This window comes from Rhinopithecus roxellana, chromosome 3 (genome assembly GCF_007565055.1).
Source record: "Rhinopithecus roxellana isolate Shanxi Qingling chromosome 3, ASM756505v1, whole genome shotgun sequence".
In the NCBI taxonomy this organism is placed as follows: domain Eukaryota; kingdom Metazoa; phylum Chordata; class Mammalia; order Primates; family Cercopithecidae; genus Rhinopithecus; species Rhinopithecus roxellana.
In genome coordinates, this window is record NC_044551.1 from 171,367,012 (window position 1) to 171,431,452 (window position 64,441).

The 64,441-nt window shown below is 53.6% G+C and overlaps 3 protein-coding genes across 8 annotated transcripts in view; 2 read left to right on the plus strand and 1 right to left on the minus strand.

The window, feature by feature from the left end:
* Nucleotides 1–4,259, plus strand: part of SNCB (synuclein beta) — a 10,558-nt gene extending 6,299 nt beyond the window's left edge. For 4 of the 6 annotated variants that reach the window (XM_010386392.2, XM_010386393.1, XM_010386390.2 and 1 more), the window contains 2 exons: nucleotides 3,166–3,255; nucleotides 3,626–4,259. In XM_010386392.2, the coding sequence (XP_010384694.1) occupies nucleotides 3,166–3,255; nucleotides 3,626–3,658 (123 nt within the window). In that variant the 3' untranslated portion in view covers nucleotides 3,659–4,259. The remainder of the gene's footprint in view (nucleotides 1–3,165; nucleotides 3,256–3,625) is intronic. The other 2 variants (XM_030927365.1, XM_030927366.1) reach the window with 1 other exon arrangement.
* Nucleotides 4,260–24,732: 20,473 nt separating this feature from the next.
* GPRIN1 (G protein regulated inducer of neurite outgrowth 1) lies at nucleotides 24,733–27,723 on the plus strand. The gene has a single exon (XM_010386388.2). It carries the CDS (start codon nucleotides 24,733–24,735, stop codon nucleotides 27,721–27,723), a length of 2,991 nt encoding a protein of 996 aa, XP_010384690.2.
* Nucleotides 27,724–28,562: 839 nt separating this feature from the next.
* Nucleotides 28,563–60,717, minus strand: CDHR2 (cadherin related family member 2). The gene is made up of 31 exons (XM_030927001.1): nucleotides 60,659–60,717; nucleotides 60,328–60,399; nucleotides 57,225–57,364; nucleotides 57,032–57,082; nucleotides 55,053–55,142; nucleotides 52,460–52,549; nucleotides 51,135–51,260; nucleotides 50,918–51,064; nucleotides 50,762–50,837; nucleotides 50,535–50,650; nucleotides 50,193–50,426; nucleotides 48,641–48,796; nucleotides 48,386–48,547; nucleotides 46,708–46,769; nucleotides 46,195–46,438; nucleotides 43,280–43,519; nucleotides 40,622–40,691; nucleotides 39,866–40,471; nucleotides 38,902–38,973; nucleotides 38,091–38,140; nucleotides 35,186–35,337; nucleotides 34,930–35,038; nucleotides 34,750–34,838; nucleotides 34,224–34,292; nucleotides 34,040–34,117; nucleotides 33,885–33,945; nucleotides 33,684–33,808; nucleotides 33,049–33,162; nucleotides 32,888–32,968; nucleotides 31,729–31,786; nucleotides 28,563–29,007 (listed from the first exon to the last, which is right to left on the minus strand). The coding sequence occupies exons 1-31, from the start codon at nucleotides 60,708–60,710 to the stop codon at nucleotides 28,867–28,869; spliced, it is 3,933 nt and encodes a 1,310-aa protein (XP_030782861.1). The 5' UTR covers nucleotides 60,711–60,717; the 3' UTR covers nucleotides 28,563–28,866.
* Nucleotides 60,718–64,441: the final 3,724 nt, after the last annotated feature.

A 64,441-nucleotide genomic window follows, 5' to 3' on the forward strand; every position in this document is an offset into this window, starting at 1 on the left:
CACTCCCATTCATTGATCTCTTTCATGAACAGGCACTGTCCTAGATGTTTTACATGAACTAACTCATTGACTCTTCACAATGTACCTATATGGCACCATAACCAGCCCATTTTACAGATGAAGAGACTGAGGTTTAGAGAAGTGAAGTCACTTGCCCAAGACCCCAGTTCCTGCCTGCCTCCCTCATAAGGTGGTCAGGAGGATAAGCTCAGGCCATGTCACTGGAGTTGCTTGGTGATGGCACAGGGCCAGTCCTAGTGCTGTGAGCTGGGGTGCAAGAGAGAGGCAGGTTCAGCCTATCTGTCAGCCCCAAGGCTGTTTGTGATGTGGGTGGTTGAACAGAATCATTTCTGTCTGGTCACCTTTCTCCTACTGGTGCTTGTTGACGCCTCAAGGCTACCCTCCCAAGGGAGCCCAAGATCGTAGAGTTATAACCCAGACAACAGCCCCTTGGGCCACCAGCAGCATGGGGGGACTCATGCACACCCTGGGTCTGCATTTCTGAGACTCTCTGCTTCAAGCTTGCTTTCCATCCATCATCATGGAATCCTCACCAGCCTCGTTTCCCATGCAAGGCTGCTGAGATTAGAAGCAAAATCACTTGCCTGATGCCAGGTAGCTACCAGGTGGCCAGGCTGGGGTTGTTTGTTTGTTTTCTGAGATGGGGTCCTGCTATGTTACCCAGGCTAATCTTGAACTCCTGGGCTCAAGCAATCCTCCTGCCTCAGCCCTCCAAGTATCTGGGATTACAGACTATGGGATTTTTTTTAAGTGAACTTTTTATTGAAGTACAATGTACATGCGGAAAACTGGCAGCTCCATGAAATGTTCACAAAGGGAACTCTCCTTGTAACCAGCAGCCAGCTCGAGACAGAACATTATCCCCCAGGACCCCACCTTGTGACCCCTTCCAGTTCCTATCCCCAGGGCCAGGACTAGGGGGAGACAAAAGAGGTGTCTGGGGCACTCGCTCATGGAGTCTCACTTGCACGGCCAGGAGAGGGAGGCCAGGCCTCCCTGACGTCTGCACTCCAGGAGCCTCACCTACCTCCCATTAGTCCTGGCCCTGCCTATCCCCCTCCAAGGGGAACTGCTTTCTGACTTTTATTTTTAGATGGAGTCTCACTCTGTTGCCCAGGCTGGAGTGCAGTGGCACAATCTCAGCTCACTGAAACCTCTACCTCCTGGGTTCAAGCGATGCTCCTGCCTCAGCCTCCTGAGTAACTGACACTACAGGCGTGCACCACCATGCCTGGCTAATTTTTGTATTTTCAGTAGAGACGGGGTTTCACCATGTTGGCCAGGCTAGTCTCAAACTCCTGACCTCAAGTGATCTGCCCACCTCGGCCTCCCAAAATGCTGGGAGTGGTAACAGGCATGAGCCACTGTTCCTGGCCTTGCTTCCTGGCTTCTATCAGCACAAAATTAGTTGGGTGTTTTTTGACTTATTGTAAATGTTATCATGAGGCTGGGCGCAGTGGCTTATGCCTGTAATCCTAGCACTTTGGGAGGCTGAGGTGGAAAGATCACCTGAGGTCACGAGTTTGAGAACAGCCTGGCCAACATGGCGAAACCCCATCTCTACTAACAATACCAAAATTAGCCGGACACAGTGGCACATGCCTGTACTCCCAGCTACTTGGGAGGCTGAGGCAGGAGAATTGCTTGAACCCAGGAGGCGGAGGTTGCGGTGAGCAGAGATCGCACCACTGCACACCAGCCTGGGCCGCAGAGCAAGACTCTGTCTCAAAAAAAAAAAAAAAAAAAAAAAAAGGTTATCATGAAGTCCATGCTCTTCTATTCTGTATCTGGCTTCCTCCATTCATCAGGAAGCTTGTGAGACTCAGCCCTGCTCTTGTATGCATTGTTGCTCTTCATTCTTGTTGTGTAGTATTCCATTGTGTCATTAGCTCACAAGGCACACATCCATTCTTCTCATGTTGGACATTTGGGTTGTTTCCAAACAATGTGCTCAAGCTGGCTTTTTTGAGATGGATTCTCACTCTGTTACCTAGGCTGGAGTGTGCGATCTTGGCTCACTACAACCTCTGCCTCCCGGGTTCAAGCTGTTCTCCTGCCTCAGCTTCCCAAGTAGCTGGGACTACAGGCATGCGCCACAGTCCCCAGCTATCAAGCTGGCATTTTAAACACTACATTCCATCCCTGGGTTCTGGTCATAGCTGGGTGACTTGGGGGCAAAATAACGTTTCCCCACCTCCTAGGCCTTGGCATACCCATCTGTGCAGTGGGGAAATGAGCCAGGTCAGGAGCTGGAAACTCACGTGCCCACAGGGCCCACCTAGACAGGTAATGTGAAGGAGCTGACGCTGCCTGGATGGGACTGGGACACCCAGGGTGCAGATGTGGTCAGGGCAGGCTTTCCTCGGCACCATTGCTCCTGGATCCCAGGTGTGTGCCAGCCCACATGAGGCCCTGCACAGGTTGTACATGGATCCCAGGCTGTCGCGTGTGCTTGTGTGTGCAGCCAGCTCAGTCCCGTGTTTGTTCACATACATGTGGTCGCCTGCAGGTGTCTGGCCATGTGTCTGGCAGCCCACCCACATGCATGCCCGCTGGTCTGCGCCTGTCTGGGCAGCAGACGCAGTGGGGAGGGGAGAGTCTTAGCTCACACATCCAAGCAACACCATGAGCTGTGGCTTCCAGCTTATCTTAAAATAGCAACAGCTGAAGAAATGAGGCCACACAGGGCCTGGGGGAGGGATGAGTGGAAGGTAGCGGGGAATGGCTCAGAGCCCCTGCCCAGCCCTGTCCCTGAGCCTCCAGCTCCCTTCAGCCCAGGGGAACCCCCAGGGTTATCTCTGGGGTCCCGATGCCCAGCACAGAGCCTGACACAAAGGATGAGGCATAAGCTGGTGACTGAGTATCCAAATGATGGAAGTGCAGAGGCCGCCATGCATGGGGGGAGCACTGTGGAGAGCCAGCTCCCACTCCACACTGTCACTTTAACTGTGATTCAGGGGAATTTCCCCCTTCACCTCCCTCCCACTTCCAAGGCATTCCAAATAAACAACTGAATTAGAAATTATCCTTGCTCTGCCAACCCACCCTAGCTTTCCCCACTCCAACCAGCCCAAAGCTTACCAGTGTGGGAATTTGGGGGGCATCCTGGTTGTCCTCACCAGCCCTACCCTTCTCTGCCCACAGCCAGAGGAAATGGCCCAGGAAGCTGCTGAGGAACCGCTGATTGAGCCCCTGATGGAGCCAGAAGGGGAGAGTTATGAGGATCCACCCCAGGTGAGGGGGCAGCAGGGCTGGGCGGGACTTTGGGAATCCAGGATGATTACTGCTGTCCCTAGCTGGGGTGGGACATCCCTGGCATGAGATGGTTGGGCCAGGGAGCTTGACACCCTTCTTCTAGAACCCAGGCCCCAGGAGGTGGGAGCAGGGAGGAGAGGGCAGATAGGGTCTAGCGCTGGGCCCCAGGAACCCCTGCCCAGGAATTCTCTGCTGTCCCCAACTTCCAGGCTCCTCCCCTGCCCGGGAAAAGGGGAAGGTACTATTCCTCCTTGAGGGAGAGGGTTATTGGGCCAGGGCTTGGCCATTTGGTCTCCAACTCCTCCTCCCTTTTGCTCTTCTCTACTTCACCCCCATCCCTGTGATGCAGGAGGAATATCAGGAGTATGAGCCAGAGGCGTAGGGGCCCAGGACAGCCCCCACCAGCAGCACAATTCTGTCCCTGTCCCTGCCCCGCCCCCTAGAGCCAGGGCTGTCCTTTGACTCCTTCTCCCCAATCACGAGATCTTCCTTCCGCTCTGAGGCAACCTCCTCCGAGCCTGTGTTAGTGTCTGTCCATCTGTCTGTCCTACCCGCCCACGTCCAACCCTGGGGCGTGGACAGGGCCGGGGTTGCGGCCGCGGCTGGGAGCCTCGCCCCTCCAGTGTTGCCTCCTCCTGTCCAGCGTCTGCGCGGATGTAGCATGTTCTATATGTTTTTAAACGAAGATCCGAAGCGACGGCTCCTCCCCATCCCCGACAGTGGCTCTCCAAGGGGCCCCCGGGCAGCCTCAGAGCACCCCGCCCCACTCCCATTAACCCCGAGAACATTTTTTTTAACCAAAACCAGGAGCCAGGCTGTGCCATGTCCCCCCTCCCACCGCCCCCAGCCGGCCCTGTCCGAACGCGGGCGTCGTGTGTTGTGATTGTGGCATGGAGAGTCCCCATCCCCCCGTGTGAGCGTGTCCCGGGCGGGTGGGCCCGGCCGCCCCCCGCGAGTCCATGAATAAAGCTAATCTGTCTGTAGCCGGCGCCGCACGGGCAGGGCTGGGCTGGGCGCCGGGTGGGGGCGGCACGTGGCGGCGGGTGTTCCAGGTCCCAGTCTGCCCCTCTGCGCTCTTCGGGGTCTGGCACACACAGCCGAGGTACAAGACTGGCCACCTCTGGCTTCGTGTCTCCATCTCCTACTCTGTCCCCCGGATGGCAGGTCGGGGAGGGTGCCCCGGGCTGGGACACGCAGTTGGCTGGGAGGTGGGAAGGTGGCCTCGGGCGCCGCCTGCTGGTCCCTAAAGTGCCAGCTGGGAGTGCAGGATCTAGGGAAGCCCCATGCCGCCGCAGTGTTGGGGCGGAAGGGCTCACATCTGGCCGCACAGGTAGCGCAGGCGCGCCGATGCCCACTCACGTGCGGACCCCGCGTGCCTGTCCGTGGGTCCAAGTGCGCGAACCCAAGTGTGCGCACTCTGGCCACGCAAGCGTGCAAACACGCGTGCACGCACGCTGGCCAACACGTGCAGACCAGCGCGCTCCCATTCGAGCGCTGAAAGACCTCTCCCACTCCAGAACGTGGACACGCACAAAGCCCCGCGCATACCTGCCCAACGCAGAAAAACCTGTCTAAGGGGAGGGGAAATGAGCAACTGCCCCTGGAGCCAGCAGAGCCCTGGCCTCCAGTGCTCCACCCTCCCACCCCCACGAAGGCGCCGGAATGTTTGAGGCCGAAAGTTTGAGGTGGGCGAGGGCCCGCAAAGGTCTGGGATGCCGCCTGGGAGCCTTGAGCAGATCAGGATCAGCACTAGGGGGCCCCCAACACCGCCTCAGAGTGAGTGAGACAGATGGAGGCGGAGATAGTGCTGGCTCCGCGCAGAGGCACCGCCCCCCCACCCCCAATCGCTGCCTTTATTGGCACAGGCATTCCCTGCGCGTGGCCCCGCCCCTGCCCTCTCGCCGCAGAGGCTTGTCTCTGCGCTTGCACCGAGGCCCCGCCCCGTCCCGCAGAGGCCCCGCCCCACTCGGACGGGATCTTGGCGTGGCTGTGCTGCAGAGGCCCCCAAACTCGCCTGCGCAAGACCCTACCCTATTCTAAACCTCGGTGCGACCTCAATTCCGTGCCGCAAGCCTGCCTCGCCCTCCAGCCCCTAGCTGGAAGAAGTTTGCTCTATTCAGTTAGCCCCCGAGTGTTAGCGCCTCTTTCCCTAAGTTGTTGGAGGCGAGAAGTGGTGCCAAGCTGGAAAGAAGGCCTTGAACGCTGCGGGAGACCGTTCTGCTCAGGTCACCTTGGCCCGTAGGGTAGGGACCTTTATTTCCAGAAGTAGGAGGCAGCTGGCAGACGTGATGCGGGGGTCGGGGGTGCGGGGGGGGGGGGGGAGCGGGGAACAAACCAGTGGTCTTGGATTCTCTGAGTCACTTACGTGAGGATGTCACGAGCTCCAGATCTCTTTTGGTTGAATTAAGATGCTTCTCACAACCACAATCCGTGGGGATTGCAAACTCGTGGCCCTCAGGCTGAATTTGGCCTGTAGATATGTTTGATTTGCGAGCACAAGGTTTTAAAATTGTAAAATTTGAATGCCTTTACGCTGGACACACCTTTTCCGCTTGGCCACAGTCCCGTCCCCTCCTTTTGTATCACACCCATCCACTTCACTCATTTTCATGCACTGCCTGGCCTCTAAAGACTGAGTTTGCCGCCTCCAATCCAGCTGCCAGCACCTGACCCTCATTTTTAAACGCCAAAACCAGGTTTGCCATCTGGCTTGTGGGGAGATTCATTCCTGCTTCCTGGGTGCCAAGCCTCACATCTGGTCCCACTGAGAATGGTTCTGCTCAGAGACCAGTGTTCTTATCTGCCAGGGTCAGTGCATTCCAGGCACAGGCTAGAAGTGTCAGCCAAGATACCAGCCTCGTGTCAGAAGCCTTGACCGTGTGCATGTGAGAGCCCACATATCTCATGGGCTCTCCCTTGTGACAGGGACCAACCCATTTCCGAAGTGCCCAGTACATCCCACCATGAAACGCTTATCTCCAGTAATTTCACTGGAAACTGCCCTCAAGTCTTTCTTGTTTTTTACCCCCAATTTATGGATGAAGGAATGAAGGCTGGAGAGGCAGTTACCCTGCCCACCGTCACCGTTGCTGGGAAGTGGCAAAGGCCACATTCGGCCCCAAGCCTGTCTCCAAAGCTCAACTTCTTTGGAATTTCCAAAAGGGGACTGCTTTGCCTCTGAGGGGAGATAAACAAAAGACATGAGCAACAGGAAAATGTGGAGGTAGCAGGGTGGAGATTACGGACACTTGTGCAATTTCATGGAGCCAGGGAGCGAGGCTCTGTACGTGGGTGGGTTTGAACTGTGTGTGCACACTTACAAAGGTGGTATGGGCAGGAAGTGTGCTCTATCTGCATCAGTGTTCACGCATGTACACGTGTTGCCCACAAGTGTTGTGGGTTCATTTAATCCAACAGTGTGCGTGGTGCAGCTGCTCTGTCCTTAGATGAAGGAGGGGCTGCAGGGAACAGCCCTCAGGTCACTGCTCCAACTAGAGCTCACCTAGTGATCACAAAATGGTCAAGAACTACATAGAACGAGGTAATCTTGAGTTTTACAAAGAACAAAGCAGAGCAGTGTGAGAGAATGTGATGAAGAGGAGGTAGTGAGCAACCTTAAAATAAGGCGACCAGGTCAGTTGTCTGAGGAGGGGAGGTTGGAGCTGAAACCTAGTGGAGAAGAGGGTGGTATGGGAAGACCTGGGGGGTGGCAAGTGTCACGGGTGGAGGAAAAGCCCACCTCGCTGTGTGTCTGTGTGTCCCCAGCAGTGTGTTCATGAGGCTGAGCCCAGCCAGGCCTCCTGAGATCTGTGGATCCAACCCCACCTCACCTTGCCCATGATTTCCCTTTGTCTGCCGGCCTCCTCCTCCATCCAGACAGCAGCCATCACCTCTGCCTGCTGCAGCTCTCCCTCTTCTGAGCTTTCCTTAGTCCTCTGACTGGAAGTGATTTCTCCTCCTCACCCCCATCCTGCTTTGCTGTGCACATAGAGACTGCCTTCCCACCCATGTCAGCACCCTGAGGACCCTTGCTGGACGGCTAACCTGAAAACTGCCCTCTCCCACTGATGGAGGGCTGGGGAGTGTCCCCCGTGTCCACTGTTCATCGGTCTCCCTACCCCCACCCCCAGTAATGCAGCTCCACAGCTTTCTCTGGAACTTTATTTTTGTTTTCTCCCTTCCCTATTTATAGCTCTCTCCCCTTCAAACCATCCCTGCATCCATCCTGTTGCCTAGAAACGGGCTCTGGGCTGAGGGTGGGGGAAGACCAGGCCGAGCCCAGGCAGGGGAAGGAAGAGCTGTCACCCACTCCCCTGTTAGCACCACCCCCAGCCTCCCAGAAGCCCACCGCTCCCTCTGCCCAGCACCCATGGTGTTTTTTAAAAAGAGAAAACAAAATGTGACAAGCAGCAGCCTTTGGGAAGTCCTTCCTGGCTCCTCAAGGGCACCATGATCATGATTTCACTCGCACCTCTCAATAGCCTATCCTGCCTGAAGCCTGGACCCGTTTTTTCAGATGAAGAAATGGAGGTTTCAAGAAGCAAAGGTCTTGCAGCCCAGCTACCCTCTCAGTGGAAGCTCCATGCTGTGGGATTGAGAGCCTTGGGATATCGGCCTGACACACTGAAAAGAAAGCTTGAAAGCATAAATCATTCTGTAATTATTTACTTACAGAAGGATGGAGGGAAAAAGTTTACAACAAACCTACCACACACAGCAAGCCACTGGCCATGCATCCACCATGCCCTCTACCATGTGCCCTACCATGCCCCTGCAGTCCCCCCACCTACCTCCTACTGTGCGCCCACCACACCCAACTGCAGCTTAACTTCTGGCCCTAGTGCTTACTCCTACAGGTCGGACCAGGCCTGCTTCCTGACTCTGTCACGCCACCAGCTGCGGCAGTGGACATTCACATAACCTCTCTGAGCCTTGGTTTCCTGAGTCCCAAAATGAGGACTCCCCATAGGACTGGTAGGAGAATTACATGCAATACTGATGAGAAAGTGCTTTGTAAATTATAGAGTCTGTAAATTGGGAGTGATCAGTTAGAATAGTTAATATTGTTTATTGTTGTTGTTGTCGTTAGGGCCAAGAGGTAGGGCAGGGGAGCCAAAATCAGCCCTGAGATTAGAGAGGGAGCCCCTGGTCAGTGTCCAGGAAGAAGGACTCCTTTCCCTGGCAGAATGAGGGGCACGGGTGGGGGCTGCCTGGGCACACCTGCAGGATATCAGAGTGGAGAGGGCACAGAGGTCCTCTTGTGCCCAGTTTCTCCCTCTCAAGTGCTCCATCCCTTATTGTCCACCCCCAACTCATTGTCCCCTGCCCTAAGGTTCAACTTTGCTTTCCAAATAAGCTCTCTGGGATAACTTGAGCCCAGGAGTTCGAAATCAGCCTGGGCAACATAACAAGACCCTGTCTACAAAAAATACTAAAAATCAGCTGGGTGCAATTGCTCACACCTGTTGTCCCAGCTACTCGGGAAACTGAGGTGGGAGGATTGCTTGGGCTCAGGTATTGGAGGCTGCAGTGAGCTGTGATCATGACACTGCACTCCATCGTAGGCAAAGCAAGACCCTGTCTCAAAAAAGAAAAAGAGAAAGAAAGGCTCTTGGGCAGTATGGGAGAGAGGGCTGCCAAGGAGCAGCTGGGCCATGATTCAGCCTGAGTCACCATCCGAATCCTGGAGCCTCCCTCATCCAGGTCGGGCCGCAGCTGCTGGGGGTGAGGGGTGCAGCGAGTGGGGAGGGGGCCTGTGTGAGCAGCAGGCTGTGTGCATATGTGCCCAGGCCAGGGCTCTCGTGACCACCAGTGCAGCACTGTGAGAGCCTGGGGGCAGTGCCTATGAGGAGATCAGGGTGGGGAAGGTGACCCAATGTGCATCAGTTATCTGGGCTGACTGAGAAGGTCGGCTTTCCTCGTGTGGGTGTGTGTGTGTGTAGCATGTGCACATGTATGAGGTTGTATGTATGTCTGAGCGGGGCTAGAGTTTGACTCCCAACTTTGTTACTTTCTAGTTGTGCAACCCTGGCAAGTCGCTTAACGTCTCTGAACTTTTTAGTTTCCTCACCTATGAAATGGGAATAATTGTATTGTCTCACATGGTTTTCTTTAGGATTGAATAGAATGAGGTGAAGACTGTAAAACACGTATGTACAGTAAGTGGTATACTACCATCGTTGTCATCATCTGGGGAGTCCTGGGTTATACATGGCACATGGGAGAATGGGTGTGGATCCGAGTGTCTGTATTCAGAGGGTGCAGGTGTGTGGGGTCTGGGTATTTGTTATTTTTATTTTTAAATAAATTTTTTTAAAAAATTTTGTTCAATTTTCATAGCCAGCTATGGGTAAGTATTTCTTGAAGGAGCGTGTGCGTGTATGTGGTGTGTGCATCTCTGAAGCAAACACAAGAGCTTTACAGAAAGTTGGGTTTTTATGGCACTGCCTGCCTTCCACCACCTACACACACACACACACACACACACACACAGCACACACCTTCTCTAGTGGCTTCAATTTGCTGAAATATGGCCTAGACCAGGGCTAGTATCCAGGCAAAGAGTTCAGGAACTGTGGATGCTGCTGTGTTGGGAATCTCAGACCTTCTCAAAAGTTTTAGCCTCAAACAAAGCTAGAGTGGGAGTACCCGCCTGGGTGTGGGAAGGGGATTGTGTTTTATGGAGGAGATATGAACGTGAAAGAGAGGGGGAAAGAGGGCAAGATACATATTGTGTGTGTGTGTGTGTGTGTGTGTATGTGTGTGTGTGCAGGGGTGGCTTTGGGGGGTGGCTGCTGTCTCTGCTCTGGTACAGTCTGCTTGTCTCCATGGTGCCTGTTGCCACACACGCTTGCTTTTCAGAAAGTCACTGGGATTGTTTATTCCACCCCCGGCCTGGGCGCCAGCCAAGAAGCTGCAGGCACTTGTTTATCTTGTGGTGCGTACGAGTGTGTATGGCTCCCCAGCGGCAGAGCAACCCGAGATACATACACTCACATGGGTGTGGGTGACCATGTCCATTGTCACAGGGTGAGCCTGAACCCTAGGATGAGTCACAACCTGGGACCAGATGGATTTTCTCCACACAGGGACAAAGATGACCCCCAGCAATTCCAGGTGTATGCAGCACCGATTCAGCAAGGCCCAAAATTCCAGGAGAGTGGGAGAGGCAGGTGGCTTTGGTTCTGTGCTCCATCCCTGACTCCCCCTCCACCCAGAACAAATCAGTGACCTGGGTCACTGCCCACCCTAGAGCTGGCACTGGGATCCATCCCACCCCACCACATGGGCTGGGGTGGGGAGGTGGTCTCCCAAGGAAAATGGAGGTGCCATAGTCAGAAAAGGGTGCGCAGTGCTGGGCTTGCCATAACACTGCTGTCCACAGCAAGGGCATTTGGTGTATTTTTCATCCCTACATCTTCCTTACAGCTCTGAGAGCTAAGCATTGTATATGATGATATCGAGGCTAAGAGAGACCTCATCCAAGGCCATACAGCTAGTAACTGGCAAAGCCAGGACTGAACCCACATCAGCTGCCTCCGTACCTGTTTTGAGCTCCTCCTCTGCATTAGCAAGCGCTTTGTTTTGTTGTCTGGAAATTTTCATTTTAAAAATGTTTTTATCAACAAGTCCCTATGGAACAAGAGTGGTTGCAGAGCATGGCAGAGGACCTAGATTGTAAAGAGGCTCCAATGTCCACATAGCAGGCACTGCCAGAACTCCGACCACATCCCCTTGGGTGCTCTTATCATTTTTGTGCCCACCAGCAGGACTCCCAGCAGCAGTACCTGCATCTTTGTCAGAGAGATGCTCTCAGGCTGCTGGGACCCACTTTGCCCACATTCATTGTGGGCCAGGAGTGCCTGGGATTTAACACACAGCCCATGCAACACATTCCAGGGATGGCCCTTAACCAACATCTGCTGGTGTTGGGATATAAATACCCCACCTCCCTTGCCCTCAGCCAGGAGAATTCCAAAATGTGTATTTACCCCATTTTCCAAGAGTTCCCTGCAGGACTAGGCTTCACTCACTCACTGTGGTAGCCGACTTAATAATAACCTCATACTGGCTGCCTTCCCTTCCTGGGTCACCTTCCCACTCCCCTGCTGGTGTCCTTGCACCTCACAAATAAACCACATGCCTTTGATCTTTATCTCCAGGTCTGGGAGCTGCCCTGGGGTTCTGGAGCCCATCCCCGCCTTCCACCTGAGCATCCAGGCGCAACCCTGGTCCTCTCTTTTGCTGACACCTTGCCCTTTCCCTCTGTACTGGGCACCTTACATCAGAATTTAAATGCCTTCAAATCTCCTTCATCTCAAACTCCCATCCCTCTGGAGACACTGTCATTCCTCTTTTCTCTCTCAAAGCCCAGACTTTCTGAGGAAGTTGTCTACTTGCCCACCCCATTTCCTTACTCCCATTTCCTCATCAGCCTAGCCCCGACCATGGCTGCCTTCCATCCCCCTACTCCACTGACTGCATATCATCAACTTTCAAAGTCCAGAGGACACCTTTCAGGCCATATCTTGTCTTCTTGATGTGGTTGACCCTGCCTGCTTTCTGGAACACTCTCTCCCTTGGCTTCTGAGACATAACACTCTCCTGGGCTACTTCTGGCTTCTCAGATCACTGCTTCTCATTCTTTGCTGCAGCCTCGTTTTCCCAGCCAGTCTCTTCATGTTGGCGTGCCTCAGAGTTGGCCTAGGGCCCTTGTGTCTCCCTGCCTGGTGTGTACTATCCTCCCACGTGCCGACACCCCTCCCATGACCTCCAGCTGGTGCTAGAGGTGGATGGGCTCCCTTGTCTGCCTTCAGCTTTGGCCACTACAGAACTCAGTTCTGGACTCAAATATATCAGCACAGCCATCCTATAAGCCCCTCTTTCCCCCCAGAACTCGTAAGTTATCTGTCCTTCATCCACCTGGCTCCCCAAGGCAGAATCTCAGAGAGACAGCAGAGATCTCTCTCCCCTCCCACCCACATCCACCTCATGGGCAAGGCCTATTGATTTTACCCCTAGACAGTTATCCAATCTGACCCCTCCTCTCCATCCCCTACAAATGCTGCCGTGGTTCAGGCATCGTCATCGCTCACCTGAACACCTGCCACAGCCTCCTCACTCCTACCTAGTCCCTGCTCCTGTCCCAGGGGGACCTTTTTCGATCACAGGTTGGTTCTTGCCACTTTTCACATCTGTGAACTTCTCCAAGTCTTAATTTCATTTGTGTCATGGAGCCAGTAATGTTTACTTTGAAGGGCTGTAGGGAGAAAAAAATGAAATGATGAATGTGGAATAAGGGTTTGTAAGCTCTGAAGCGAAATGGCCTTGTGGGCAGTGAATGAGCAATTTTCAGGACCGGAAATGTGAGGAAGCAGCCCTGGTGTGGTGCTGTCCGTGGTGCTGAAACCGGTCCGACACGCTGAGGTTTTCTCCTTCCCTGGCGTGCTGCCTGGAGACGCCAGTCCCACGGATTTTCTTCATTTACCACTTAGAATTTTTTATATATATATTAAGGATCACGGTGACTTACGGTTCACTAAGAGAGGGGAGTAAAACATAAGAATAAGACGTGAGGTTTCAGGAATTAGACTGCATGGGTTTGTAATCCTAGCTCCACTACTAACTAGATGTGTGGCTGCAAACAAGTTACTTATCTGCTTCTGTTCTCTTACCTGAAAAATGGAGATATAATACATTAATATTAACTTGCTCCTAAGCGATTGGAAATTGAAATTAGATAAAACCTGTAAACAGAATCTTAGCGCTGTGTCTGGCCCTACATAAGCATCATTGCCAATAGTTGTTACCATTAATTAATAGATGGTGGTGGCTTCATAGTACCGGTGCGAGAGGGTTTTGTCACATCTAGGGCAATTACGGAATTATTTTTTCTCCTCTGGCAAGTCAAGGGGAAGGGAACTCCTTCTCTGCAGGAAAATGTGGAGGGGGTGGGCAGCGAGTCTCCGTGTCCTTGGTGATTCAGATACCACTGGAAGTCCCTGAACACCTACTTTGCCCTTCCAAGACCACCACGAGGTGCTTAATGTTAATCCTGTTTTACAGATCGGGAAACTGAGGTGCAAAGAGGTGAAATAATTTGCTCGAGGGTACCCAGGGGGAGGGGGCGGGCCCCCCGACTGGGGAGGCCGCAGCCAGGGACTGGAAGACGCCTCTCCCGCACCACTACCTCCAGGCGTCCCCGCCATTCGCTGGAGCGTGGGCAGCGGCGAGACAAAGGGCCGGGGGCGGGGAAGAGGAGGCCGGAAGTGCGACCAGGGGTGTGGGGGGCGGAGGCGGGAAATTTCCTCGATGGCGGAGCCGGGAGATCGCGCCGACCTGGGTCCCCATCCAGGCGACGCGAGTCCTCGGCAGGCGACTGCCCCTCTCTGAGCCCCAATTCCCTCCTTGGTCAAGCCAGGCGAGGGCATTCGAGGGGCTGGACTGAGATCTGCGAGACGGCGCGCCCCGCCCTCAGCAAGCGCGCAGCAAAGCGGCAGCCTCTCCGGCCCTCAGTCTCCCTGTCTGTGAAGTGGGAACCCGCCCGAGGACGGCGCGGAACCCAGGAGCCCAGGGACCGCAGTTACGGTTGGCCAGCGAGGGGCGCCCCTCCCTCGCTCCCTCGGGCCGCGGTTTCCCCGCGGTCACCGCCCCCTCTCGGTTCCGAGGTTGCCGGGCAGCCAGTGCGCATGCCCGGGGCGGGGCGCGGGGCGGGAGCGCAGAGCCGGCGCGGGGGACGGCGGCGCGGAATCTGCGGGTCCTCCCGCCAGCCCGGCCGGAGGCAGCCGAGGCCGCTCGGGCGGCGGCGGCGGCGGGAGCCGGGGCGCAGCGCGCCCAGGAGCCGGAGCAGCAGCACTGCCTGGTAAGCGCCGCGCCCACACCCGCTGTCTTTCTGGGCGGGCGGCGGCAGCCCCTTCATCCCCTGGCTGCCGCCCCAGAGCCGCTGTCCAGGGTCCTCGAAGCCCCGCGGCGGCGGGGCTCAGACACCGCGCGCGGCATGAACCCGGGTGTGTGCGCGCGGCAGGGGGCGGTGGGTGTCTTGTTTCCAGGCTCCTTGCCGGGGCGGGTGGGGCGGGGCGGGACGGGGGCGGGTCCCGCAGCCCCGGGCCGAACATCCGAGGGGCCCGGCGGGCCAGGCTGCCCTGGCTGCGGGGTCGGCCCCGCGCCCGGCCTCGCCGCCGCCCGCTGGCTTTGTTCGGCACGGCCGCGCGGGAGGGGGGGCGCTTCCCGCCACTGGGGGGAGGGCGTCCTCCCGCGTTGATTCATCTTCCCCGGAGCGAGCTCAACGCTCCACTGGCTCCACTCGCACTACTGAGCACACTCGCCGTCACACCCATTGTGGCACACACTCCGGGGCGCGATCACACACTCACCACCGCGTTCACGCACGGGCACCTCATTTCCTCCAGTGAGGCCACAGGTCTACACGCACACACACAATGGCTGTTGGTCATTCCATTGGACTCATATACACAGCCACCTGTCACCCAGGGTACTGGGTGGGAGCCTTGCGTACACACCCAGGCACAGCTACGCACTCAAACCAGCCATCGCGGATCACAGCATGGTCCACTCAACAATACTCCCCGATCACAACACACTCGGGGCCACCCTGCCCTGGCCTGCTCACCCCTGCTCATGGTGTCCCTTGCGTACCCGGAGACCCTGGAGTAGACTGCCACCCTTGTGCACACACTCCTTGTTACACACACACTCCTTAGCGTGCTGCCCACTCCCACCCACACTGTCCCACGTTTGCATGTCCATGAACGTCCTTTCTTGCCCTCCTATGTATGTATGTATGTATGATCTGAGGATCATTTCTGGAAGAAGGTCTGGCGAACACCTTTAGATTCCTTCTCCCCCCACATCCCAGAGCAGGAGACTTTGCGGCTCTGAAGGCACTAGGAGAGAAGGGGACAAGGGGCAGCAGACTGAGATTCTTAGACATACACGACTACTGAAGCCCCTCAAGCCTATGTTGGTCTTGTCAGCATAGGAAGAGGTATTTGCAGGTGCTTGGCAGCTCTGGCCCTGTTTATGGGTGTAAGGATGGCTCCATGCTGGAAAGAAATCCTAGAGGGAAAGGAATGGCTGGCCAGGTCTCTGTGGCCTGAATGGGCAGTCATAGGGGCTGCTGCTCTCCCTGGGAGCAGGACACAGGCGCCTGTGCAACACCTAGATAAGCTCTCCCAAGAGTGAGATACCCACAGGGTCCAAGTAGCCCCCATGAGGCACAAACACACAGGCCATTCTGCACATGCAGGGTGGACATACGCAAAACAAGCTCTTCTTGAGCAGAACACAGGAGCCAGGTCCTGGCCCCAGAGTGGCCCAAGCTGGTACATATATCCACAAGCAGTCTGCTCACTCCTTTGCACAGCAGGTGAGCCCGCCCACATACCTAGCAGTCATTCCTACCTTCTGCCTCAGTCGGGCCACACTCAGCCTGTTTGTGCCCAAGTGTGCAGGCTCATCTGCTCATAGGGTGTGCACATTCCCACAGGTGGGGGAATGTATGCAGGGGCATGGGGAGCTCCTGCTTCTTCTACTGTGTGCTTCTTGGCACTGTTACTTGGAAGGAACCTTGGCCTGACCTCAAAAACGAGAAAGGGGGTTTTAAGAACCAAGTGTCAGGCCAGGTGCAGTGGCTCATACCTGTAATTCCAATACTTTGAGAAGCCCAGGCAGGAGGATTGCTTGAGGCCAGGAATTTGAGACAAGCTTGGGCAACATACCAAGACCCCCATCTCTACAAAAACATAAACATTAGCTGGGTGTGATAGCGCATGCCTGTAGCTACTTAGGAGGCTGATGAGGGAAGATTGCTTGAGCTGAGGAGTTGGAGGCTACAGTGAGGTATGATTGTGTCACTACACTCCAGCCTGGGCAACAGAGTGAGACCCTGTCTAAAAAAAAAAAAAAAAAAAAAAAAAAAAAAGAGCCAAGTGTCAGTGTCCACAACCTTAGAAAGAACCCAGGCTTTGTGCTTGAGCACAATTGCCTGTGAACCACAGCCTTCCTCCCTCCCACCACAGCTGTGTGCCCTTGGTCAAGTCTTCTCCCTCTGACTTCAGTGGCCTCATCTGTGAAATGGGATGATAATGCCACCCTCATGAGATTGTTGTGGGATCCAGATGATAAAAAGAGACTGAGACTGGGTGCAGTGGCTCACGCCTGTAATCCCAACACTTTAAGAGGAAGGTGGGTCACTTGAGGCCAGGAGTTCAAGACGAGCCTGGCCAACATGGTGAAACCCTGTCTCTACAAAAAATACAAAAATTAGCCAGGTGTGGTGGCACATGCCTATAATCCCAGCTACTCGGGAGGCTGAGGCAGGAGAATCACTTGAACCTGGGAAGGTGGAGATTGCAGTGAGCTGAGATCATGCCACTGCACTCCAGCCTAGGCAACAAAGCAAGACTCGGTCTAAAAAAAAGAAAGTCAGTGAGCATGCTGGGCCCAGGTAATGGAGCTGGGTTCTAATGGGATAGTTGCAGGGAGAGAATGTGGGGCCCCAGGCCTGGGCTGCCTCTCGGAGAAGCAGCTCGAGGATCCTCAGGCCTCCCTAAGATCCAGGAAAGGCCCAGCAGAACTGTGAGCAGTAAAGCCTCTGGGAATGGTCTTGGGGCATTTCTTTCTTTTTTTTTTTTTTTTTTTGAGACGGAGTCTCGCTCTGTCACCCAGGCTGGAGTGCAGTGGCCGGATCTCAGCTCACTGCAAGCTCCGCCTCCCGGGTTCCCGCCATTCTCCTGCCTCAGCCTCCCGAGTAGCTGGGACTACAGGCGCCCGCCACCTCGCCTGGCTAGTATTTTGTATTGTTAGTAGAGACGGGGTTTCACCGTGTTAGCCAGGATGGTCTCGATCTCCTGACCTCGTGATCCGCCCCTCTCGGCCTCCCAAAATGCTGGGATTACAGGCTTGAGCCACCGCGCCCGGCCTGGGGCATTTCTTAAACCCAGGGCTGGCCTATAGCTCTTCCAGATATAACTACCTCCCTTCCCCCATTTCACAGATTGGAAAACTGAGACCCACTGAGTAGAAAAACTCACTCAAGAGTCATAGAGGATGTCAGTGACTAAGCTGGGGCTTGACCCCACATCTTTCTACCTCCCTGACCAGGCTCTCTGTCCCTACCCTGGACTTTATCCCATCTCAGAGGCTGGAAAATACAAGTTGGAGATGGGGAAGCCTGGGGACTTTCAAAAGGGGCATGTTATCAGCTGACCAAGCTTGCCTCTCAGAACCTGTTTCTTCCTGTGGAAAACAGGACTATAACACCTGCCTGGCAGGTGGGTGGGATTTTCACATAGTAAGGGCTTGATTTGTACAAGGTCACCTCCTGCCTTTCTTGGCATTGAGGTCCAGGGTCCAAACTCAGGTGGGTGACATACATGAAGGGCCGGCTGTGAGAAAAACGACAGTGCAAATTCCATGATTGATGGCAGCAGACAGTCAGCCTCAGTGTCTAGGACACCATGGGGAAGGGGGGCGGATTGTGGCTGATTGGGGAGTACACCCCCATCTAAGGAGGCTGTCCCTTCGGGGCTCCAGCTGAATGCTGCCAGGCAGGAAGCATGCTCAGACTGCCAAATTTTAGTTTTCCAAGAGAAGCTGGAAATCTTACTGTCAAATGAAATCTTCTAATGTTTAGAAGTTAATCAGTTAATTCCTTTTTAAAACTGATTTTAAAATGTGTTTAGCGCTGTGGGTCAAACAAGCATGTCTGAGGGTCAGTTTTTGCCGGTTTGTGTCTGCTGCAGGCCCTTTCCTCCCCTGCCCCCTCCTGGGAGCACAGCTGGGCTCTGACAGGCCGAGTAGATAAAAACAGGCCTTCCACAGACACAGACCAGCCCTAAAGTGAGCAGAGTCAGGCACACCCCTCATTTTCTTTAATTCTCATTATAGCCCTGGGGGAGCAGGAGGTGGGTTCTTCAGGGTCCCCAAGGAGGAGAAGGGTGTTGCTTGAAGTCACAGAGCTGATAAGCGGTGGGCTGGCCTGACTTGCTGCCCAGGCTTCACCCAGGAAGAGGAGCTTGTTGGCTGGGCTGGTGTGTGAGGACCCCAGGGTTGGGCTTCCAGGGCTGAAATGAAGGGCACTGAGGGCCCAGAGCACCCTTCCTATATCCTTTGCTGACTTCTTCCAGCTCCAGCTAAGCTTCCTGTACACCAACCATGTAGCTGTTGAATTCCTATTTTCCAGAGAAGGAAACAGGCAGGCATGGGAGGCAGATCCTGGCCCTCACTGGAACCTGGGCCCTTTCTCTCTCTCCCTGTCTCTCTTTGTTTTAAAGACAGTTTCTTGTTCTGTTACCCAGGCTGATCATAGCTCACTGCAGCCTCAAACTCCTGCGCTCAAGAGATCCTCCTGCCTCAGCCTCCGGCAGGACTATAAGTACATGCCACCACACCTGGCTAATTTCTTTTCTTTTTAATTTAAATTTTTTGTAGAGATGGGATCTTGCAATGTTGCCCATGCAGGTCTGGAACTCCTGGCCTCAAGCAGTCATTCCACCTTGGCTTCCCAAAGCACTGGGATTACAGCCGTGGTACTCAGCCCCAGGGCCCTTTCCCTTGACCATCTTCCCAGTCACCCTGGTTTATAACGTCCTTTTCCATAGCCCAAGGGCCAGATGGATCAGAGGTTGCAAGTTGGTGACCTAGGGGTCAAAGTTGGCTCATGAAGGTGTTTTGTCTGGGCGTGGTGGCCCATGCCTGTAATCGCAGCACTTTGGCAGGCCAAGGCAGCCAGGTCACCTGAGGCCAGAAGTTCAAGACCACCCTGGCCAACATGGGGAAACTCCGTCTCTAATAAAAATTTTAAAAATTAGCTGGGTGTGGTGGTGTGTGCCTGTAGCCCCAGCTACTCGGGAGGCTGAGGCATGAGAATTGCTTGAACCTGGGAGGCAGAGGTTGCAGTGAACTGAGATTGTACCACTGCACTCCAGCCTGGACGACAGAGTGAGACTTGGTCTCAAAAAAAAAAAAAAAGTGTTTTGTTTAGCCTGTATATTTTTTAAATGAGCCAATATTTAAAATACAGATATCCAGGCCGGGATTACAGGGTCATGCCTATAATCCCAGCACTTTGGGAGGCCAAGGCAGGCAAATCACCTGAGGTTGGGAGTTTGAGACCAGCCTGACCAACATAGAGAAACCCCGTCTCTACTAAAAATACAAAATTAGCTGGACATGGTAGTGCATGCCTGTAATCCCAGCTACTCAGGAGGCTAAGGCAGGAGAATCACTTGAACCTGGGAGGCGGAGGTTGCATTGAGCCAAGATAGCACCATTGCACTCCAGCCCTCCAGCCTGGACAACAAGAGCAAAACTCTGTCTCAATAAATAAATAAATAAATAAATAATAAATAAATAAATAAATAAAAATACAGATATCCAGATACATGACTTAGCTAAAAAAAAAATTTAGGAAACCTGGAGGCACAGAGGCCACATTCACTTCCCTGCTTAAATACTTCCAAGGGGCAGGACACACTGGCTCACTAGGTGCTAGGCATAATCCTATTCTAGAGATGGGATCTTGCTATGTTGCCCATGCTTGTCTGGAACTCCTGGCCTCAAGTGGTCAAGGTATAATCCTATTACTTTGGGAGGCTGAGGTGGGAGGATCGCTTGAGCCTAGGAGTTTGGCTCTTAGACCAGCCTGGGCAACATGGCAAAACCTCATCTCTACAAAAAATACAAAAATTGACCTGGCATGGTGGCGCACACCTGTAGTCCCAGCTACTTGGGAGGCTGAGGTGGAAGGATCATTTGAGCCAGTAGGTCAAGGCTGCAGTGAGCCAAGATCGAGCCACTGCACTCCAGCCTAGGCAACAGAGTGAGACATTGTCTCAAAGAAAAAGAAAATACTTCCGGGGTTTCCGGTTCCCTTAGGCTAACCCCCCTCCTCCACCACGCCTCCTGATCGGCTGCCTCCTCTTCCGCTGCCCTTTCCAACTCCACTCCAGCTCTTCATGGCTGGCTCAGATGGTAACCGCCTCAGACGGGCTTTTCTTGACCACATGTCTAAACCAGCTGCCCACTCCTTTTTCTTCACAGCATCGATTATTTGAAATAATATGATTTATTTGCTACTTGTTTATTACCTTCCTCCTAATCTTTCTGCGTCTATAAGGCAGGGACCCCACATTTCTTAATCACTGCTGTATCCCCAGTCCCAAGAGTAATGCCTAGAACATTGCCTGTGTGCTCAGTAAATGCTGAGTTAATGGAATAATTCCTAATTGGCCACAATTGGCAGGAATTGAGTGCAGTTGCCCCTTTAGAAGGGGCCAGTGCCCTCTAGTTTGCCACAGTCCCCACCACTCCCTCTTGTCTCCCTCAGTCTGAGGATATCAGGAGTCTTTCATTATCTCCCTTGCTCAATTGTTTTCCTTACAGGAGAAAACAAATATTTATCTGTGTCCATATCACTATCAAAAGGCCAAAGATGAAGATGGACTCAATTCATGCCACTCAAATCTGATGCCTGCCTCACCCCTGCAGGCTGGTGACCATCCAGTGATCCCAAGAATTCCACCAGACCTCTCCCGTGCTTCTGGCCTGCTTCCTACTGCCTCCTGGATGTCACCCTCCATAAGCCCATGGGAACTCCAGTTCCACTTCTGAAACCCAGTGCCCCATCGTCCTCTGCAAAACTGTTCCTCTTCCTGTGTCCTCCTCTTAGTGATGGTCCCCCTCCCCCACCTAAGCCAGAGCCTGGGGGACCCAGTAGTGCACAGCATCGACTGCGTCCCCATCCAGAGACCTGAGGTCTGGCTAGGGACCCAGAGGTGTAAATGGTAGATGCAGAGTGACATGAGCCTGTTACAGGAGGAGCAAGAGGCTGCAGGAATCCCCAGGAAGCTGGTAGCGAAACAAGACCCACTAGAGGAGGAGGTGTTTTAACAGAGACCTGAAGGTGTAATAAGAGACAGCCAGGCCAGAAGGGAGGGAGAGATTCCTCCAGAAGAGGGTGTGTAGAAGCTGAGATCGTGGGGGAGAGAGACAGCGTGTGTGTGTTTGTGTGTGTGTGTGTGTGTGTGTGTGTGTGTGTGTACATGTTTTGGGGGTGGGAGTGGGTAATGAAAGATAAATCCCAGCACTTGAGTAGAAACATAGGGGCTTAGGAGCATATTAAAGAGTTGGACTTTACCCCAAATGTAAGAAGGAGTCATTAAAGATTTCTCTATTGTCCATTAGAAAAAAAAAGGACTAGGCACACACATAACCACAATTTAAACATCACAAAGGGGCACACAAAGAAAAGTTTCTCGCACCCTCAGATCCCTGCTCTTCCTTCTGGGAGACAGTCACTGTAAAAGTTTTATAGGATTCCATCCAGAAATTCTCTCTTTATAAATAAACCCATCCATGTGGGTCCTTTTCCTTGGCTACATGCGTGGGATCCTAGTAGCCATGCTGTCCCCTGCTTTTTTCAATTAATTTATCTTGGGTGCTTTCCCTCATTACCCCACACCTTCTAGTAGCTGCCCGGTGCCCCGTGTGGTTGTCCCACAGTTCACAGAACCTGCTTCCCAGTATTGTTCTTATCACTAGCCATGCCCTTGGGTACCCCAGGACCATCTTCAGGACCCCAGGTCTATCTTTAGGACCATGCCTAGAGGTGGGCTTGGTGGCTCAAATGCTATGTGTGTTGTAAACTTTGATAGAAATTGATAAATGTCCTTCCAAAAAGATTACAACCAATTTACATTTCCGGCAAGAATGAGGAGGGTTTTGAGCCAAGGAGGGCACGGTTGGCTCTGCATCTTAGGTCATTCAGTCATTCATGGAACAAATCTGTATGGGGATCTTCCTTGCTTACTGCACGTGTGCGAGGTCTCAACTCTGGGATATATCAGATAGCACAGCGAAGTCCCCACCTCCTGGAGCTGGCATTTTAATGAGAGCAACACACCACAAGCAATAAACAAATATATGTGATATGTTAGATGGTGACAGGTACTATGGAGGAAAACTGAGCAGAATAAGAGGGTGGAGATTGCCAGCCAGAGCTGGGGAGGAGGCGGTTTTATATTGCATGGGTCAGGGAAAACCTTGGGGAGCCGACCATGCAGGTATTTGGAGAGAAATCTCTCCATGCAGAAGAAGCAGGCAGCGCCAAGGCATGGAGGCAGGTGTGTTCAGGGCTTAGTGAAGCACCCAGCATGGCTGAAGCAGTGTGAGGGAAAGGGAGAGCAGCAGCAGAAAGGGCAGAGGAGGTGATGGGTCCTGAAGGTGCAGGGACTTCTGAGCCATTCTAAGGAGTTTACTTTTAACTTTGCGTGCCATGGGGAGACACTGCCTGGTTCCAAGCAGAGGGGGGACATGATTTGTCTCGGGTTTTACTAAGATCCCTCTGGCTGCTGTGTTGAGAATAAGCTATGGGGCAAAGGAAAACGTAGGGATAATCCAGGTGAGAGATGGTGGGGGGTTCACCGAGGGCAGTGGCCAGGTGCTGGATATATTCTGAAGTTAACTCCATTATGTTTTGCTGATAGATGTGGGGTGTGAAAGTCAAGGGTGATTTGGGATTTGGACCTGAACATTAAAGCGATGGTTTTGGAGCAGGTTTGGAGGGATCAGGAGCTCTACTCCCTTTGGCTACTGAATGTGTAATGGAACGGGGTTGCTTGTAGGTCCAGCTGCCTGCTGGACCCTCTTCTTCGATATCCTCTAGGCACCACAAACTCAGCTTGTCCAAAAACAGATCTCCCCCTTTCCTACATCTCCTGCCCAGCACCATCACCCACCAGCCCTCACCCTAGCCAGTACCCTGCAGACCACGCCTGCTGTTACCAATATAGCCTATTGGTACCTGTCAGTTTTCCTTTGGATTTCTCAATTCTGCCTTTAACTACCATCTCCAGGACCTCTGCTGTGCTGTCTCTCATCGAGATTCCTGCAACTGCTCAGGGCCTGTTGCAGGGAAAGGGCTAGGTGAATGAATGAAGGATTAAATGGATGAAAGAGTAAATGAATGATTTACCAGCTTCCTAATAGGTCTTGGCCAACCCCTGTCCTCCTTCAGCCCAGCCTCCATACCATCCCAGAGGAACCTTTGAAAACACGCATATCTGACTATGTCCCTTCCTTGACTATATACCATTCACAGCTCTCCAGGGCCTACATAGACATAAACTGGTGGCCTACAGGCAAGTCATGTTTGGCCCACCTAGTGTTTGGGTTTTTTTTTAAAAAAAACTTGAATTAATTAGCATATTTTACATTAAAGTCTGGATTTCCCACTTAAGCAACTGGAAGAATCGGTATTACCAGGTTGCCTTTTTCCAGGATAGCACTTGGCTGATGGAGTAGTGGTTCTCCCTTTATTATTTTTGTTTATTTTTGTTTTTATTTGTTTATTTTTGAGATGGAGTTTTGCTCTGTTGCCCACTCTGGAGTGCAGTGGCACGATCTTGGCTCACTGCAACCTCTGCCTCTTGAGTTCAAGCAATTCTCCTGCCTCGGCCTCCCGAGTAGCTGGGATTACAGGCATTCACCACCACACATGGCTAAGTTTTTTGTATTTTTAGTAGAGACAGGGTTACACTACATTGGCCGGGCGGGTCTTGAACTCCTGACCTCTACTTGTCCATCAGCCTCGGCCTCCCACAGTGCTGGGATTACAGGCGTGAGCCACCGCACCCGGCCATTGCTTTAGACAGAGCATGTGCTCTCTAATTTGCCATAGTCCCTACCACTCCCTTTTGTCTTATACCTAACCCACTTCCCTCACTTAAATTACCTACCTGACCCCTGGACATCAGAGTTTGTAGCCCCTGGCCTAGAGGACAAAAGCATAACTTCTGGATAGTGTGTTGCATGGGGTGGGGTTGAACAGGGAGGGGCGATGGTAAGCAAAGTTGAAAAGTTAGGCTGTGGGTGGGGTGCAGTGGCTCACGCCTGCAATCCCAGCCTGTGGGAGGCTGAGGTGGGTGGATCACCTGAGGTTGGGAGTTTGAGATCAGCCTGACCAACAAAATACAAAATTAGCTGGGCGTGGTGGCACATGCCTGTAGTCCCAGCTACTTGGGATGCTGAGGCAGGAGAATCGCTTGAACCCAGGAGGCGGAGGTTGCAGTGAGCTGAGATGGCACCATTGCACTCCAACCTGGGCAACAAGAGCGAAACTCTGTTTTAAAAAAAAGAAAGAAAGAAAGAAAAAGAAAGTTAGGCTGTGACCAAATTGTGAAGGGCCTTGAATGTCATTTTAAGATGTCTTTATACAGAGGGCCACTGGGTGAGTGAAGCAGGGGAGTGACATGCTTGGGTTTGTGTTTTTAATCCAGGTCCTCTGACAGGTGGGGACCCGACGGGACACAGCACTCAGTGAGGAAGGGGAAAAGGAAGAGGCTCCTCCCCCACTGAGCTTTGGGAAGTCTGAGTCAGCTCTCTCTCTGTTTCAGAACCAGACAGCAGCCTTGGGTGCAGGCGTGGTCCTGAGGGCAGATGGGCACTGCTGAAGACCCGGCCTGGCTCCAGCTGCTTCAAAAGGACTCCAGCCCCCCAGGACCCCGACCCACAGCCTTCTTCTGCCCACAGGATGGGAGCCTGGGGGCTGGCAGCCCGGCCATGAGGGATTACTGCCCCTCCCAGCAAAAGGCAAGCCCTGCATCCCCCAGGTACACCCCTAACCAAAGTCCAGGCATGGAGTCTAGACACAGAAGCCCCAGTGGGGCTGGGGAAGGGGCCTCCTGCTCTGATGGCCCCAGAGGGAGCCTAGCCTGCCCCTCCCCAACCTGCTTCTCTCCCCAGGAGGCACCCTCCAAGGAGACACTGGAGGCACATGGAGCCTCCATCTCAGGGACACCAGAAACCACCATGTCTGGGAAGCCAGAGCCTGTGTCCTCTGTGAAAACTGAGCCCAAATCCTCAGATGACAGAATTCCTATGTTCTTGGAGAAGATGGATTCCAAGTCCTCAAAGCAGGCTGATTCCACTTCCATAGGAAAGGAGGATCCTGGGTCCTCGCAGAAGGCAGATCCCATGTTTACAGGAAAAGCAGAGCCTGAAATCTTAGGAAAGGGGGATCCTGTAGCTCCTGGAAGGATGGATCCCATGACTCTAAGAAAGGAAGATCTTGGATCCCTGGGAAAAGTAGATTCTTTGTGCTTCAGCAAGATGGATACAGTGTCACCGAGAAAAGAGGATCCTGTGTCCTCAGACAAAGTGGACCCTGTATTCCCAAGAAAGGAGGAGCCCAGGTATTCAGGAAAAGAGCATCCTGTGTCCTCAGAAAAGGTGGCTCCTACATCTGCAGAAAAGGTAGATCTTGTGTTGTCAGGAAAGAGAGATCCTGGGCCCTTGGGAAAGGCAGATCCTGTGTGCTTGGAAAGCATGGATTCTGTGTCCACAGGAAAGACAGAGCCTGGGCTCCTGGGCAAGCTGACTCCAGGCTCATCAGGCAAAAATGGGCCTGTATCCTCTGGGACAGGGGCTCCTAGGTCCTCGGGAAGGCTGGATCCCACATGCTTGGGGATGGCAGATCCCGCATCTGTGGGAAATGTAGAAACTGTGCCCACCACAAAAGAGGACTCCCGGTTCCTGGGAAAGATGGACGCTGCCTCCTCAGGAGAGGGGCGTCCTGTGTCTGGCCACACAGATACCACGGCTTCAGCAAAGACAGATCTCACGTCTTTGAAAAATGTGGATCCCATGTCTTCAGGCAAGGTGGATCCAGTTTCTCTGGGAAAGATGGACCCCATGTGCTCAGGAAAGCCAGAGCTCTTGTCCCCTGGACAGGCAGAGCATGGGTCTGTGGGAAAGGCAGGAACTGTATCCTCAGGAAAAGAGGACCCCGTATCTGTGGAAAGTAGAAAGACATCATCTGAGAAAGTCAATCCTGAGTCTTTGGGAAAGACAAACCCTGTGTCTTCAGGTCCAGGCGATACTAGGTCCTTGGGGACAGCAGGTCCCCCATCTGCAGTAAAGGCTGAGCCAGTAACTGGGGGAAAAGGAGATCCCCTGTCTTCGGAGAAGGCAGGTCTGGCGGCCTCTGGAAAGGCGGCTCCCACAGCCTCAGGGAAGGCCAAGCCCCTGGAGGCAGGCAAGGAGGACCCTGTGAGCAGGGGAAAGGCAGACGCTGCCCCCTCTGGACAAGGGGACTCTGTGTCTATAGGTAAAGTGGTCTCAACTCCAGGAAAAGCAGTCCCGGTGCCCTCGGGGAAGGTGGATCCCGTGTCCCTGGGAAAAGCAGAAGCTATCTCAGAGGGAAAGGTGGGTTCTCTGCCTCTAGAGAAGGGGAATCCTGTTAACACCACAAAGGCGGATCCCAAGGCCTCCGGGAAAGCAGAGGCGCAGTCTGGCGGCAAAGCAGAAACGAAGCTCCCTGGGCAAGAGGGCGCCACAGCACCAGGAGAAGCAGGGGCTGTGTCTTTGAACAAGGAGACACCGCAGGCCTCAGAGAAGGTGGATCCTGGATCCTGCAGAAAAGCAGAGCCCCTTGCTTCAGGGAAGGGAGAGCCTGTGTCCCTGGGGAAGGCCGACTCTGCACCTTCCAGAAAAATGGAGTCCCCATCCTTGGGGAAGGTGGCCTCCCTGACTCTGGAGAAGACCAAGCCGTCCTCCTCCTCCAGGCAGTTAGACGGCAAAGGCCTCGGCTCAGCCCGGTCTCCCGAGGGTGCCAGGGGCAGTGAAGGCCGCGTGGAGCCGAAGCCCGAGCCTGTGTCCAGCACCGAGGCCGCCAGCCTCGGCCAGAAAGACCTGGAAGCAGCTGGGGCCGAGGGAAGCCCCCGCCTAGAGGCCGCAGCGACCCCACCGGGACCGCGGACTCGCGACAACTTTACCAAGGCGCCATCGTGGGAGGCGAGCGCCCTGCCGCCGCCGCGCGAGGACGCGGGCACTCAGGCGGGCGCGCAGGCCTGCGTCTCAGTGGCCGTGAGCCCCATGTCTCCGCAGGACGGCGCTGGGGGCCCGGCCTTCAGCTTCCAGGCGGCGCCTCCCGCGCCCAGCCCCGCACCCAGACCGCCCTCGCGCCGGGATGCGGGCCTACAGGTGTCGCTGGGCGCCGCCGAGACGCGCTCCGTGGCCACTGGGCCCATGACACCGCAAGCTGCCGCGCCGCCCGCCTTCCCCGAAGTGCGAGTGCGGCCGGGCTCAGCTCTGGCGGCCGCCGTGGCGCCCCCGGAGCCGGCTGAGCCCGTGCGAGACGTGAGCTGGGACGAGAAGGGCATGACGTGGGAGGTATACGGCGCCGCCATGGAGGTGGAGGTGCTGGGCATGGCCATCCAGAAGCATCTGGAGCGACAGATCGAGGAGCACGGCCGCCAAGGGGCGCCCGCGCCGCCGCCCGCTGCCCATGCGGGCCCCGGCCGTTCGGGCTCGGTGCGCGCCGCGCCGCCCGATGGAGCCACCAAGCGTCCGCCCGGCCTCTTCCGCGCGCTGCTGCAGAGTGTGCGCCGGCCGCGGTGCTGTTCGCGAGCGGGACCCACGGCCGAGTGATCTGTCCCCATTTTGTACGCCCGAGTTTCCGACCTTCTCAGGCTCCCTTCTTGATCACAGGCCCCTAGAAGGGGTCCCCTCTGCGTGCCACAGGCCTCCGAGGGGATGTGCAGCCTCTAGGGCTGTTGCGTCCCCGTCTTTATAGCCTCTCCCTTCACAAACACAGAAGAACCCCTTCTACCAAGTTCCCTTATGGCCACGAGCCCACGAACCCGGCCAGCCCTGACGCCCCACTGTTCCCTCACAGCCCTCAGCTCTACTCCCGGTCACACTGGGCGACCACGGGGACCTGCTCAGCACCCCCACCTCCCACTCCCTGAGAGCTGGGGCAGGCTCCTGGGATGTCCAGACTGGTGCGTTGTGGTCTCCGGTGGGGCCAGATCCCCAGAACAGGGAGAGACTGCATGCAAGTCTAAGTGGCAGAAGCTTCAAGTGGGTGAGGATCGGTGTGTGAGACCCCCGAGTGGGCACGGCTCTGAATGTGAGGCCCCGGGCGACACGTTAGGTAGAAAAAGTATGAGCATCTCCACTCAGTGGCTGACCCCGTGGCCGGGGCGTCTCTTGCATGCTGTTGGTGGTCCTTCCCCAGTTCCTATCTCCCACCTGCCTGGTTCCAGCCCCATGCCCTCTCCCACTGAGTCACAGGTTTGAGATTCCCAGAGAGGCCAAAGACAGCTGCAGGAAGTACCCTGGGGGCTCAGCTGAGAGACAGCGAGAGTCACAGAAAGGCCAGAGGGTCTCAGGAAGGTCTGGAGGTCACAGCTGGGCTCACAGAAGCTCTTGGACCCTGGCATCCTGGGTGACAGCTGTTCTTAGGTATTGGTGACAGGACAGAGAGCTCATTCTATAACCACGGTTGTCTTTTAAAGGTCACCCTCTCCAGCCCCTTGTCACCCCGTGCTGTGAGCCCCACAAGTCCCCTGTGACCACTCAGTGCCCCATCCCCACCCCTCCAGCCGCAGTTTTTGGCTACAAACTGTCACAGCATACATTGGTAATAAAATGTTTCCCCAACCCCTGTCTGCCGTGATTGGCCAAAAGCCGGAGGCAGGGCAGTGTCATATATTTTCATCTCCAGTGAGACAGGTGCCGTTAGGGTGTAGTGGGGCCTCTTCGAGGGGGGCCAGAAGAGGGGGGCCTCTGTCACAGGTCCGTGGTGTCCAGGCCAGCGTTGGTGTAGGACGGCCCCTCCAGCTGTCCACTTGCACCTGCCTGCTGTCTTGACAGGACCACGCTCAGGGGCTCTGGATCTGGCTCTGGTGGTGTGTGCGGTGGCCTGTACTCCTGCAGGGAGAGGGAGAGGAGGTGTGAAGGGCAAGGTAAGGTGGGGCAAGCGCCCCAGGCCCTAGGGGAGTGCATGGGCTTCAAGCTCAGGACCAATGGTTCCTTGGCAGGGGTCCCACCCTGCCCCTCCTGGGGCCTCTGGTCCAGGCTGTGTCCCAGAGGTGGCCCTTGCTAATGGTGATGCAGATCAGGTGAGGGGGAGGGTGTGGCCTGGGGGGGTCCACTCTGGCCTTTGCCCTGCCCACCAACACTGTGGCACTCTGCTATTCAGCCCAGTTCTGGATAATGCTAGGCCCTGTGTCCTGTGCCGAGGAGCCGGCCCAGCACAGTTCCTGCCCCCTGCACCCCACGGCAGGCACCGTGTGGGTCAAGGTCCATCCATTACCTCAACCACCCACTGAAAACCTCTGAGGGAGGGAACATGTCCTCTCTTCACAGATGTGGAAACTGAGGCTTAGAGAGCTCTACTAGTGAAGAGGGGGCAGACCACTGGTCTTGCTGGTTTAAAAGTGTGTCCATGGTGTGACACTGCCCTGGTTGAATTTGACGTCTCTTTTTGCTGCCCTCGGAGGGCAGCCCATAGGCTGGTCCCACCTGCAGTTCATCATGGCACACACTCATCTCCCCTGGCCTTCCTCTTCCACCTTCCCATGCAACATGCTGTGTGCGTGCACACACACACCCTCCTGTGGAACAGCCAGGTCCCCAAGCTCAGCTGCTCTGCTACAGAGACACCCACAGGGCCAGAGCCCCAGTCACCACTGCCCTCCCCAGGGCACTCCAAGGGCTTTTTCCAGACTGGGGCTCTTCAGGTCCCTAGTAAACAGTGGAACATCTGAGGGGTCCAGAGGGCTAAGCATTCTGCCTGTGTTCCTCAGAGCCCTCAAGACAGACCCTGAGTGGAGAGCTGCAGGCTCAGTGCCACCCACGATAACATGACCTGGTGCCAGAAACCAAAGACCCAGGTTCTGGTCTGCTCCTGCCCTGCATGCTGTCCCATTTTGAGCAAGTCAGCACCCCTCTCTGGATGTCAATTTCCTTGCTGGTTATTTGGGGAGGTTAGAGTGATAATCTCTGCAGCCACTCACACCTGCCACACAGACATGTGTGGAGCTTAGACAAGTCAGGGGACCAAGAGATTCCTGGGAAAACTGCGCCACCTGCGCCACCCCAGCCATGGGAGATCAGGGGGCCTGCCCAGAGACCCACAAAACTCACTCACTCACTGCTGCAGGAGAGACGGCGGAGCCTTCGGCAGCTTCTCAGAAATATAGCAACCCCCTGCCCTCCTAGGACAAAATCTGAGCAGTCTTCTGGCTTTGAAGACTTTCAGTGACTTGTCCCCCTCCCTCTCCAGACCCTTCTCCTAGTTCCCTGCCCCTCCCCAGTCCACAGATCCAGCCGCACCTCAGGGGGTCCTTAACTCCACTCCCTCGGGCTTGGAGCAGCATCAGCCTCTGCCACAGGCCATGCACTCCAGCAGACAAGACTGTTCCTTTGTCTCAGTTCCCCAGACATGTTCATTGGAGTTTTGGCCACTAACCATCTCCTAGCATCTACCCAGAGGCCTCCAGCGCTGCCTGGCTGCCTGCGTTACCACCCACACAACCATACCTGGGGCCTCTCCAGAGGCTTCTGTGCCAGATTCCCTGCACCGTGTTATACCTGGGCCCCTGTGCAACATTCTACCATTTTAAAGACCAAGAGAGGCTTTAGTTGACCAAATCTTTCCGTGTAAGGAGTCCTCAGGGAAAACAAATTCTGAACCATGAAGTCAGGCTGGGAGCCCCTAGCGGGCAGGGACCTGGCCAAGGCCAGAACCCAGACTGGGGGAAAATGTGGGTGGATCCTGCGCAACACCACACACAGAACCTCAGACTGTCACAGCTCCAATGGGCCTTAGAGTGTCTCCTCCAGAGGTGGCTTTTAAAGTGGGAAGGAGAGAGGGCAGTTCCTTCTGTTTCCAGAGAGCCACCCCTTCATGTGCAGGACCCACCCCGCACTCAGCCCGCTGACCTGCTCTTGCGGTGTCCACCCTGCCTGCACCTTAGCATCCCCTGAGCAGCTTTCACAACAGGTCCACGCCCAGGCCCCACGTGGGCCATCAGAATCAGAACGCTTGGTCTTTAAAATACTAGAATGTTGCACCCATGGACCTGGGTGTGACCTGGGCATCAGTATTCTTCAAGAGCTCCTCAGGTGCTTTTACGTAGCAGGCCAGTCTATGAGCACTTGATCTCATCCAACCAACTCACCTGTTTAACAGATGGCGGTACTGTTGTTTATTTGAACCTGTCTTCTCTCCTTTGCTAGACTATGCTCGTTCACCTCTGGATCTCTTTCCCCATCCCCAGCTGGCTTTCCTGTAACGGCCATAAAGGGCTGGAGGCAGATTGGTGAGCGCTTGTTTGTGCCAAGTGGTTCTTATGCCTGCCCTTATTTAATCCTCACAATGGCCCTGCATGGTTGATGTTCCCATCCCCATTTACAGGTGAAAACACTGAGAAGCAGAGGCAAGAAGTCAACCTCTCAGGGTCACACAGTGAACCAGTGGAGGAGCAGGAATTGGACCCCATTCCAAAGCCGCAGGGCTTCCTGGGGCCTGGTGCAGAGAAGCAGAACTGCCCATGTCAGTAGCAGGTCCCTTGAACTCTGTCCTGAACCCCTCCACAGGAGAACCCAAGTTGGAATCTCCAGGCACCAATTCATCCCCCATCTTGCCTTGATTTCCTGACTATTCTTGTCCACATCCACAGAGTTGTCGTCCAGGGAGTTGATGCTGTAAGAGAGGTGATGGAGCACAGGTGTTGGCAGGCCCAGTCCTCCCTTGCTGTGCCCAGGAACCACCACCTCCATCATCACCACCACCATCACCACCACAACTACCACCATCATCACCATCACCACCACCAGTGTCATCACAACTACCATCATCACTACCACCACCACCATCACCTCAGCACCAACACCATCATCACCACCACCATCATCATTGTCATCATCACCATCATCACCACCATCACTACCATCACCATCACCACCACCATCACAGTAACTACCACTACTACCATGACCACCACCATCACCATTGTCATCACCATCACCCACCACCACTACCATCACCACCATCACCACCACCTCAACACCAACACCATGACCACCACCATCACCATTGTCATCACCATCACCCACCACCACTACCATCACCACCATCACCACCACCTCAGCACCAACACCATCACCACCATCATCATTGTCATCACCACCATCATCACCACCATCACCATCACCACCATCACCATCACCACCACCACCACCACAGTAACTACCACCACTACCATGACCACCACCATCACCATTGTCATCACCATCACCCACCACCACTACCATCACCACCATCACCACCACCATCACCATTGTCATCACCATCACCCACCACCACTACCATCACCACCATCACCACCACCTCAGCCCCAACACCATCACCACCATCATCATTGTCATCACCACCATCATCACCACCATCACTATCACCATCACCACCACCACCACCGCAGTAACTACCACCACTACCATGACCACCACCATCACCATTGCCATCACCATCACCCACCACCACTACCATCACCACCATCACCACTACCTCAACACCAACACCATCATCACCACCATCACCATCACCTCACCGCCATCACCACCACCACAACTACTACCACTACCATGACCACCACCATCACCATTGTCATCACCATCATGACCACCAACACCATCCTCATCACCATCATCACCACCACCATCATCATCACCATCATTACCTGTACCACCACCACCACCTGTACCACCACCACCACCTAGCCTGGCTGTGAGGGGCACTGCTCACCTGACATAGTCCAAGTCATTGGAGGAAGAGAGGTACTCCAAGCCCAGGTCTTTGTTGGAGAGGTTCAGCATGGGGTTGGCTCTGGAGAGAAAGCCTAGTCAAGTGGCCTGGCCCTCAGCCACACCACCAGGCCTCTTACCTACCCTTTTACCCCTGCTCACCGCTCGTTGTTGTACATGTTAGTCCCTGGGATGGCGGGGGCTGAGGGCATCACCCCTGCTGCTGTCTTCCTGGCCTCCTTGGCAGCCTTCATAGCTCGAAGCTTCCGGTTGTAGCTGTGGGGAACCGGAAGAGGGGTCACACTGTTGCTGCACACCTATTGTGTCCCCAGTGGAGGCCCTGAGCGTGTTGCTTCACAAGATCCTGGGAGGTGAGTGTTAGCTCTATTTTACAGAGAGTAGAAGTAAGAGCCAGAGAAGGCAAATGATGTGCTGAAGGTCACATAGCCAGTGACAAGGCTTGAAGTCACACCTAGATAAGGTTGCTGACTCTATACATATTGGAAAAAGCAGCAGCATCTATTAAATGCATAGTGTGTGCCAGACGTCTTGCTGGGTGTGAGATGCACGTTACTTCCTTGAGTGCACTGAGGAATCTAGTGTCGTGCCCATTCGCAGATGAGGAAACTGAGGCTCAGGGAGGGGAGGTGACTCGCCCAAGATCTCACACTGGGTCACTGGGGAGTGAATGCATGTATACCTGTGCCTAAACCCCAGCTCTTTCTACCCCCGCCCCCAATGTCTTGGGTAGTGGGAGAGGGTGAAGGTTGTAGACACAGAGGCACTGGGAGTCGCACCTCTTCCGCACACACATGAAGGCCGTGGTCATGATCACAAGGACCAGCAGCAAAGCCACTCCCAATCCTATGATGACGCTGATGAGCTGATTTGACAGGTCTGACTCCTGGCTCTCCTGGGAGCCCTGGAGAAGGACAAGTGTGAGGGAGACTGTGGGGTCCCAGCAGCCCCACCTGCTGCCCCGCCCTGCCCGCACTCACCAGCACCACCAGCCCCAGCTGCAGCAGCTGCATCAGCGAGTCCTGATCATTCCGGATCATCCTGGCCACAGAACTTCACTTAGGCCCGAGGGACTCTGGTACACCCCAGGCTTCCTGCTCACCCTCACACCTGCCCCAAGGGCAGCCCCACTCACACACTCAGCTCATCAAGGGTCAAGGCCGACCCATTGGGGAAGACAAAGTAGGCATCGAGGTAGGAGTGAGCTCGGGCCCTGGAGGGGGACAGAGTTGAAGAGTCAGCAGCTTGGATCACCCAGCAGGCCCCTCCTGCTACCGCTTCTCCCCGTCACCCCCACCCCCAGGCCTCTGGGCACTCACCGAGCTGCAGAATCTATGTCCTGAATGTCCACAATGTATACTGTAGTCCTGGTTGCCTGGGTAAGAGCCCTGAAAAGGAGGCAGATGTCACAGAGGGGTCTTAGCCTGGGCCTGTGGCCAGGGCTGTGCCAGTGGAATTAAGAATTGTGTGAGCGAGGAAGGGGCACCTCCTCTGGACAGCTCTGTTGGCTGAGTAGGTAGCACCTCTGTGAAAATTACAAAAGGAAATCCCTTCCTCTGGGGCTGGGTTAATAGCTTAGCAAGCAGAGTGCCCTTGTGCAGGGCACAGCCTTCGGAACTGTACATGGCAGCCCTGTTCCAAGGCCTCCCTTTGCCCTCGGCTGGGTATGGGCTTCTGGGGACATGCAGGAATGTGGTGCAGGTTAAAGTACAGGGTTAAAGACAGGGACAAGGTCAAATGTGAGTCAGGAACAGGATTGAGAGACATCCCATCCAGGTTTTGTCGGGGACCAGGCTTCTACACCCGGTTCCTCCCACCGCTCCCTCCCGGGCCCCCCAGACCTACGCATTAATCGCCTGTGTGTTGGCGCCCACCTCCGCCTTTGATGTGGAGAACTGCAGCCGCGAGCGGTAACTCTGGTCCACGGTGAAGAGCTGGGGTAAGAGGGTGTGTGGGAGATGAGGCATGAGGGACTCTGGGAGCTGGCAGAGGGCACTGGGGGCTGGAAGTGGGACTGGCACTCACATTCAGGGTGGTGTTGGCTTCCAGGGAAGGATCCACGGAAGGTGTGTCCCTGGCCTGGACTGTCACTTGGTAGGTGCCTTGGAGAGTGGAATCAAGGCTGGTCACTGGCCTGTGGAAGGCGGGAGGTGCAGGTCAGTCTTGGAACCCAAGCTGAATCCTCAGGAGACTTGTAACCTCCAGGATGGGGGACTTGCTGCCTGAAAGCTCCTATCAGGCCCCTCCTCACAACCTCCCTCCCGGGGCCACCCGCAGTTACTGAATGCTCCCAGTGAACACGTCGGCCTCGGAGAAGGTGGAGATCCAGAAGATGCCCTGGAAAGGGACGGTGGCCCCGTCCTTAGAGATGAAGTCTACTCGGAGTATGGAGAACTGGATGAGGCCATTGTTCCCTGAATCATCGTCTCTGGCCTGGGAGCAAGAGTGGATAATATCTGGGGACCCAGCCAGGCCAGGCATCCCTCCACCCCAGCAGGGATCAGAGGCAAGGGTGGCCTAGGAGGCTGGTCCTCAACGTCTCTATCCACCATCCCCATGCTGTCCCGAATAAGCAAATGGTTTCAAAAAACAGTGTGCCTGCTCTGCAAATCCAGATTTGGACAAGTCCCTGCCCCTGTTCCCCAATTCTAAACAGATCACTGCTCTAAGTCCCTCACATGTTGAAATCCTGCCCTGCTCCCCACACACCCCTGCACTGCCATATATCTCACACACACACTTACACACACACACTCACACACTCTCACACACACACACTCTCACACACACACACCCCTCACACACCCTCTCACACACACACACCCTCACACTCTCACACACACACACACCCTCACACTCTCTCTCACACACCCTCACACTCTCTCACACACACACCCCCTCATACACTCTCACACTGTCACACACACCCTCACACACACACTCACACCCCCTCACACCCTCTCACACTGTCACACACACCCTCACACTCACACACACACACCCCCACACACTCTCACACTGTCACACACACCACTCACACTCTCACACTCTCACACACACCCTCACACTCTCACACACACACCACACACACTCACACACTCACATTCTCTCACACATATACACTTACACACGCCCCCTCACACTCTCACACTCACACACACTCTCTCTCACTTTAATACACTCACACTTAGACGCGCACACACACACCCTCACACACCCTTACACACACATTTATCCTCACACTCACCCTCTCACACACACTTGTCCTCACACACATATACTCACACCCTCGCTCTCACAGGCACTCACCCTCACAAAATTCACACACACACAAATACACACACTCAATTCACACACACAAATACACACACTTGATTCACACACACACAAATACACACACACAAATACACACACTCAATTCACACACACACTCACACAAATACACACAATTCACACACACAAATACACGCACTCAATTCACATGCACACACAAATACAACTCACACATAAAAATACACACTCAGTTCACAAATACACTCAATTCACACACAAAAAAATACACACACTCAATTCATACAAACACACACAATTCACATACAAATACACACACTCAATTCACATACACAAATACACAATTCACACAAATACACACAATTCACACACACAAATACACACAATTCACATACACAAATACACACTTGCACAGTCACACACACACACATGCACACACTCACAGTCACACACTTATACATACCCACAAACTGTCCCACACATTCTCATACACTCTCTCACCTTTATACACATACACACACACATTCACACTTGGACACACACACACACTGGCGCACACACACAGCAATGCTCAGATTTCCTAAGCACCTCCCCTGGGATCCCTCGTTTCAGTGCTAATGTGAGTACCAACTCCCCTAGTGGACCATGAAGCTGGTTGGGGAGGGGACACAAACATTTTTATTCATTCTAGTGCCTTTCAGAGAAAAATTTAACCAGCACACAGAGCTTCGAGTTCACCAACGTTACTGTTGAGGATAGGCCAACGCCGGTGCTTAAGTCTTAAAAAGAAGTCTATTTAAAGAAAATTGCCGTGGCTAAACTCATGACATTAGAACAAAATTGGCAGAAGATTGGGAAACTGTCTTAAGTCTTGAAAGTCACACAGTCACTGTCTCTAGCATGAACGTCAATGTAGCGAGGGAGAATTACTATCCTCATTTTACAAGAGGAAGCTGAAGCTCTGAGAGACCATGTCCTTACATTCAGCTCTAAGTGGGGGAGGCCAGCCCTGTCCATCTCCTATACCCATGTCCTTTCCACAGCATAGGGAGTGGCACCCACATGTCACATTCTGGGAACCGCCAGCTTCGTGTCGAAGAGGGAAACGGAGTCCCAGAGAGAGTAGGCAGCTCTCCAGGTCAGTAAGAAGCTCAGCGAGGCCCAGCCCTCAGTGGTGTGGGAGGCCTCATCCCCACACGGCATGGCCGCCACCCCTAATAAACTCGTCCACATCCAACACCATAAACAGCTCAAAGCCTTTTTATGACTTGGCTCTGACACTTTTTTTTTTTTGAGACAGAGTTTCGTTCTTGTCACCCAGGCTGGAGTGCAATGGCGCGGTCTCGGCTCACCGCAACCTCCACCTCTCGGGTTCAAGTAATTCTCCTGCCTCAGCCTCCCCAGTAGCTGGGATTACAGGCATGTGCCTCCACGCCCAGCTAATTTTGTATTTTTTAGTGGAGACGGGGTTTCTCCATGTTGGTCAGGCTGGTCACAAACTCCCGACCTCAGGTGATCCACCTGCCTTAGCCTCCCAAAGTGCTGGGATTACAGGCGTGAGCTACCGTGCCTGGCTGGCTCTGAGAATTATTTAATGACAAGGCACTGGTTTAATTTACAATTGGCTACGAGTTCTCTGTACCACTCAAGAATTCTGGCAGAGTAAGAAATATCTAGACTGCGAGTGGTGTTTGCGGTCATGACATTTTTATGAATGCTACATTTAACACAGTGAAGTTTGATTACACTGATTAGACAGGTGTTTCCCTTCTGGGGTTTTCTTTTTCATATGTTGGAGCCCACATATTTTCTTTCTACCATTAAAGGCCTGAAGGCCTCAGCTCTGTGTCCACTGGGGCTCACATAACCAACAAAGGCTGGAGCCAAGAACTTACCCGGACAGAAGCCACCTCCCGGTTGGGCAGCACAAGTTCAGGGATGATCACTGCAGGTGTGAATGGGAAGGGGGTCAGCAGGGTCGGGACACTGCCCACCTGGACCAAGGCTGGCCATGAGCACAGCTCAGGGCTCATCCCTCTAAATCTGCCCTCAACCTCTCTACCAAAAGAGACCCCCATTACAGTCACCACTGGGCCAGTAGTTAGCAAGTCATCCACCTCCCATTGTCACAGGCCCACAGGACCATGGGGAAATAGAGGCATAGAGAGGCAAGGCCTGGCCCAGGGCCAGACAGTTAGGTCAGGCAGAGCCGGAATGGAAACTCCAATGTTGGCTGGGCATGGTGGCTCACACCTATAATCCCAGCACTTTGGGAGGCCAAATCATAAAGCGGGAAAATCACTTGAGGCCAGGAGTTCAAGACCAGCCTGGCCAACATGATGAAACCCCATCTCTACTAAAAATACAAAAATTAGCCAGGCCCAGTGGCACATGCCTATAGTCCCAGCTACTCGGGAGACTAAGGCATGAGAATTACTTGAACCTGGGAGGCAGAGATTGCAGTGAGCCGAGATCGTATCATTGCACTCTAGCCTGGGCAACAGAGCGAGACTCCATCTCAAAAAAAAAAAAAAAAAAAAAAAAAATTCCAGTGTCCTCTCCTATTGCAGCCCTAGGAAGAGGCAGAATTAGAGGCCTTCCCCCCTTTCTAAGGGTCCCCCCTGGGTCCAAGGAGGGTCTGTGGGGGTTGCTCAAAGGTGGCCTCATGGAGCAGGGGTATGGTGTGTAAAGGGGGTTGCTGCTTACCAAAAGTCTTATCCTCAGGCAGAAAATAGGGTGCATTGTCATTCATGTCCTCAATGGTAATGAGGAGGCTTCCTAGGAGACAAGGTAAGCTGGCTTTGGCTCCGGGCAAGAGCTTGACCCAAGGAGCCTGGGCCTCAACCTGGTGCTTCCCAGCCTCAACCCCATGCCCTGCAGCCTCTCTCCCATGTGTTCCCCGTGCCCAGTCCCCTCCCCTGCTCCTGCCCCAGAATGCCTGCTCAGTCCCCTCCCCTGCTCCTGACCCAGAATGCCTGCTCAGTCTTCTCTGGCCTGTGTGGGTGGGAGTATCATCCCAGACCTCAGAGCGAATAAGCAGCTTGTCAAAGTCACACAGCAATAGTGGTGGGCCAGGAGTGGGCCCATCCTAGGTAGATCTCACCTATGACATTATATGGACACATTCTAACTATGTAAGCTGGTTGTTTAAATGCCCACTCACTGCCTCAGTTTCCTCATCTATAAAATTGGATAGGGACCGCCTACCCCCACGGGTTGTGCGGAAGTGCAAAAATGCTTACGAGGTGCCTGGTGTAGTTCTTGGCTGTCATAAGGACTCAATATATGCTAGTTGTTAATGTGGTATTATTGCTATTTGGTGTCAGACGTGGGATACAAGTACACATCTGACTCCGAAGTATGTGATCTTTCTTTCACAGCATCTTGCAAAATAATGGCATTAATTTGATGCTACTGCATGCCAGGCACTGCAATAAATGCCTTACATCCATGTTCTCACTGAATCTTCACAGCCAACCCTACTGCCCAACTCCACTGGACAGATGGGGAAACTGAAGCTTGGAGAAGGTTTGGGACTTTCCCAATATTTGCAGCTGGAAAGGGCTGGAGCCAGGATCTGAGCCCAGATCTTGTAAGTCCCAGCCCAGGGCTCCTTCCCATGGCCCCTAAGCTGTGGCCTGCCAAGCCCTGCAAGGCCAAGCCACCTTACCATTGTTGCTGTAGGCCTGGAAGCCAGGGTCCGTGGCTAGGTCACAGGCCCGCACAACCAGCGTGACCAGGTCACAGGCCTCGTAGTCAATGGCTTTGCTCTGGTTGATGTACACAGAGCCGTTGGCTGCCACTGAGAACCAGCCCCAGCACAGGCTGCCCACATCGACCCCGGCCTTGGTGCAGAGAATGTTCACAAGTTGTATCTCCAGCTGGGCGCTGGTGTCCACATCCGAGGCAACCACCACAGCCACCTGGCCATGCTGCGAGCCATTCTCAGCCACACGGATGCCCCGGAGTGAGGCTACATCCAGGATGGGGGGATTGTCGTTCACATCTTTCACATTCACGTGGACGTCTACTATGGTCTCACCCCCCTGGGGGTCTGGGTTCTCGGCACTCACTGTCAAGTTGAAGACGGGCTGTATCTCGTAGTCCAGGCTCACGTCCGGGGGCAGCCAGAGGTAGCCCTCAGCCCACCCAGCCCCCAGCACCAAGCCTCGGATCATGAAGTAGTTGGCACCACTCCCTGACAGGCTGAAGCTGATGCGGTTGTTGACTTCTGTCTGGTCTGCATCCCAGGGCTTCACCACGCCTACTAGCACTCCTGTGGACAAGGGGCAGAGCTCGGAGGGACTCTTGGCCCCGCCATAGGAAGCCTCCTCTGCCCTTGCCTCTCTTGGAACTCCAGATCCACCCTGACAAAGCCACGCCGGGCCCCAGCCCCAGTGACTCTCCTGGCCCAGGGAGCAAGTACCTGGATCCTCCTCCTTCACCGTAAAGTTATAGCTGGACTGGTTGAAGATGGGCAGGTTATCATTGATGTCCTGCAGGCAGAGATAGGTCTGAGTCCCCGGATCCCATCTCACCCTCCCCAGAGCCAATCTGAGAAACCAATGGTCCCTGTGCTCTGAAGCACGGGCTCTGCTAGTGCCCAGACCTCACTGCCCACTTCCCAGATGAGGAAACAGGCTCTGAGAGGAGGGAACTTGCCCAGGTCACACACCTGGGGTTCGGGACCTACAGTGGGACCTTGGCCTTACATATCCATCCTCAGGAAGCCCTGCTTGCTTCCTGTTTCTCTGACCACAGTTCTAGAATGTTCTAGACCCTGCTTTCTGGAAACACGGTTCTGGGTCCCCACCTGTGGCCCTGCCTGGCCCTGCTTGATTTCCATCTCTCGGATTTATTGTGTTGGCACCAATACCATTATATGTCCACAAAGGCTCCAAGGCCCACACTTTCCCTTGTCCCCTCCTACCCCTGTCCCTCCTGCACACAACTCAGCCCATGACACCAGCTCTGTACCTAGGCAGAGCTGGGCTCCAGGGACCTGCAGAAGCTTAGACTTGCTCCTGCCTCGGACACCAGCTGTTTTCGGCTCTCACTTCTGTGGCCAGCCCTAGCCCACTGGGCACAGCTGGAGCCCTGCAACTATTGTCACAGCCTGGAGGTGACTCTGCCCTCCCCTGTGTCCCCTAACACTGGCATGTGCTTGGGGGATGCCCTGAGCATGCCAGGCCTTCCCGGGTTTGTGGGTCACATAGCAGGTGTTTTTCTCAATAACTCTAGAGTGAACATTTGGAAGACAACGTCCTTGCACCTTAGCTAGATGTCTTTTCTACTGCTAATTTCCCAGAGATGACATCATTGGCTCCATGCACAAGACCAGCTGCATTCTCAAGGTCACCCTAACTCACAGGAGTGGCTAAGAGCGCTGAGTCACATCTTGCTGCACCTCTGCCTCATGTGTGACCTTGAGCTCTCTGGACCTCAGCATCCTCATCTGCAAAACGGGGTAGTAGTCCCACTAACAGGGCAATTGTGAGGACTGCTCACAGGGGTGAAGAAACCTGTGCACTCAGGAAATGAAGTTCTCTCTTTGCAGCCCTCCCATCCCATCGCAAGGACAGCCAGCAAGTCCTCATTCTGCTGTGGTTTCTTCATTTCTGAGGTCTCACTCTCTGACCCTTGTGTGAAAATGGCACATCCCAATCCAGGGGACACAGGACTGCTATGTGCACTGGTGCTGGCTGTGCACTGCACAACCCTACGGGGTGCCATCCACATCACAGACATGGCAGAGGTGCACATGTTACAATATTGTTCCAGAGGAAGGTGACTTGTGGGCTGGTGGCAGCCTTAGAACCAGACTGATTGGAGTCAAAACCCCATTTTGTGACCCCAGGCAAGGTACTGAACCTCTCTGTGCCTCAGTTTCTTTTTTTGAGACAGGGTCTTGCTCTGTCTCATAGGCTGGATTGCAGTGGCATGATCATAGCTCACAGTAGCCTCAACCTCCTGGGCTGAAACGATCCACCTGCCTCAGCCTTCCAAGTAGCTGGGACTTCAGGTACATGCCACCATGCCTGGCTAATTTTTTATTTTTGTAGTGATGGGGTCTCGCTATGTTGCCCAGCCCAGTCTGGAACTCCTGGGCTCAAGCAATCCTCTCACCTTGGCCTCCCAAAGTACTGGGGTTTTTGGCATGAGCCACCGCACCCAGGCCTGCCTCAGTTGCTCGATCAATAAAATGGTAATAAGCCGGGCTCAGTGACTTATGCCTGTAATCTCAGCATTTTGCAAGGCTGAGTTGAGAGGATTGCTTGAGGCCAACAGTTCAAATCTGGCCTGGGCAATAAGTGATACTCTGTTTCTATGAAAAATAAACTTTAAAAATTAGCCAAATTAGCCAGGCGTGGTGGCACGCATAGTCTTAGCTACTTAGCAAGCCAAGGCGGGTGGATTGCTTGAGCTCAGGAGTTCAAGACTACCCTGGGCAACATGGAAAAACCCCATCACTACAAAAATAAAAAAATTAACCAGGCATGGTGGCATATGCCTATAGTCCCAACTACTCAGGAGGCTGAGGCGAGAGGATCACTTGAGCCTGGGAGGTTGAGTCTGCAGTGAGCCATGATGGCACTATTGCACTCCAGCCTGGGTGACAAAGACCCTGTCTCATAAATAAATAAATAAATAAATAAATAAATAAATAAAGGTAATAACCGGCCCGACCTTGGGGGATGCCCTGATGTGCAGTAGACACCAGCAATGCTGATTATCACCCCTTCCCTTTGCTTTTCAATGGTGGCAGGGAGACAGGAAGGTTTCAGGTGGTACTTTGTGAGTGACAGTTAGAGCTGATATTTACTGATACCGTCTATAGATCAGGCATGCTACCAAGCACTTTCTATTCATTAACTCACTTAATCTTTAACCTTTTCACCCCTGTTTTATAGACGAGGAGCCTGAGTGCTCAGGGGAGGTTGAATAATTGCCTGGGACTATACAAGTGAGCGGGACTGGAACCCAGGCAGGCTGGCTGCAGAAGGCAGAAGGGTGACTCAAGCTGGAGGGGCTGGCCATCGGCTTGGGAGACCCCCGGGCCCATCCTGGCTGAGCCAGGCCTTACCTCCACAGTGATGGTGACATTGACTTTGGTGCTGAGGACAGGCTCTCCGCAGTCAGACACAAGCACTGTCAGCACAATGCGGCCCCCCAGGGCGGGGTCGATGGTCTCTCTGTCCAGGGGCCCCAGGTTTCTGAGGAGCCCTGTGTCGGGGTCCAAGGAGAAGTTGTGGTTGTAGGTGCCAGGTAGCAGGCTGAAGAGCAGACGGCTGTTGTTGGTGCCCGGCTCATCATCATCGTGGGCCTGTGGAGGTAAGCAGGGGTTGGCCATCGGCCATCGGCCATGGGCATTCCCAGCCCCCAGCCCCTCCGATGCAGCCAGACCCTCCTCTCCAGCGCTGGCCCATGCAGGCAGTAATCAGGCCTGGAGCCAGGGGGCCCGTCTCCCAGCCTCAGTTTCCCATCTAAGGGGCTCAGGTCAACAGTTTGCAAGAGCTTCTGAGATCTTCAGCACTGAGGTCATTATTTCATCTCAAAAACGGCCACTATGGACCTACGTGCCCAGCCCCGTTCCAGGTGCAAGGAATAGAACCGCCATCAAGACAGGCCCTTTTGCTATTGATACTCCAGCAGGAAGGGGGATATGGGGGCAGGAAATTGTAGACATTCAAAGAAAGTTTTAAACTCATAAGTGTGAAGTCCAGCAAGATTCTCATTTTCCCATAATGACTATGTCAGTGCTATATATAGATTTTTTTTCTTTTTTGTTTTTTTTCTTTTTTGTTTTTTCTTTCAGACAGTTTCACTCTTGTCGCCCAGGCTGGAGTGCAATGGCATGATCTCTCTCTCTCACTGCAAACTCCTTCTTCTGGGTTCAAGTGATTCTCCTGCCTCAGCCTCCTAAGTAGGTAGCATTACAGGTCCCCGCCACCATGCCAGGCTAATTTTTTTTTGTATTTTTTAGTAGAGACGGGTTTTTGCCATGTTGGCTAGGCTGGTCTTGAACTGCTGATCTCAGGTGATCCACCCACCTCAGCCCCCCAAAGTGCTGGGATTACAGGCATGAGCCACCATGTCTATCCTTTCGTTTTCTTCTCTTTTTTGAGGTGGAGTCTTGGTCTGTTGCCCAGAGTAGAGTACAGTGGCGTGATCTCAGCTCACTGCAGCTTCCAATTCCTGGGTTCAAGTGATTCTCCTGCCTCAGCCTCCCAAGTATCTGGGATGACAGGCGTGTACCACCACACCCAGCTAATTTTTGTAATTTTAGTAGAGATGGGGGTTTCGCCATGTTGGCCAGGTTGGTTTCGAACTACTGACCTCAAGTGATCCACCCACCTCAGCCTCCCAAAGTGCTGGGATTACAGGCATCAGCCACCATGCCCAGTTGTCAGTGCTATATGTTTTAAATAGCTGATTCTTCACCCACTTTGTACATCTGTGAGTGCGTGTGTATGTGAGTGTGTGTGTGCGTGTGTGTTCCTGCCCTGCCAGGGCCCTGAAGGCGTGCTTGGTTTGCCTTTGGGGTGAACCAGCGTGGATAACACAGTGGGTTCCTCCGTGCTGCCAGGACTTTGCAGATTCTGTTCCCTCACCCCGATGCCCCCCACACCTTCCCTGCCTGACTCCAGGCCAGGTTGGCTCTTTCTCTCAGTCTCAACATAGCACAGGTGACACCGCTGGGTGACTGATGCCCTCTTCCCAACTGGGAGCTGCCTGGGGACAGGAATGGTGGTGGACTCATCTCTGAGGACCCAGGACCCAGTCAAAGACTGGGTAGGTGCTCAGCAAACGTGGCCTTGCATCCAGAGTGGGACCACTCTGACTTAACCAATTCTTTCCCTCCTCCCTGCCGGTCCTCGCCTTCAGCTCCTCCATTTCGTTCTGCTGGGATCTTGTTTATTACATGCATCATTTGAAAGCAGCTGGAGACTTTTTTTTCCCCAAAACCTGACCCTGTCTGCTCATCCCTTGGTGCCCTGAACTCAGGTCAGTTAATTCATCAAGTGGTTCCTGGGGCTCACACCGTGCACCATGGTTACAGCAGCCGACTGGAAATGCTCCTGCCCCAAGGAGCTCACAGACCAGGGGAGAAGCGCCACGCAGGAAGGAGGAAAGGCCAAGGCTTCAGGGCCAGAAAGGTCTGGGCTGCAGCCCGAGCGCCGTCGTTTACTGGCTGTGTGACCATAGAAAGTCACTTAACCTTTCTGAGCCTGTCGTCTCCTGCAAAATGGGAACGATTAGACCGCCTGCTTCAAAAGCTGGTCAAGAGCTCAGGGATAGGAACATGGTCTGGAAACTACACTGTTCTGGAAAGAAGGGAGGGCTCTGTGGCCACCAGATTGTCACTCTGAGAACCGGGTTTCTCACTTCTCACAAGATGCCTCAGGGGCGAAGCTTCCAAACTCCTCAGGACAAGGGAGAAAGCTACTCCCCCGGTGTTTCTCTGGAGCCACTAGTGGGTTTTTATCTCATGAGCTCTGTGAACCTGGCCACTGATCTCATTTCCCTTTTTGCTTTGGCCACCACGAAGTTCAGATCAGAATTCACAGCTCACTCCAAGCAATTCTGTAGCACTGGGTTCTAATTTTACCTTTGTGCCCTTTAACAAATGCCACTCTTATTTTCTCTTTTTTCTTATTTCTTTCATATTTTTATCTTACTATTTACCTAAGCCACCTCAAGTCCTTTTTGGAGTGGGGCAGGTGGGTAAATAAAAAAGAAGTGTATGTTTTTGAGGGATTGCTCTGTGGCAGGCCCAGTGCTGAGCTCCTCACACAAGTTATCAAATTATTCCCCAATGACCCTGAGAGTAAGGCTGTAATTTTCTTCATTTCCTGAGAGGAAACAGGCCCAGAGATTCTGAATGACTGTCTCAGAGCCACACAGCAGAGCCTCGACTTTACCCAGGGCCAGCATGCCCACAGAGCAGGCTCGGTCCCCTCCCCCAGCCCCACCCACCAGGTCCAGGCGGGCTCACACCTGGATGGTCACAGAGACATTGCCCTCCTCCTCCTGGACGAAGATGTTGTAGGAGCCGCTGACCACAGGCGCGTTGTCATTGATGTCCAGCAGGTGGATCTGCAGCATGGTGGAGGAGGACAGGTTCCCGCCATCTGTGGCCTGCAGTGTCAGGTAGTACACGGCCTGGATCTCCCGGTCCAGCAGCTCACCGTTCCTCACCGTCACCGTCCCTGAGACGGGATCCACTTGGAAGAGGTCTACCCTGCTCAGAGGGGCCAGGTTCAGCAAATAGAGACACAGGATGGCCATTTCAGTGTGAATTTCAGATATACAACAACAAATATTTCAGCATATCCCATGCAGTATATGCAACATATTCATTATTTTAAAAAATCATTCCTTGTTTATCTGAAATTGAAATGTAACTGAGTGCCTTCGGTCTTCCCCAGCTATTCTGTCTCAGCAGAGAAGCAGAGAGGTGGGCCTGGGCCCTGCTCACCCACCTGCCCACGGCCCACCCTGAGCCCTTACCCATTTCCTGGGAGCAGGCTGTAGGTAATTTGGCCCCATGCGCCCGTGTCTGGGTCCGTGGCCTGTGAGGCAGAGACACGGCAGGGTGCTGTGTGGAGGCGATGCACACACTACCACGCATGCCACTCGTGGGGACAGAGCTGTCATGCTTCCTGACATGAAGGGAGAATCCCCAGCACACTCGGATTCACTCATGGTCACCCCCATCTCACACATACACACTCACACACACTCTCACACTCACACACACACTCACACTCACACTCACATACTCTCACAATCACACTCACACTTTCACACTGTCACACACTCACACAGTCTCTCACACTCACTCTCACACACACTCACACAGTCACACACTCTCACACACACGCTCTACACACACTTTCTCACATACACACACTCATGCTCTACACAGTCACTCTCACTCACTCTCACACTCACACATACACTCACAATCACACAAACTCACACTCTCTTACACACTCACACTCGCACACACTCTCACAATCACACTCACACACACATACACACAATCACACACTCTCACACTCACATCATACACACCGTCACATTCACACACACTCACACTCATACACACACACTCACACACACTCTTACACTAACACTTTCACACTCACACACTCTCACACTCATACTCTCACACACACTCACACACTCTCACACACACACATACACACAATCACACACACTCTCACAATCACACTCACATACACATACACACACACTCTCAAAATCACACACACACACAATCACACACTCTCACAATCACACACACACAATCACACACTCTCACACTCACATCATACACACTGTCACATTCACACACACACTCTCACACTCATACACACACTCACACACTCACACTCTCACACTCACACTCTCTCACACACACACAATCACACACTCTCACAATCACACACATACACACAATCACACACACTCTCACAATCACACTCACACACATACACACTCACAATCACACTCTCACACTCACATCATACACACTGTCACATTCACACACATTCTCACACATACTCTCACACACACACTGATACACACACACTCACACACACATACAATCACACACACTTTCACACTGTCACACACTCACACTGTCACACACTCACACAGTCTCTCACACTCACACACTCTCACACAGTCACACACTCACATACACACACATGCTCTACACAGTCACACACTCACTCTCACACTCACACACTCACAATCACACTCAAACTCACACTCTCTCTTACACACTCACACTCACACACTCTCACAATCACACTCACACACACACAATCACACACACTCTCACACATACACACTGTCACATTCACACACACACACACACTTCTCACACTCATACACACACACTCATCTCACACTCAGACACATACACACACTCACACACACTCACAATCACACTCACACACACTCACAATCACACTCACACACACATACACAATCACACACACTCTCACACTCACATCATACACACTGTCACATTCACACACACACTCTCACACTCATACACACACACTGACACACACTCTCACACTCACACTCTCTCTCACACACACACTCTCACACACACTCACACGCATGCCTGCTTGCTGGGACCCCACAGCCCCACCGTGTCCACATCACTCACGTGGATGCTGTCGGTGACCACAGAGCCGGTGGCGCTGTGCTCCGGCACCCTGAGGACGTACAAGCTCTGGGAAAATGTGGGCCTGTGGTCATTAATGTCTCTAAGGTGGATGGTCACCATGGCGATGGAGAAGTTCTGGCTGACTGAGTCTGTGGCCATGACCTGGAGGTAGGGGAGGAAGCAACAGCTGTAGGGCCCAAGCAGCAGCTGTAGGGCCCACAGCTTCTGCCCCCGGCACTCCAGAGCAGCCCTCACCTGCACCACCATCACCGTCTGCCTCTCATAGTCCACCAGCGCGGACACTCTCACCAGCACCTGAACAGAGGCTGAGCCTGCTGCCCGCTCCGGGGAGACACTGAAGGCTTCTGCGTCGGGGCCCCCCAGCGACAACAGGAAGATCCCATTGCTGCCCTGTAAAGGTAGGCTGTCTAGCAGGGACCTGTCCCCCCTGCTCTGCCTACCTGCATCTTCCCCCAGTCCCCAGGCTCTTACCTCTGGATGCCCCACCCGATGAGGTCCCATGGAAGGGGCCTCTCAAAAGACTGCGAGAGAGGGTTGCAGGAGGCTGGGCTGGTGACCAGACCCTGCAAATGTGGGCTCCGTAGAAGACAGCTCCCTAGGCACTGTGGGTCCCAGGCCTGGGCTGGAGCCTGCACACACACCCCTCGCTCCTGTCAACTGTCCCTCCCACCCACCCTTCACATCCCCCACCCCCAACCCCCACAGCAACACTAAACACCACTCACACCCTATGTCACCCCCTTGGCCAGTGCCACCTTTCTGGCCAACCTAAACCTGCCTGACGCTGTCCTCCATGCAACATTCCCACTCCCTCAGTATCACCTAACATCACACACCCTCCGGAGGTACTCATCCTCCAGCGCCACCATGTAACCCACCTCTCACTGCAGCCTCCACTTAAGGGTGCCCTCCCATGGCCAGGCACGGTGGCTCACGCCTGTAATCCCAGCACTTCGGGAGGCTAAGGTGGGCGGATCACTTGAGGTCAGGAGTTCGAGACCAGCCTGGCCAACATGATGAAACTCCATCTCTACTAAAAACAGAAAAATTAGCTGGGTGAGGTGGTGCACGCCTGTAATCATAGCTACTCGGGAGGCTGAGGCAGGACAATCACGTGAACCTGGGAGATGGAGGCTGCAGTGAGCCAAGATTGGGCCATTGCACTCCAGCCTAGGCAACAGAGTGAAACTCCGTCTCAAAAAAAAAAAAAAAAAAAAGCAACCTCCCACCTCACACCCTCAGACCACTTGTCCCAACACTGCTCAGCCTCCCCCAGTTCCCAAGACTACCCAAATCATGGCCACCCAATGCTAGGAGACCTCGCCAGCCACTCATTACCACGGACAATGACGTTCTACTCAGCATCATCTGACGTTCAACGTCAGCCTCCACTCAGCACGGCCTCCTATTCAGCCCCACACGGATCCCCCAGAGGATGACACTGCTTACTGACGCAGGTTTCCAGAGAGCACACAGCACCCCCATTTTCCGTCACCACGCCCTGCACCACCAGCACCACCACCCAGCACCACATGGCACTGTCACTTGATCCGGGCTTCCCCTGGCCTCCCCCAGCCACCCCCGGCCACACCCACGCCACCACATCTGCCTTGTCCGGGTCGTAGACCACCATGCCACCCCCGCCCACACCCACGCCACCACACCTGCCTTGTCCGGGTCGTAGACCACCATGCCACCCCCGCCCACACCCACGCCACCACACCTGCCTTGTCCGGGTCGTAGACCACCATGCCACCCCTGCCCACACCCACGCCACCACACCTGCCTTGTCCGGGTCGTAGACCACCATGGTGAGGTCCTCGATGGGGATGTGGGGGGAGGCATGCTCGTCCACGTAGCCAGTGAAGTTCACTTGGGCCTCTTCGGGGGTGAAGGTGCAGGCTGGGAGGCTGCAGTTGTAAAACTCAGGTTTGTGGTCATTGACGTCCATCACTCTCACTGTCACCCAGATGCTCACCTTGGCCTCCTGCCCGTAGATGTTGAGGTGTGTCTCGGTGGCCTGAGGCACAGAGCAGAGGTCAGAGGTCAGAGAGCCAGTGCTCAGAGAGATCAAAAGCCAGAGGTTAGAGAGCAGGATTCTGACAGGGGTGGTGGGACCTTTGCTCACCGTGACCTGCAGCTGCACCTCCTCATCCTCCTCCAGCAGCTGCTCACGGTCCAGGGAGCCATTGACCCTGATCACTCCATCTGCCCCGATGTCAAACCAGCCGGGCCGCGTGGAGTCTGGCAAGCAAGGGGACAGGTGGAACAGCTGGAACAGCTGCTCCAGTGGCTCTGACGGAGCCCTGACCCCAGCCCTGGCCCAGCCCTGGCCTGGGGACACCCCATTCTCACTGGAGATGCTGTAGATCACAGGGTCATTGATGCCTTTGTCGCCGTCCACAGCCTCCACTTTCAGCACCGAGGTTTCCTGGAATGGTGCCTGGTCAGTGCTCCTCAAACTTCCCCCGCCTCCCGCTTCCACCCGTACCCCACAGGTCCCCCGTGCACCTTGGCTGCATCCTCAGCCACAGAGGCCGAGTAAAACTCCCTGACAAACTGAGGGTCAAGGTCAGGCTGGTCCACCACGGAGATGGACAGGTAGACAGGCAGGGAGCACTGGATGGTGAAGCTGTTGTTGAATATACCGCCCAAGTCCTGCGGGGAGATGGCTGCCCATGAGCCAGCGCCGTGGGTCCTAGGCCCACCCTCTGGCACCCCCACTCACGCAGGCCTTCAGCTCCAGCTGGTAGAAAGCGCTCTTGTTGTTGTAGCTGAGGCTGCCATTGAGGATGATGGAGCCATTGGCCAGGATCCGGAAGAGATGCTCGCTGTCCCCAGTGCTAGGGATGACCTGGGGCAGAGCAGACTCGGGTCAGTCTCCCTAGGGACAGCCCTGCCCTGAGGATCCCACTCAGCAACACAGGGAAGGCCCCAGCTCTACCACTGACCAGTCACGCCACTGGCACCAGGTCGCATGACCTCTCTGAGCCTCAGTTTCCAGCTCTGGGAAATGGGGCTAGTGACAACCCTCAGTGGGTTGAAAGGAGGATCCAATAAGATGCAGTCAGCCTTCCATCTCTGTGGGTTCCACATCCACAAATTTGACCAGCCACAGATCAAAACTGTAGCTATACTCACAATGGTTGTGTCTGTACTGAAGGTGTATAAACTTTTCCCTTGCCACGATTCCCTAAACAATATAGCATACATAATACGCTATATTTACATAGTATTTGCATTGCATTGGTATTTAAAGCACACAGGAGGATGTGTCTAGGTTACATGCAAATACTACCCCCATTGCATGTCCAGGGACTTGAGCAGCCATGGATTTTGGTGTCCTCAGGGATCCTGGAGCCAATTCCCCATGGCTACCAAGGGGTGACTGTATGGTATGTGCCAGGCACACGGTTGGTGCTCGGTAAATGGCGCTATCCTTTTATTTTTTGAGACGGAGTCTCGCTCTGTCGCCCAGGCTGGAGTGCAGTGGCCGGATCTCAGCTCACTGCAAGCTCCGCCTCCCAGGTTCCCGCCATTCTCCTGCCTCAGCCTCCCAAGTAGCTGGGACTACAGGCGCCCGCCACCTCGCCCGGCTAGATTTTTGTATGTTTTAGTAGAGACGGGGTTTCACCGTGTTAGCCAGGATGGTCTTGATCTCCTGACCTCGTGATCCGCCCGTCTCGGCCTCCCAAAGGGCTGGGATTACAGGCTTGAGCCACCACGCCCGGCCAAATGGCGCTATCAACAGCAACTCTGTTTCCATGAGAAATGGGTTCACACACCCCTTACTGTCTGTGGAACCTGGACAAGACCTGGGAGCAGGCGGGCGGGAAGAAGGGTCTGGTCTGCAGCAGGCACCCTCTTTAGGCAAGTGGGCAAAGCGAGGTTTCCGGGGAGGGGGAGCTGGTGGCCAGAGGAAGGTTTGGGGACCAGGGCTGGGCCAAGGCAGGACCAACGTCCCCAACCCCAACGCTCAGGCCCTGTGGGTTGTCTGTGGATATGCTGCCCCCTGGTGGTCACGAAGGCGGTCAGGGCCCCCTTCACACTCACCTTCTCTATGGAGTACACGACCATGCCAGCAGTTCCCATGTCTTTATCCACGGCCAGCACGGAGAACACCACGCTGCCCACGGGCAGGGTCTGCAGGGAGGGACCCGTCGCTTACCAGCTCAAACCCAGCTCCTCCTCTCCCTCGTCTGTCACTGCCCCCCTGAGCTTCAGTGTCCTCAGCTGTGCACTCAGGGGACAGTGTTCCCCTGTCCTTCCCACCAGGGCTGTGGGTGGAAGGCAGCTGGGGGTGCGGGGCGGCAGGGAGGATCTCCCTCCTCCCCTCCCCACACAGCCTCTCCACCACCTGAGCTGGCTTCTGATTTTCGGAGCCCCTGAGAACCAGGACGAGGGATCATTCTAGAGTCCAGCCTCACGGTGCCACTGCACACTCAGACATCCCATGTGCTCTCTACAGCCTATAGCCATGGGTTTCAAACAGCACCCTACAGAGCTGGAGGCTTCTTTTGGGAGCCCTCTGCTCCTGGGCTCCTATACACACGACCTCTACTTCCTTTTTTTGTTTGTTTTGTTTTTGCCTGAGACGGAGTTTCACTTTTTCGCCCAGGCTGGAGTGAAGTGGCACAATTTCGGCTCACTGTAACCTCTGCCCCCTGGGTTTAAGCTATTCTCCTGCCTCAGCCTCCCCAGTAGCTGGGATTATAGGTGCCCACCACCAAGGCCAGCTAATTTTTTTTTTTTGGATTTTTAGTAGAGACAGGGTTTTGCTGTGTTGGCCAGGCTGGTGTCGAACTCCTGACCTCAGGTGATCCATCTGCCTCAGCCTCCCAAAGTGCTAGTATTATAGGCGTGAGCCACCGCGCCCAGACATGACCTCTACTTCCTAATGGTGGCCAAAGAGATCTTTGAAAATCATGAATCAGACCACATCACTCTTGTGCTTCAAATCCCCCAAGGGTATCCCCATTCTGGCCAGATCACAGTCCAGACTCCTTCGAGCCTGGGCTGCCACCAGCCTCTCTGACCTCACCTCCTCCTCCCCCTCCCCCTCCAGCCACACTGGCTGAGCTTGTTCCTGCCTCAGGGCCTTTGCACCTGTTGTTCTCCCTGCCTGGAGCACCCCTTCCTGGAGCATCCCCTGCCAGCTCCTTCTTGCCATTCAGGTCTCTGTTCAGATGCCCACAACTCAGAGAGGACTTTCCTGACCCTTCAACCTAAAGCAACGCCTTCTGCAGCCACTTCCTTCACTTTGCCTTGTCTCGTGCTCAGGGTGGGGCTCACCGCCACGTGAAATCATTCTGCTCATTTTGTTTCATTGGTTCCTGTCTGTGGCCTTCCCTAGAAGGTGAGCTGCTGAGAGTAGCAACCAGGTCTGTCTTGCTCCCCAGGTAACCTCAGCACCTAGGACAGCACCGGGTGCCAAGGCATTCCATCAGAGCCTGTCACATAGCTGTCCAGACCATACGTGTCTGGCCTGGTGTGGGGCCCCCCACCTGGAAGGTCTTTGCAGGCACATGGCAACGGCAGGTCAGGAGTGGTTGTGTTTGCTGCCCAGTGATCATTAGGGAACCTCGTTTCCACCCATGTAGCTTAAGTGGAACTGGCCCCACTCCTCCCCCTTGCTGCGGGGAAGGCCCATGATGCAGACCTAACCTGTGAGAGCCTTCCACACCCCTAAATTGACTCAAGGAGAGCACATGACCTAAAATGAGCCAATGAAAGTCAGCCCTGGGCTTTGGGCTGGAAAGATTGAGAAAGAGACGGTCTCTTCAATGTGAGCCTGTTCTTTTTTATTTTTTTTATTTTTTTATTATTTATTTATTTATTTGAGATGGAGTTTCACTCTAGTTGCCCAGGCTGGAGTGCAATGGCGCGATCTCGGCTCACTGCAACTTTTGCCTCCCGGGTTCAAGCAATTCTCCTGCCTCAGCCTCCTGAGTAACTAGGATTACAGGCATGTGCCACCACAACCGACTAATTTTTTTTTTTTTTTCAGTAGAGACAGGGTTTCTCCATGTTGGTCAGGCTGGTCCTGAACTCCCAACCTCAGGTGATCTGCCCACCTCAGCCTCCCAAAGTGCTGGGATTACAGGCATGAGCCACTGCCCCTGACGAGCCTGTAGTTTTATCACCACATGAGACACTTGCCTCTCATCCCCCAGGATGGAGGCAATGAGAGAAGCAGAGCTGAGAGGAGGAGAGAAACTCAAATCATATCTTGATGTGATTTGAGTACCTGGATCCAGCCATGCCTGAAGATATGATTTCAAATCAAATTTTACGATATGATTTGGCTCAAATCAAATCAAGATACGATTTGAGTGCCTGGATCTAGCCATGCTGAGGTACCTCTACATTTTTCAGATACACGAAAAAAATCAACTCCCTTTTTTTTTTTTTTTTTTTTTTTTTGGCTTTCATCACTGAAATAATTCCTAACCTGATCGACTGCAAAATATTGCTGTCACCATTGTTTGTGGGGTCACATCCCCCTGGCTTTGGTTCTTGAAGATGCTCCTGCTAGGAGAGGTTTTTCCCAACCCTGAATGCCCCCCTGACTGCGTCTGGCTCTTCCTACTCTGAGAAGCTCTTTGGGATGCCCCCTGCCCCACAGCCACGTTAAGGCAGGTGTCACCTCGCTGATGCTGGTGGAGAATGCGGTGTTCTGGAAAATGGGTGCGTTGTCGTTTCTGTCTTCCACAATCACCTGCATCTCCCTCTGCACCTGCAAGTGAGAAAGCCCAGGGGACCCCAGAAAATAGGATTTAAAACACCAGAAAAGTTGCAAGTATTGTACAAAGAGCTGATGTCCTTCATCCAGATCAACCTACTGTTTGGTCTCTCTTTCTTACCATATGTTTTTGGGGGCTTTTTTTTTTTTTTTTTGTAGAGAGCAGGTTCTCTCCACATGTTGTTTTCTGAACCATTTGAAAGTAAATTGCAGGCATCATTAGTTAATTTTTTTTTTTAGACAAGGTTTCACTCTTGTTGCCCAGGCTGGAGTGCAATGGCGCAATCTCATCTCAATGCAACCTCCACCTCCCAGGTTCAAGCGATTCTCCTGCCTCAGCCTACCGAGTAGCTGGGATTACAGGCATGCACCACCACTCCCAGTTAGTTTTCCGTATTTAGTAGAGATGGGGTTTTACCATGTTGGTCAGGCTGGTCTCGAACTCCCAACCTCAGGTGATCCGCCCGCCTCGGCCTCCCAAAGTGCTGGAATTACAGGCGTGCACCACCACGCACAGCAGTTAATTTTTTAAATATAAAATGTGCCAGCCAGCCAGGCGCAGTGGCTCATGCCTGTGCACTTTGGGAGGCCAAGATGGGAGGATCACTTGAGCCCCAGAGTTCAAGACCAGCCTGGGCAATATGGTGAGACTGTTTCTACAAAAAATTTTAAAATTAGCGGAGTATGGTTGGTGAGCACCTGTAGTCCCAGCTACTCTGGAGGCTGAGTTAAGAAGATTGCTTGAGTCCAGGAGGTAGAGGCTGCTGTGAGCTGTGATTGCACCACTACACTCCAGCCTGGGCAAGAGTAAGATCCTAACTCAAAAAAATAAAATAAAAAGTTGGAAAAAAGTTCCTGTCCTATTACAGGAGTGTCATTTTTGCTTTGTTTGCCACAGTGTAAATCTGTAAACAACGATGTGGCCACCAGAGGGGACCAGCTTAAGAGCGGCTCCCACCCTAGATACAGACGTTACAAAAATTGGGGATTTGCATGCAGACCCAGAGACAGCTCTAAGCTCAATCACTGAATGGGCAAGGTGGCTTCCAAGACAATAGAGACAGCTGGGTCCTACTGGGTTTCAGAAAATACACCAAGAAATACATGGAGGCATGTACCTCAGCGCTGAGGGCTGTCAAAGCACACAGTGACGGCCAACACTTCAGTGGGAGTGAGCTGGGAAGGATTTTCCAAGGAAACTTTAGTTTTATCTGTAATTTTTTTTTTTTTTTGAGATGGGATCTTGCCCTGTCACTCAGGCTGGAGTGAGGTGGTATGATCTCAGCTCAATACAACCTCTACCTCCCGGGTTCAAGCGATTCTTGTGCCTCAGCCTCCTGAGTAGTTGGAATTGCAAGCCGGTGCCACCATGCCCAGCTAATTTTCGTATTTTTAGTAGAGATGGGGTTTCTCCATGTTGGCCAGGGTAGTCTTGAACCCCTGACCTCAGGTGATCTGCCCACCTTGGCCTCCCAAAGTGGGAAATAAGAGTGTGGTTGCCAACATATTCAGCCAAAGCAGTCGAGAGTGATTTTTTTGCCTCTGGAGCACTGGGGTGGGGAGGTATTTGGCACTTTTCTAATCAATATTTATACACATTAATAATACATTTAATTTCTATTGAAAATATAACCAATATATTTATACGTAAACAAAAAAGCCCTCTATGATACAAATAATATATTTATATAATTTAAATAAATTTTTAAAAATACTAAAATCTTGGTAATATCGGATGACAAGGAAATGGACTAGTATAATCTTGATATAAATAAACATTAAATTCACTATTAACTGGGGCTCTCTCCCTTGCCAGAGGTGGGGACGCAGTCAGAAATGGGCTCTCGCGATCCCTGTCGACCCCCCGGCACCTCCCAACTCACCTGGATGTAGGGGTCGCTCACGGAGATAGTGACTTTGAATGTGTAGAGTGTCTGCAGCAGCCAGAGAGAAGGGGCCAGTGGTGAGCCCATCCTGGGTGGCAGCACAGGGGGTGCTGCCACCAGGACGCGGGCTCCCAGAGCCCTCCCAGCACCTCCTCCGCGTCCTGTGCCCTCTCCGGCTGATGCTCTTTACCTCATAGTCCAGAGTGCTGGCCAGTTTCACTTCCCCAGTGTTCGGAACGACAGTGAAGAAGTAGGCATTGGGGCCGCTCATCCCATAGGTCAGAGGGTCATTGTCCGAGTCTTCAGCTACCAACCAGAAGACCTGGGCACCTGGGGATGGGACAGGGGCCACCCAAGATCCACAGCCACCCTTTCAATGCTGGTCTGGCCAAGCTGGCTGTGAGGCTGGGCTGGGTGCCTGGCTGCTCCGTACACAGTCTCGACTTGCCATCTGGGACCTCCCCAGCCCTCAGGGCCTCTGTTCCTCCACATGCATTCTGAGGCCTTTGGATAGCAGCATCCTGACATCCCTTGTGCCCAGTGACTCGAAGAGCACTGGACACAGTGTGGGGGGCGGGGGCTGTACCCAGGCATCTGCCCCTCCCCTTGCCAAGCCTGTGGCCCTGCCCTCTCCGGAATACCGAGTTTCCGTGACACAAGACTAGACGTGGCTGGCGTGAACCTTTCCAGCTGCAGCATCTGGGTGCAGACTAGAGCTTTGGAGAACCTTCCAGGACACCCCCTTTCTGCTCAAGTGAGCTAAAGCTGTATCCAGTCTGCTGCTGGCCTCCTGAGAGCCCTAACTCTTGTACTGCATGTCTGAGCACAGCAGCAGGCTGGTTGTCCACTCCCTAGCCTGAAAGGAACTTTTTACAGATTCATCAAACCCACCCTATCCCTGAGCCCCTACCTCCTTTACCCATCCAGCCTCTGCTCCAACACCTCCGCTGGCCCTGCTGTTCATTAGCAAGGACTTTCTCCTTTTCACGAAGATGTGTTTCCCTTGAGCTCCACCACAGGGTTCTGAGGGCTTCAGCCACTGGCGTGGGAGCCTACACCCCCTGATACTTTCATGGCCCACAAGAAAGTTGAATTTCTTTTAAAAGCAGAAGGCCGGGTGTGGTGGCTTACATCTGTAATCCCAGCACTTTGAGAGGCTGAGATGGGGCATTGCTTGAGCCTAGGAATTTGAGAGCTGCCTAGGCAACATGGCGAGACCCCCATCTATACAAAAAAAATTTTAAATTAGGCCAGGCAAGGTGGCTCATGCCTGTAATCCCAGCACTTTGGGAGGCAGAGGTGGGAGGATCACTTGAGATCAGGAGCTCGAGACCAGCCTGGCCAACATGGTGAAACCCCATCTCTACTAAAAACACAGAAAATTAGCCAGGTGTGGTGGCGTGTGCCTGTAATCCCAGCTACTGGGGAGGCTGAGGCAGGAGAATTGCTTGAACCCGGGAGGTGGAGGCTGCAGTGAGCTGAGATCGTGCCACTGCACTCCAGCCTGGGCTACAGAGTGAGACTCCGTCTCAAAAATAAATAAATATAAAAATAAAAAATTAGCCAGGTGTAGTGGTGCACAGTGGCTCATGCCTGTAATCCCAGCACTTTGGGAAGCTGAGGTGGGAGAATTGCTTGAGCCCAGGAGTTTGAGACCAGCCTGAGCAATGTAGCAAAACTCTGTCTCTACTTAGAAAAATAAAATACTAGCTAGGCATGGTGGTGCATGCCTGTAGTCCCAGCTACCTGGGAGGTTGAGATGGGAGGATCGCTTGAGCCCAGGAGGTGGAGGCTGCAGTGAATGTGATCGCACCACTACACTCCAGCCTGGGGGACAGAGCCAGACTCTGTCTCAAAAAAAAAAAAAAAAAGAAAAAGTCCCATACACTCCCTCTCCAGCCTCCATGGGGTAGACATGAGAACAGCAGTTGCCTATAGGGAGCAGAGATTGACTAGAACTGGACACAGGGAACTTTCTGGGGTGATGGAAATACTTTCTCTTGATCAGGGGATTGCTTACACAGGTTTCATATTTGTCAATACTCCTTGGTGTCTCTTGTTTCATCTGGCAGCTTTCGATATTTCTGGATTCCATTTTGCACTGCAACAAAGGCTGTGACTTGTCCCCCAATATCCATTTGTCTCTCTTTTCTGAAAACAATGGAGCCCCAGATTTTGAGCTGGGCACATGGCCAACCGGAATGAAGGCCACATTTGCCAGGTTCCCTTGCAGCTAGGCGTGGGTCTGCGGCTTAGTTTTCACCAAAGAGACAAAAGCAGATGCAATGTGTGTAAAATCCAGAAAGGAAGAAGCCATCTTGGCCCCTTCCTCCTTCTATGGCTGGAATGGTTTCTTGTCTGAGCCATCCTGGCCCATGTGGGTGGGACCATGCCTTAGGGAAGGTGGGGCACTGAACAGGAAGAAGGCCGCCCCAAGCCCCACAGGGAGGACAGCCTGATGGAACACGCCCCCACAGCTCCCACCTCCTGGGTGGACTCAGGGGGACAGTAATTCACCTCTGCCTTGCTTGCATCTCTGTTATTTGGGGTCCCAACCAATATGGCCACCTATGGTTTCTACTTCCCCAGTCTATATCCTGCCTTCTGGGAATCTGATATCTAGGCCCCCTGGCTCCTTCCAAAATAATGTTACCAAACTTCATTTGTTCCTGCGCCACTGCCATGACCTTTGCTGTGACTTTTGCCGAGACCATTGCTACGTCCGTGTTCTATTCCTGGTGCTCGTTCTTTAAATTGACTTTCCATCCCATGTAAAGACATGTACTTTAAAAGCAAACTTTACATCGCAAAACCCATCTCACCTGCCATAGATAGAAAGTAACTTTACAAATAAAAACGAAGCAAAGTGAGTCATCAGCTTCTGTGAAAGGGTCTGAGCCTGACACCTGCTCTCCCTTAAAAAAAAAAAAAAAAAAAAAAAAGCCAGGGTGGGGATGGGAGAGATTAGCAAGTGTGAGGAAGGAGAAGGAAGCCTGGCCCAGGGGATCCTCCAGTCAGAGACTGAAAGCGATGCGCAATGGGGGAGGCTGGATAATTTGACGCTGGTGTGAGGGCCCCTGGAGAAGCGTCTCACACCTTTGGGGACACTGCTCTTGACCCAGAATCTGAAGAGGAGAAAACAAACTTCTGGAATCAAAGGAACTGCCTTCAGGCCCTCTCTGTCCCACAATAAGCCGTGGAGTTGCAGGGATGGTGGGGGCTCAAGAGGGCGCCCCAGGACTTTCTTGTGAGTCAGGACCTGGCATGGAGCAGACACAGGGACTGGGACTCACCCACAGGCAGGTCCTCGGGCAGGATCACTGACGTCATGTTGGGCAGGAACTTCGGGGCCACATTGGCTGCCACTGCAGGGACACAGAGTGCTGGAACACCCCTGCAAAACCCGGCCCCTACCTGCTCCCCTGGGAGCCCACACAAGTCTTTATGGCCACCCAGGCCACCTGTCCAGGCCTGGATTCCTCCCCAGGCCTCCCCAGCTCAGCCAAGCACAGGGCTGGCCCATAGGAGCTGGTGTTCGCTGATGAGGGATCCCCCTCCCTTCCGGAGGGTCCTGCCAAGGGTCTCTAGGTTAGGGCTGCGTGGCCAGGGAGGGGAGATACCTACCAGACACCATGAGAGCAGGAAGCAGGAAGCAGGACAGCCACAGCCGGGCCATCACATCCGCAGGGACCTAAGGGAAGAGACCAGGGAATGGCTCCTGGACTCAGGCCTCCCTCCTTTTGGCAGACCCCCATCTGCCTGGGTCTGACCCGAGCCCACCCACCACCGCCGCTTAGTAGCTCTTCCCCAGGGCCTCTATCACCCTTTGTCCATTTTCCAGATGCTCCAGGGTCGGGGGAACCAAGGGGGAGGCCAGGTGGGGTGGGGGGGAGCACGACGGCTGAACCTGAATCCAGGACCCACCATGCACCAGGAACTGCTCCAAGGCACTGGATGTGCAATTGTGTTATGCCTACAACTGTGAGGTGGCTGCTAAGACACCAGGATAGGAAGGGGCTTGCCTGAGGCCACAGGGAGTCAATGACAAGACCATGCTTGGAACACAGGCATTTTGGAGTCCAGAGTTCATTCTCTCAACCACTGCACTATCTCCACCTGCCTGTTAGAAGCGTTCAAACTCACAGCATCCTTCAAAATCAAGGCCCTGAAGAGGGACCATAATTTGTCCAGGACCATCCAGAGACTATGGGTGGGCAGGGTCCTCTGTTCACCTGCTGATACATCTAATGGCTGTCTTTGCAGCCTCTCCCAAACTGTGCTCCATGGAACCCTGGCCCTCTGAGACGCGCCACGGCAGAAGGGTTCCCTGGTCAGGTGGGTCTAGGGAGGGTTGCATAACTCTGGGATCCTCTTGTTGATTGATAACTGGACAGAGACGCTGAGAAAACCCTGCTGGGCCAGGCTTTTTGGTCATCTTACATTGCAAGCTGTCCCTCGTTTGGGAAAAGGAGAAAAGGGGGACTTGATTCACTGTCACAGAGAAACCTGAAACGCCAAGGCTCTTTTAATACCCAAAGACAAGGCCGGGTGTGGTGGCTCACGCCTGTAATCCCAGCGCTTTGGGAGGCCGAGGCGGGCGGATCTCCTGAGGTCAGGAGTTCGAGACCAGCCCGACCAACATGGTGAAACCCCGTCTCTACCAAAATACAAAAAACATTAGCCAGGTGTGGTGGTGAGTGCCTGTAATCCCAGAGACTTGGGAGGCTGAGGCAGAAGAAGCGTTTGAACCTGGGAGGCGGAGGTTGCGGTGAGATGAGATCACGCCATCACATTCCAGCCTGGACCACAGGGTGAGACTCCGTCTCAAAAAAATATTCCCAAACACAACTGACGTGTCACTCCACAGAAAGCAGGAGAGTAGGAGGGGCCCCCACATGTTTTGTTTCTTGCTGTCTAGAAAATTGTCTGTATGCTCTATGTTCGCTATGCTACTCTATAATCTTTTTGTTAGACAGGGCTTTTTACTGTATACTTTTTTCTTTTGAGACAGTGTCTCACTATGCTGCCCAGGCTGGCCTTGAACTTCTGGGTTTGAACTCCAGAGTAGCTAGGATTACAGATGTGTGCCACTGTGCCCAGTTTTTTACTGTATACTCTTTTGTGCTAATTGAATATATTAACTTTTCCAAAAATGAATTAAACTAAACCTTGAAAGCAAACTAAGGAACACATTTGCTACTGAAACTAAAAATAAAATCGTACGCCTCCCACTGACTAAATGGCCTTGCTTGTGGCCCAGGAGACCCCAGTAAAACTTTGAAAACTTAGTTTCCAGGCCGGGCGCAGTGGGTCACACCTGTAATCCCAGCACTTTGGGAGGCCGAAGTGGATGGATCACGAGGTCAGGAGATCGAGACCATCCTGGCTAACATGGTGAAACCCCGTCTCTACTAAAAATACAAAAAATTAGCCGGGCACGGTGGTGGGCGCCTGTAGTCCCAGCTGCTCAGGAGGCTAAGGCAGGAGAATGGTATGAACCCGTGAGGCGGGGTTTGCAGTGAGCCGAGATCGTGCCACTGCTCTCCAGCCCGGGCAATAGAGCAAGACTCCATCTCAAAAAAAAAAATTAGCCAGGTGTGGTGGCAGGCGCCTGTAGTCCCAGCTACTCAGGAGGCTGAGGCAGGAGAATAGTGTGAACCTGGGAGGCGGAGCTTGCAGTGAGTCGAGATAGCACCACTGCACTCCAGCCTGGGCGACATAGCGGGACTCCGTCTCAAAAAAAAAATAAAAAATAAAAAACTTAGTTTCCAGCCATGGCGGGATGAGGGGATGAGAGGTTAATCATGCCTCATTACACCCTTCTCTTTTATAGTCGACACACAATAACTGACCAGCGTTAATGTTAAAATAGAGATCGCAGGACTGAAAGAATAGACATTCCGTGGCAATAAGATGCCAAATTATAAACAGGACCTGAGGCCATGCCAGGCCAGGGTGAAGTCAGGCAGCCCTAAAGAAGAAACTCTGTTCTAACTGCCACGAGGGTTTTCTTTTTCTCTAGCAGCTAAATAAGCACTGGCCTCGAGAAAAGCCAAATTAAAGCAATTACAGCTCATCCAGTTCACAGATGCTGACGAACTGAGCCCCTGTTCTACCAGCCATAGCCGCAGCTTTTTTTGTTTGTTTGTTTTTGAGATAGAGTCTTACTCTGTCACTCAGGCTGGAGTGCAGTGGTACGATCTCGGATCACTGCAACCTCTGCCTCCCTGGTTCAAGTAATTCTCCTGCCTCAGCCTCCCAAGTAGCTGGGATTACAGGCACCCACCACCACACTGGGCTAACTTTTGTATTTTCAGTAGAGACAGGGTTTCACCGTGTTGGCCAGGCTGGTCTTGAACTCCTGACCTCAAGCCATCCGCCTGCCTCAGCCTCCCAAAGTGCTGGGATTACAGGTGTGAGCCACTGTGCCCAGCCCATAACCACAGCCTTGACTGGACAAGAGACTGATTTCAGTAACTTTCTCCTGATAAGAGCCCACCGACCACAGACTGGCTCCAGCTCCTACAGAGATTGCTTACTCATGCAGCTTCTGTGTCTCAAAAAGACATTTTGACGTACAGGGCGTAATTGTGATACATTTAAATTTTAAGTCGCCACCCCAAGTGAGCATGGATCCTATGTTACATGCACGTGTGTTCAACATGCATGTGTCAGGAGCTCCTTTATTAATATCCATAGCTCCTCCTGTAACCTGTTGAATATGTTTGTGTAGCCACCCTGTCTAGCACCAAGCTCCTTTCCCAAACCCCATTTCGAAGTGTCTGTCTCTGGTCTTGGCTGGAGGGATGGCCACCTGCACACAGTCCCCTCTCTTTTTCTAGATTGATATTTTGTGCTTTTTAAGAAGTTAACACTACCAAGCACGCTCACCTGGTCCTGGGCACCTCTTCACGTCCCTTTCCCTCCTGCCCCAGAGCATCTGAAGTGGGCAGGCAGCCCTGGGGAGGAGTGGGGAGGAGGATGGCTTCCAGAGCCGAGCCCTGATGGTGAAACAGCACCAAAAACCAGAACTCCTCTCCTTCACACCGCCCACCCTCCTCCCGAGTTCCAGCCTCCGGGAGCCACCCACCTGCCCATGCCATTCTGACACCTCCTTCTCCTGAACACCCACACCCAATCCGTGCGGCCTACTCTGTTTCTGTCTAATCAGCCTGCATCCGTCCATCCCATACTGGCCGCCCTCCCTGGGGACACTGTCCTCAGCCTCCTCAATGCCTCCCTTCCTCCAGCCTCTCGAATCCATCCCACTCAACCAAACTAATCCTTCCGCATGCAGTCTAATCTTTTCCGCCCTCACTCAAAACCCTTCGATGACTCCCCATTGCTAGAGTCCAGACTCCATAAAAGGGCTTCCCAAAGACTACCCTCGACCGCTCCAGCTTCACC

Bases quoted from the DNA above. Each gene is read 5' to 3' on its own strand.
- GPRIN1 (XM_010386388.2), top strand. From the start codon at position 24,733: ATGGGCACTGCTGAAGACCCGGCCTGGCTCCAGCTGCTTCAAAAGGAC.
- CDHR2 (XM_030927001.1), bottom strand. From the start codon at position 60,710: ATGGCCCGGCTGTGGCTGTCCTGCTTCCTGCTTCCTGCTCTCATGGTG. The intron at 57,365-60,327 runs GTGAGTCCCAGT...TCCCATCCCCAG, and splicing joins GCCCGAGGACCTGCCTGTGG to GTGCCCAGGTCTTCTGGTTG. The intron at 40,692-43,279 runs GTAAGGCCTGGC...CTCTGCCTGCAG, and splicing joins ATGTCACCATCACTGTGGAG to GACATCAATGATAACCTGCC.